Source organism: Nerophis lumbriciformis, linkage group LG22 (genome assembly GCF_033978685.3).
Source record: "Nerophis lumbriciformis linkage group LG22, RoL_Nlum_v2.1, whole genome shotgun sequence".
Taxonomy (NCBI): domain Eukaryota; kingdom Metazoa; phylum Chordata; class Actinopteri; order Syngnathiformes; family Syngnathidae; genus Nerophis; species Nerophis lumbriciformis.
The window spans coordinates 18,330,493-18,399,608 of NC_084569.2; the positions used below are offsets into that span (position 1 = coordinate 18,330,493).

The window sequence follows — 69,116 nt, forward strand, 5'->3', positions numbered from 1 at the left end:
CCTATTATGTTTTTCTGCAGCCAACATCTGGTAAATCCCACTAGTCTTAACGAGTCATCGTGGTTTACGGCATCTGCACACATTTGGGAACTTTCCTTTTTCGAGATGATATCCCCGTCCTGAACCCTGACCCCCTGTGCACAGAGACACACTCAGTCATTCTAGCGCCGAAAAAGAAATGTCTTCTTACTGTTTTGGACATGAAGTCAAGCTGCGCTGTTAATATGCTCAACAGTGGAAAATACTGTTTACCACAATGCGGCTTTAAACAGTAGGTGGCCAAGTATGATGTCAGGGAGCAGGGCGGCCAAGTCAAATATAGTCTTCTCCCGTTTTTATACATTGTCAGCTACAGAGGGCACGGAAAGTATTCAGACATCTTTAAATTTTTCACTCTTTGTTTCATTGAAGTAATTTGGTAAAACCAAAATAAGTTATTTTTCTCACTCCTCCACACCATCTTGACAGAAAAATACAAATTTAGAAATTTTGGCAAATGTATTAAAAAAAACAACTAAAAAATCACATTCATCCCTTTTCTACTGCTTGTGCCTTTCATGGTCGCGGGGGGTGAAACCTATCCCAGTTAATACATAACTAATCAAACCCTTTGCTCAATACGTTGTTGATGCACCTTTGGCAGCAATTACAGTCTTTTTGAATACGATGCCACAAGCTTGTCACACCTATCTTTGAGCAGTTTTGCCCATTCATCTTTGCAGCACCTCTCAAGCTCCATTAGGTTGGATGGGAAGCGTTGGTTTTCATCCAGGATGTCTCTGTACATTGCTGCATTCATCTTAGTCTAGTCAGGGAGGTGACCAAGAACCTGATGGTCACACTTTCAGAGTGACAGCATTCCTCTGTGGAGAGAGGAGAACCTTCCAGAAGGACAACCATCTCTGCAGCAAACCACCAATCAGGCCTGTATGGTAGAGTGGTCAGACGGAAGCCATTTCTTAGTAAACTGTTTCCCAAAATGCACCTGAAAAGACTCTCAGACCATGAAAAAACTAAATTCTCTGTTCTGCTGAGAAAAAGATTGAACTCTTTGGCGTGAATGCCAGGCATCACGTTTGGAGGAAACCAGGCACCGCTCATCACCAGACCAATACCATCCCTACAGTGAAGCATGGTGGTGGCAGCATCATGCTGTGGGGATGGTTTTCAGCAGCAGGAACTGGAAGATGAGTCAGGATAGATGGAAAGATAAATGCAGCAATATAGAGACAGCCTGCATAAAATCCAACGCTTCCCATCCAACCTGATGGAGCTTGAGAGGTGCTTTAAAGAGGAATGGGAAAAGAGGAATGAGCGAAACTGCCAAAAGATAGATGTGCTTGTGGCCTCGAATTCAAAAATACTTGAGACTGTAATTGCTGCCAAAGGTACATCAACAAAGTATTGAGCAAAGGGTCTAAATACTAATAAACATGTGATTGTTTTCATTAATACATTTGCAAAAATGTCTACGTTTCTGTTTTGGAGTGCTGGGTGTACATTAATGAGAAATAAATTGAACGTTTTCCATTTCAGCAAATGGCTGCAGTGAGACAAAGAGTGAAAATTTAATGGGGTCTGAATACTTTTCATACCCACTGTATTCATCAAATATTTACTGCACTTTCTTTGTCATTTTGAAAAGTTGCACTCAAGTAAATTGATTCAAACGTACCTGTAAAAACAACTAAATACTGTAATATGCATGTCTGGCCAGTAGATTGTGATGACACTTTTTTGTAAACATGGATTTTATACAAAATTGTCTATCGTATGCTTTCTGTTTACATTTGTACAGATAATACGGTTGTCAAAGTGATCAGTAGCGCAAAAATATGCAATTGTTGGAATTGAATTGAATTGAAAACAAATGACTAAAAATGCAGTAAATTGCATGTTTGGCCAGTAGTTAGCGTGGCAGTACTGTTGTACGTCAATTTAAAAGTGTTTTGAGGTACTGTACTAGCTGTCTCTTGGGTAATTGTTAGGCTTTTTGTTGCAAGCAAAAATTTGAGTTACAAGCATCCCCTTTGAGTTACAAGCATCCCCGCCATTCGCTGGCATAGCAAATGTCACAGCTGTGACACTGTTCACAGTACAGTGAACCCAGTAAGATATTTCCAAAACATACAGTTTTACTTACATATGGTTTTCCAACCATGGGAACAAAAAAAGTGAGTGAGAAAGACAGTGCTGAGAAGAAGTAGCAGATGACACTCGTTCAATTAAAATGAATAAATCATCAAAAACATGACTGAGCATGTCGTCCAATTTGGCGAAACAGTTCGAGCGTATCACTGCTAGTCTGCACAATACTGACGCAGAATGAGTCTAATGCCAGCCAAGAATGTTAAAATAGTATCTAAATGGTGTACATGTATCCATGAACATGTGGAGAAGCTGCTGATTGTGTTAGACGGAGAAGCAGCGGTAAGGATATAATAAATATTGTACATTATCAATACATTACTTTATAAAACTATAGTAGTGGTTAGTAGTTCATTATAGTGTATTGTCTATAAACAATATGTATTATCTTAAAGTTAGTTTTTTCTTTTTAAAAGTCATGTTACATGTTAAAATTGTGCTGTTTTGGTGGCCCAAACACCAATTAAATTTGTTTTTTTAAGAGTGACGTTGAGTTGAGATACAAGTGTTTTGAGCTAAGAGTTCCGACACAGAACCAAATAAGCTTGTAATTTGAGGTACTACTGTATCTGCTGTGGATGTTTTGTTGATTTTTTGGAAAATTTCAAGCCAGCGTGGTTTAAATGGTCGAACTTTAGAGTTTCATAGGAGTCAGAAAAATAATAGGGGTGAGCTTACACAAACAAATACAACTGCAATATCGGGCCTCAGTGTAAAGTTCAAATTGAGCAGTTTTACTTCCGAATAGCAAGAGAACACAATTTTCATTTGTTTTAGTCAGAAATGGTCTTGTGTGAACGGGCCCTAAAAATCAAAAGACCGATTGGTCTGCGTCAGTATAGGTACCGAATTCGGTAGTTTTATAGGTATCAACCGAATTCCTTCGGTACTACTGTGTATCGATTCACTTGAAATCAAACAGTGCCATATTTCAAATACCTTTGTTGCATGTGACGTCACTTCCGGTTGCTAACTCGTGCGGCCAAACTACTTGGCGGGGAAAAAAAATCACTCAAGCAGCACTCAGAGACATCTATGAGTGCTAGGTAATGTTGCAATTTTCCATGCCAGCAAAGCAAACTTGCCTGACAGAAAATGGTCAAAAGTACAGTAAGGCTCCACTTTTCAAAATGCGCTACCTTGAAGCTAATTATGTTTGCATTTCTATAAACATGCTACTAATTAGCATCTGCAATTTTACATGGCAAATTTGCTAATGAAAATTACAACTAAGATGTACAATCAAACATCTGGTGTGTAATACAGTAGGTACAATACTTATTGTGTAAACACTTCGTCGGGCTCGACAAAAAGATTAAATTTAATGTCAAAAACTACTTCCTGACTCGGCAAAACACTGTAGTCTACACACTATTGCCATCTAATGTCTTGGAATTGGGACTGCATGCAAAGTCTTTATTATATTATTTATTATTATTATACTTTCAAATGAGACTCAGAAGTGTAAGAAAACAAGATATAGCAACTGGACACCAAGTTTATTATCAGCTCAATGATAATTGTTAAATAAAAAATAAAAAATTATTAGATGAATTAACATTTATTAAAACCACACAAAAGTATAAAAAATTCGTTGAGTACCGGTTCGGTTCAAAAGTGAAATGTCTCTGCGTCAATCATGGCAGAGGACAAATGATGTCACCATGGTCCTCGTCTTACTCAAGTGTTGATGACTGAGCGTGCTCAGAGTATGATCACAGGATTACAGGCAGCGTGTCACCTCCATGTTTATGTAACACATTGCTTCATCTGAATTTTTACATACCTTTGTTATGGCATTGATTTATTATTGCTATTGACGGCCGCCTCATTACTACTACATCACTTGTTGTCCTGTTGAAATTGTTTACATTCAAGCGCTAAGCTGTTAAATCAATCAGGTATATTGATTATTTATTGATTGATATTAATTGAGAGATTACATTTTTTTTTACTTTAGTGAAGTGTCTTTTTTTTCTTCTTTTTTTTTTTAAAACAAGCATGACAACTTTTATTACATTGATGTCATTACAAAGCATGGAACAGTTTATGGATTTTTGTCACTGACGTAATTATGCTTCTTGGCATGATATTACTTAATTCTTGGACATGGTTCTAAACAGCCTACCTAACACCTACCTAAGACCAGAAAATATTATTTTTATTTTAATAATTTTACGGTAATGGTGGGTGGAACACCCTTAACATTTACGCGGAAAGCCAACATTAGCTGGCCAGCTAACTCTAACCAGTTACTGTAAATATATGTTTTTATTTTCTGTGTGGTTAAGTACACAGTGCAAATCACACATAGGGCCCCACAGTCCGTGCGGGGCCCCATTTTGCGTGAATAATTGCATATACAATGTTAATTCATGAATGACAGGGCGCTTCATAAGAAATTTTACCACAAGGCTGAAATAGCCTCCAATTCAAATGGTGGACAATACTGATAGTCGATACTTTTACTTGAAATGTCCATCCATCCATCCATTTTCTACCGCTTATTCCCTTCGGGGTCGCGGGGAGCGCTGGACATGCTTAAAAATGTTTAAATGTGTCATTATCAAAGCTTCACAAAAAGAATAAAGGATTTCCAAACCATAATGTTTGTCATAATGATTATTTACACAATATTTATTTATATTTTGGTTATATTGTTTTTTTGTCATCTTTGTGCAGTAGTGACAAAATGATTCAACCACCGTAACATTACAAGTGAAAGGTATCCGCTATCAGTATCGCTCACCTGTTTTGGAAAAGTTTCATTATTACACCAAATAATAAATTGCGAGAGTCGGTTTAAATCAGGAGTGGATTCTGAATCGAATAGTCACCCCAGAAACTCTGAATCGGATCAAATCATTAGGTTCCCACCCTGAATGCTTTCATAGTTCCTGGTGGTGAACAATGTTGGTAGTGGGCTGGTAGACAACTGTACTAGGATAAAGTCCCAGTGTCAGGAAGATATGCAAATGTATGTTTTAATTATATTAAAAGTCTGCTTACAATGGAGAGAATCAGAGGTCCTCTATTCCGCCCTTATTTCCCTCTAAATAACCACCCTAAAACCGCCAACAATACTCCATTTAGATTTTATGACTTGAATATCACCAAAGTATTTGTGATATTGTTATTATAAGCGCATACGCAGACAAACTATTTATAGCGGCACCGTGATCACAGACAGCTTGTGTGGCGATGTTAAAATCATCGACTGGTGAGCTGCCTTCTCGCCTAGGGGCTAGTGAAAGTTGATTCTATATCTCAAATAATGCTTCTTACTTTGATAGTAGAAGGATGAGGATATACTCCAATGAGCTGGTCAACTTTGGCGAGAAAGACATGAAAAGTTGCTTGGTCTGCGCTTGGGTGCACACCATTATTTCTTTGCAAGGATTATGAGTCAGCAGACATTGTACAGTAAGTAATGTTTTATTATGTTTGATGGCGCTCATGATGTCTGCAGCGAGTAGGAGTCAGTGATGTTGTCGAAGGAAGAAGCGAACGGCGTGAATCGTTTAGAAATTATTGCACCACCGTATGCTTAAAATGAGCAAAATATGTAAATATTACATGTTATTATGAATATGCCTGTTATTACATTACATATATACTTACATCATGTATATAAAACCTTGATGGAGGTGTTTGGATGCTTTTAAGTGCTTCATAGGCAAATAGAGACTCCCTTAGGCTCCATTGCAAGTGGACGTTTGATAGCATGTATTTAATATTTAGAATGCATTAAAAAAATAAAAACTTGTGTGTTCTTGTCTTACATAAGGCTTGTGAATAACAGGCAAAATTCCCAAAAAAGTGCAATTTGAAGTGCTCCCCCTCTGGCCAACATATGTAATAACAAGTGTGTGTAAGAAATTGAAACGCGCCCCGTTTGGCCAAAATTAATAAAAAAATAAAATAAAAAATATATATAGAGACATACTGTAATAACTTGAAGTAAATAATGAAGATTAAAAACCAATTAAAAACAAAGAATTAAAAAAAATCATTAACAAAGCAGTCTTTCTCACAATGTGTCGACTTTTTTCTTATAAAATTGGGAAACATTTCTCAATTTCTCAACATTGCAAAGTTTTCTCGGAAAATTATTACTTTTTTATGTAAAATCATTACTTTTTAAAGCAAAATGGAGACATTTGTCATACAAAATTCTGACTTTTACAACAATATTGCCAATTGTTGTGTTGTTCTTATAAAATAGTGACATTTTTTGAGTAAAATTATGACTTTTACTTTGCAAAATTATGACTTTTGTCATAATTTTTTTGAGTAAAATTCCGATTATTATTATAATATTGCAAACATTTTTAAAGTTTTCTTATAAAATTGTGACTTTTGTCGAGTAAAATTACGACTCTTCATAAAATTGCCAAAATGTTAAGCTTTTCTTGTATAATTGCGACTGTTGTAGAGTAAAATTCGAACTTTTATCATAATATTGCACAAATGTTCAGTTATTCTTGTAACAATTTTACTTGCATTGAGTAAAATTACGACTTATTATAATACTGCCAACATTTTTTTAGTGAAATTGATATTTTTCCTGTGAAATTGCAACTCATTTTTCACAACAAGCTTTTTTATATTTGCATAGTATGTATATATTATTAATGTTAATACAAATCTTCATATATCCAGAAAGGGTGGTCCTAAAGAGGTAGGCATTTTTTTGAGATCTCAAGAAGGTAACAAATCCAAGAATGTGTGTGTGTGTGTGTGTGTGTGTGTGTGCGTGTGTGTGTGTGTGTGTGTGTGTGTGTGTGTGTGTGTGTGTACGTGTACGTGGGTGTTGTGTGCAAAGGTAAACATCGAATCATCAAGACGTGCAAATGACGTAGACTGTGGGAGGAGCCTGCAGCAATAAAAAGCCACTGAAGAAAGTGGAGAGGACAGCGAGCAAACTCACATCTTCTTGCTGCATTACTTCCCTCTCAGCTTCTCTCTTCTTGGCTTCATTTCCTTCCATGATGAATTGGATGAAGTGTTGCGTGTTCCCTCTGGTGCTGCTGTGCATGTGGCAGCTGCAAGAAGGAGCACAAGCCTGCTCATGTGCTCCTCTGCATCCACAGATGGCGTTTTGCCAGGCAGATGTCGGTAAGTTGAACTTTAAAAGGTTATGTTGTTCTGCACATTATTGTGTAACTCGTTTTGAATGGCGATATGAGTAGCTGAATATTCAATGTGCCGCCATTAATTATCCTTACAATGTTTTGGAGGTAGACATGTTGACAAGAAGGAACATATTAGTATTATTATTATTATTATTTTTTAAAGTGGTGAAAGTGTTGCTAATGACAATGAAAATGTGCTTACCTTTGACATGTCTTTTTCGAACAATTTCCTGTCACTCTGTACTAAATAAAAAAAGTTGGGCAAAACCGCTTTTTAGTTAAGTATTTTTAGCATTACAGTTATTACAGCTAGCTATCTAGCAAGGTGGTGTTGCTAATGACACTAATAAAGGCGTTTTTTTGTGTGCCATAATGACTGCCGAAGCTCAAAGAAAAACACCAGTTGTAGTTATTCATCTTTTACAACCTAAATGATATATCATTTAAGAAGTATTTAGCTTTAATGAAAGCACAGTCTCTGGACTGTCTTAATTGTTTTGTTGCTATGGCATTACGCAATTTCCGGTTAGATTTGCCGTTTCAAGTACTGTGGAGCTATATTTCAAAATAAGAGACAAATATTGCTGATAAAATTTGCTGTCATTTTAGGACCGGAAGTTGCATACTTAATTTATTCGGGACAGTGTGCATTAATTAACAATCTACTGTACACGCTGTAAAAATATTTGATAATTAGCATTTGTAGCCCCCTGGGCAGCTCCTGACTAAATTGGGGCCCTTAGCAGAATTTTATTTTTAGACCTCCCCCCATTATAAGAAAATATTCTTGCTCTATTTATGTAACCGATTTTTATATAATTTTAATTAAACTTGAATTTAATTAGTTGCATGTGAATTAAATAAATTGTTCAGTATATTTTTTTATGTAAAAATATTAACACAGTAAAAGGAACCACATTTTTGGGGTTGTATTAATAGATGAGAAAATTAACTGGATACCTCATAAACACATATACAACACAAGGTGGCAAGAAATATTTCATTAATAAATAAAGCTAAATATGTACTGGAAATAAAAATTACAACATGTTCTACTGCTTGCTAGTGTTAACATATCTGAGTTATTGTGTAGAAAAATGGGGAAATAACTATAAAAGTACACTAACCGTGTTACATAAATGTCAGAATAATACATCACGTCGAATATCGAGAACATCCAAACCCTTTATTTATTGAATCCAAAATACTTAAATTAATTATTTGGTGCATTTGCAAACAGCTAAAATGATGTACAAAGGAAACTATAACCTTCTACTCAAAATTGTACAACAATTCTTCTCAACAAAAGAGGAAAAATATAACTTGAGAGAAAAATCCAATTTAAAACATTTGTATGCACGTACAACACTAAAACCTTTAGTATATCAGTATGTGGAAATTAAATTATGTAATGGATTTAGCAAAGAAGTCAAACAAAGTACTAATATGATCCAGTTAAAGAAACTGTTTAAAATCAGTGTGTACAAAATACAAAGAAGAAAAAAAACGTCTCGAACCATCTTGAAATGAGATATTATTCATTCTGTTATGGGAATTATAACTGACTTAACTATTTATCAAGAGAACTATTGTGTTTAATTGATGTAAATTGTGTTACAAAATGAAAACAGGCGGTGTTCATATGTGTCAGTAATTGCAATTAATTGAAAAAGGGGTTTAGGATTAAATAAGCTTTGCTTCTTCCTACTCCTTTTCGGACATGTTGCAAAGAAAAAATGAGAATATGTAAATGGAATGGTGTATCACATTGTGACTGCATACATGTTTGAAATAATTCTGGCATGTCTCCGGATGCAGTTTGATCCCATTTCGCCTTTTTATCAGCCCAGCGCTGACACTGTGTGCCACAAGAAATTTGCTATTAAAACCTCTAAAGGCCTTAGTGGCCACATGCCTGGACAGCACCTTTTAGCTCTTATTTCCAAAATTATGTACACTACTGAATTGGGGTTTTATGCCGCTTATACTGCTATCTGGTGGTGTCAGAAGAGTATAACATACAATGGCATTTGGAAAAAAAAAGTGTAAAAATAAAAATTAGCATGTCACTACACATGAAGTACACGTTTGTGTACTTATGGACTAAGTACATCATATCAAAAGATGATTTTTAGTTTTTATTCTAATTAGGGTACAATAAGCCCAAATAGCAAAGAGAAATAAAAAAAAAAGCATTTAAACAAACAGCTTGGGCCTTAAGAGGTTATATTACAATTCTTACAATATTCTTATCAATATAGAAGTGGTAAAAATTCATATAAAGCACCCTGTCACCCTGTTGCTCTGGCAACTCTTTAATTCCATGTTAAATTGAATGCGTTAAACACTATGTTGCTTATCTGCTAAGGAGCTTTTTTAGCAATATTTAAATATCACTCTAGGAAGGCTCTACTTTTATCAAATTGGTATCCATAGTTCTTACTTTTATCGTGAAATTGACAATACATGTCCACCACCCTATATTTTTCCCCTTTTTTGGCGCTGATGCCACACAACTCTGCTTCAATTCTGCATGTTATTAAATTTGACCAAACCGAGAGAAGCTGGCAGAGGCACCTTTGTGGGTTTTGCTCTTCAAAGATTGTTGACCGCTGCTTTTCTTTTTGTTTTTCTAGTCATCAAGGCAAAGGTGGTTGCAGGGAAGGTTGACGGTGAATTTAACAACTCCATCAAGTATGACATCAAACAGACAAAGGTTGGTATAAGGGATTTATACTATTCAGTTATGAATGTGTGTATGTATGCATATTTTATTTTGGTTATTTGAATTCCCCAGATGTTCAAGGGCCCTGACGGACACTTTGATACCATATACACTGCATCCAACCCTTCAACATGTGGAGTGACTCTGACAAAAGGTGTAGAATATTACATCACAGGTAAACATCTTTTTTTTTAATGTATTTATGACTCCTGAGTTGATGCAAATGATCAGTTTTGGGGCCACATGTTCACATGAATACAGATATTCTAGAAATGCCTTTTCTTTGGCATTATCAGATATATGTAGGTTTTTCTCCTTAAAAACTGATTAAAATATATTTACAGCAGGGAATTGCTTAACAAATACATGATATGATATATACATGATATATAAATTGATTTCATTTTTTAATTCCATGCAGCCAAAAATGACAAAAAAGGACTTGTGAAGGTTGATGATTGATTTTAGAGAATGCACACCTAAAACATTACTACTGTACTTATTGACAACGTGACCAAATTAGTTACAGCCTGTGAATATTTAAGCCAACTTTTTTTTAAACTGCACTGAATTATTGTTTAAACCATAATGGGCAAATTGTGCTTTTTGAAAATGTCAGTGTTAGTTTGGGCATGGCCTTAAAACAAATCCTTATGCAACGGTTCAGTGTCTTTTGAGTTCAATTTATTTTATTTTGGTAAAATTTTAGCCTTGATGCTGATTTTTAGCCTTGAGGCTTATTACAAGACCTAGTCTTTTACTGGTAAAACCTGTTGTTTGTAGCTTTACTGCTTATAAAGTCTACTCACAATATTCTAATTTATTGAAATGCACCTGTACTTGAGTTACAGTGCTAACATTAGTTACATATTTAGCAGCATGCTATGTTAACTTAGTCACTGCAAAACAAATTTAGCTGTAGGTTTTTTTTGCGTGTGTTGCTAAGCCTGCTGATTCACAAAGCTGTCATTTGAAGTGGTTAGAAAAGGTGGTATGTTCAAGAGGAAGAAGGTATTGGACTTTGATGAGGGATATGCCGATTTCATGATTATGTTCGCCATTACCGATTAATGCTTATTGTAAGCTGATCACAAACACCAATTCCCTCTGGCTGACACTATTTTTTTTTTTAGTTGCCCGGCTGACAAGTGGCTAGCAGCGAATTGTCTCCATATACAGTGTGGCGCTAATTTAATAGTAATCACCTCCATTACGTCAAATAAACTGCATTTCTTGGTATATCAAGTATCATCAACACTGGATGACAAGGCTAAATATGTTACTCATGGAGAGCAAGCCAGGACAGGCATGCTAATATCTAAGCTAACCACTAAGCTAGCTGTAAACAACACAAGAAATAAGTGCTTAGCAAAATTCAAGAAGTGTAGATAATATCTGGAAATTCACAAGTAAGTTAATGAAAGTCTAGAGAGAGTCACGTAAGAGAGGGTGGATCGATCCATAAATTGGTGGTGTCGCTACCAAGGGAGTAGTAATGGATTTTGAAAACTAAGGCATTAAAATACGATGTACAGAGGCATTTATAAAAACCTATTTGGCAACAAAAAAGACGCCAAAACTAACCACCCAACCCAGTTTTTACAATTGGGGAAAAACTGCACTTGAAGATGTTCAATATTTATTGAAGTGCAATTTTTGCTAGCAATATTGAGACTGTGTTTTATTTTGTTTGTTTACCTATTTAGGATAATTAACTTATTCACCTTCCAATTACAATTGTAAAAACATACCACAGTCATGAAAAATGATTATTGCATTTGAAAGAATACATTGTTTTGTAAAAATTATATATATTATGATTACATTGGTGCTTAATTTGGCCAGATAATGTAAACTTTTCAACTATTCAACATTATTTTCTCTTTATAGACAACTGTATGCTTTTGACTATTCATAATAACAATTTGCAGTAGTAGATGGGCATTAAATTTGTTTCAAGTTGCATTTAAAAAGCATTAGAATAGAGCTGCTGATACAATGCGATAACCCTGATTTAAATGAGTAGTAAATAGAAGTTAATTTTTAGGTATTGTGTATTGTATTTTTCAGACCGTAAGGCAGGCGCACTGCCGATGAGCGGGTCTATTCAGGTCTATTGTCATACAAAAGGCACATTAAAGAGGTCATATTATTTTTTTTAAATGTTTTTGTACATTCAAAACACTTTCTTGGGGTTTACATAACATGTAATGGTGGTTCTTTGGTCGAAATGTTGCATAGATTATGTTTTACAGACCGTCTTCAAGCCGCTTTCTGATCATTCTTCAGGATGCGCTGTTTTGTGGGCAGTTCTGTTTACGTGGCTGTGCTTCGACAGCGTCTTCTCCCCGTCATCTTAGTAGTACCAATAATTTTTAACGCTTCCATAGCGAGTCTACTGACAGATACGTTAGAACTGTACGCTACTTTTATATTAGAAATGGCAATAACGGTGGATGAAAGCCCCACAACAAGAAGATAGAGAAAAAAGGAGCTTATAGACTACAACACAGACTGCAATGGCGGATGCGGAGAAATTTTCGGTACTTATGCAAATCCCAAATACACATCAGCAGGTACCAATAGGTAAGAAAAAGTTAATTTTGCATAATCTTGCGAAACAAAACGCCAGATAATGTCTCTTAATTGGTGCTCTTTTGGGGTCTGTATACACGCACCATAATAATACCCGTATGTTGAAGCACAGCACGTCTGACTATGGCCTCGTAGCTTACCAGAATCGTACTAAAACATTTTGACAGTTTTTGAGCGATGTGTGGAATGTTCTATATTCTCAATAAAACCTTAAAGTTTTGGTGTTGCTTGCCTCCAGGTACTTGCCATCGTCATTTATTGAACAGGCTTCAACCTGCAGTACACACGTATCCTATGTGTTACTGCCATTTACTGGTCACACTTATCATTACACCTTGTACTAAATAAAATGTATTTGACATCGGTGAGTACAGCCAGAAATAAAACATACATTAGGCTCACCAGGTTATCTTTTATCAAAGTCCATCTTGTGTAACATTTTCCATTGTTCCTATCTTTAGTTTTCTGGTCTTATTGCATTCCCCGTTTTTCTCAATTACAGGCCGACTGAACTCTGACGGGTCGCTGCACGTCTCACTGTGCAACTACGTCGAACCCTGGGAAAGCATGAGTGTCATCCAAAAGAAACTCGTACAGCGCTATACGAAGGGCTGCGGTTGCCAGGTAAGCACTAACTAACGCACAGACAAGACATGTAGAAATAACCTGATTGACATTTTTTTTTCATGAAATCTTGATCTTTGCTTTATCCCACAGATCGCTCGCTGCACATCTGTCCCTTGCGGGATCAGCAGCCCAGCTGAGTGCTTGTGGACGGACTGGCTGACAGAGAATTCGGTCTACGGCGAGCAGGCCAAACATTTTGCTTGTGTCAAGAGAAGCGACGGCTCGTGTACCTGGTACTGGGGGGCTGCCTCGTTCAAAAATGGTTTATCAGTCTATTAAGATCCCCAACTGAAAGCAGTTCAAAACATTCATATTGTCTCAGTATTCAACATACACCAGTCTGTCCTTAATATGCATATACTTGCAAAACCTATACATAGTTCACACAGTTGTTTCCCCAGATTTGTCATTTTGATAAACACTTTTTTAACAATATTTTAAATGTGTCAGTTTCCCACAGCTTTATGTCTGCTAATGTATTTATGATTTCCGGTACTAAAATGTTCAATAGATGATTTTGAGAAATATTTCCAGTGAAAAAGATAAGTGCGTACAAATGGTATGTCCTATAGTGCGATACGAGCAGCTCTATGATGCATAAGTTGTAGTTTTATTCAACATTTCTCGAGTGGCAGTTGACCAAACTACCGGACAATAGTTAATATATGTTATTGCTAGTGCTTGCATTGCATTGTTCAAAATGTTTGGATGCAGAAAGGTAGCTCATCTTTCCAAGATACAATATCACTTATGTTTTAAAAAAAATTATAATCTAGCGTTATGCCTAGAAGTTTAAACTCATGCATTTGCTTCACAGTGATGTTATTTATCTAGAATTTGTATTGTTCTGTTTTTAAATGGACATTAAAGACCCTTCAAACTTCACTGTGCAGAGAAAGTCCAACCTACTTAAAGCAATAGTGTTTTTTTCCCCTTGATGATGCCTTAAAGTACAGTTCAGAACTTTTTTACTCAAAGCACATCTGTACAAACTGCTGTTCAACAGAAATAAATGGAATAATCAAGACTGTATTAAGCTTCATTTTCTTTTATTGCTGTCTACTACAGGCCTGTGTTCCATTGCGGTTTTGACGTCGTTATATTTTGACACTTTAAAGTTTAACTTTTGCGACGGAAACAAAGAGGTCATCATTTTCTCAACCGATTGGTCAAATGTATTTTTAAAGCATCAAACTCTTACTGTCATGTTAACAAAGCAACCGGAACATTAGTAGTGTTGGCCCTGCGATGAGGTGGCGACTTGTCCAGGGTGTACCCCGCCTTCCGCCCGATTGTAGCTGAGATAGGCTCCAGCGCCCCCCGCGACCCCAAAGGGAATAAGCGGTAGAAAATGGATGGATGGATGGGCTCTAAAGAACAAAAGCGTGATTTGTATGCCTGAGTCAAGGCGGAGGACGTAAAGAATTTGACCATAACAGAATGTTTTCCACAGACAAGTCTGCGGGATGATGTCACCACGCTTACTTGGTATTTTCATCTGTTGATCGCTGGCATTTAAATGACTGAGTGTGCAGGAGCCCTCAAGAGTATGCAGTGTGTCATGTTCATGTAACACATTGCTTCATCTGAGTTTCTACATTTATTGTTGCTATTGGCGACTGCCTACTACATTGTAGTTTGTACTGATGGAATTGTTTACATTCAAGTTTCAAGCTGTTAAGTCAATCATGTAAATTGAAGCTGTTTTTGGGGGATCACAACCTTTTGAAAAGTTTTTTTTTTTTAAACAGTACATGACAACTTTTGTTGCATTCATGTCATAACCAATCGTGTAAAGTTTATGGACTTAATTTTCAGGTGTGGTTTAAAGGAGGCCCGTTATGCAAAACCAGTAGTGGGCCAGCAAGCCCTTCTTTGCTGGCCAAGCATAACCAGAAATCATGATCATAATTAAAGATAAAAGTATTTTTAATTTACTTTCCCTAAATATCTACAATTATTCATATTCTCTTCATGTCAAATGATGCTCGTTCCAGTGCTGTTGTTTTTAGGTTAGAGTTTGTATCCAATCAGAATTCAGCTAGCTTATGTTGCCATGCTGTACCAAATCTGCCGGAGGCCTTCAGAATCAACAATGCGGGCATCCGTGCACTGTAAGTGAACGGGGACATAGATTTGACAGACAGTTGCGGTAGCCAATCAGATTACGAGTTGTTGTCAGTGAGGACATTTACACGTCCTGTGATTGGTAGGTAGGTCTTTATTGTCATTGCACAAGTACTTTGTTTTCAGCCCGTTCAAGAATAGACAAACAGTGTACAGGGTTACAGAACAAGAACGCTGATTGGTCGCCACAAGGCGCCCCGTAAAAGATGGGAAAAAGGTAAACACTGGGGAAGGATGTGTAAAAAAATAAAATCTAGTCTGGGCTCCTAAGGGGGCCCAGTCTGGAGTGGGAAAAACCTACATACATATTACAACATACATCTCGAGATGTCTAGCAACAGAGGGGAGGGAGTTGGGACTACGGTGGCAGGCTGCAGCTCTTCAGGCGCTGCCCAGCCGTCCATCACCCCTAAGGGATTCGCGTCAAGGGCATTGGATGGGGGGTGGGGTATGTGTGTGTGGCGTATATTTTTTTGTGGATGCATGTGTGTGTGTAAGCCTGCCGCGTATCTCTGTTCCGCGGCCTTGGTGTCGTGCAGTCGCTAGTCAGTCCAAAGTCGTCAACAACAGGTGTGTGTCCATGAGAGACAAGAAGGAAGTTTGTTGTGTCTTCGCCGCACTGTCTTTCGGGAGAGTCTTGAAGCCAAAGAAACAATCCAAGTTAGAATGTTTTGCATGCGAGGGAAAATAAAATTTGCTTTTCACTCTAAATTGTCTATGACTGGTCCTCAAATTCATCCTGCGGGGCAGACAGTCTGATGTTATCCAAATCACAAGAGTGTCCACAGTTCTGCCCGCAACCTCCAATCATTTGTGGCAGCTTTGGGGTACTAATTTCAAGACTGCCAGCAACTTGCAATTTGTTGACAAACCAGAGCAACGCTTACTCCAATCAGCAGATGTCCTGTTGTCATAATTCCGAATAGGTGGATATCTTTATTTACGTCCTCGACTAAAAGGGGCACTCCTTCTTTACCCAAGAGTCCGTCTTGTGTCCTGCAACAACCGCTGCGTCACGACAAGCAGATTCCCCCAAACCCAAGATCTTGTCAATTTCGTGGAGGCCAGTTAAATAGTTCTAATGTTTAGATTTAGAGAGCAGTGCAAAAAGAGACAACAAGAAAATTAAGACAAGACAAGAAAAAGAAGCAAGCGGGAGAGGAAAAGGGAGCGTCCGCCCTCGATGAGTGCCAGAGAGAAAGACTGGATACTCACCAGGACCGTTAGCAGAGGAATTTGAGAACACATAGAGTTTAGCGACAGTTGCGATAGCCAATCAGATCACAAGTTGTTGACAGTAGCCTATCTAAGTAGCCTGATGTTAACGAGACTGTGATTGGATACTCACTTGTCATTCCAAAATGAGTATCCATTCACAAGTTTCAATTCAGCAGGAAGCGGAGAAGGGGAACAAAACGTTGATTAGGTGGCAGATATACATTTGCAAGGCCGTTTTCAAGAAGGATATTTAAAGAGAAACTACATCTTGTGAGACGATGTCGGACAACCTCGGAAGCTAGCTCAGCTGTTCTGGCGATGAAATGGGGAAATGCTCGCCATTTCCACTCGAATCAGCCAAATACGAGGGGTCCCACTGGCTTATACGGCGTCGAATTGGTGCTACACATTGTGAGTTCAAATACTGTATTTTTTTCACATTTAATATGTTTTTTGCAATTTCAATTTTGACAGTACCACATAAGATATGTTTTAATTGCTGATGCGGGTTAATTGATTTTTAAATGCGCCAGAAAATAACCCGTTTTGTACACTGTTGATGTTATTCAATGACTGGTAAATGTGTTTATGTATAGTATTTCTCCAGCAATGGTCATGTGGTGACATCAATTATGGTATTTTGAGAGGTAATCATTGAAGTCGGACACCACTGAAGGCCTAGGTGGGTAACCAACATTTCTCAAAATATACAAAAACAGGTACTACGTTCTGAAAATTTGAAATCCAACCATGGAGGCATGGCGAGATATTTATAAAACAATCTTACTTTTTTTCCAGTGATGTGTGGTGTGATACTGAAATATCGATACCTCCAATACCGGCTCTTTATGTTCTAATAGCAATTATCAAATCAAAATATTGATACTTTTGTTATTTGAGATAATGTATACCAATAAAAAGGAACACAAAGTAAATAAATCACAGATATTTTCTAAATCAGTGTTTCTTAACCATTGTTTGGCCGTGAGCGCCTCCTCGAGGTCAGGAAAAAAATATTTGTTTCTTAGATATGGTCTGTAGGGGACGCTGCAGTACTCAGTTGTAATACTCTTTTCCACCACTTGTGGCAGTAATGACGATATAAAAAAACCCAGAAGTCTGGAGCTGAAGTCATAGAAACGTTTCTTGACTGCAAAAAAAATATGACTTCAGTGTTAATATTTGAGTGGACCCTTCTCTAACGGAATAGTTGGGCCCCGAGGCCAAAAATGTTAAGACCTCTGGCCTAAATGAAATGGTTTGATGGGAACTAATTTTTATTTTGCCAACGTAAGTGCATAATGCGCAAGCAAGAAAATAACTGGCCAGCAAAATTTGTCAGTATTATAAAACAGCATATCATTTTATTGTAGGTACACTAAATACAAAGTAGAACATAAATACGATAACCCAGTGATTCTCAAATGTTGGTATGTGTACCACTCGGGGTACGCATATTCCATCGAGTGGTACGCCAAATAATGATTTGATTAAAGTACAGTGTTTTATTTCCCTATTTTCAAACACAGCGTTACTGTTCAAAATGTGTGTAATGTTGCAGTGGCCAAAAATATCAAATATACTTGTTAAATAAAACCTCTGCCTTGTTTTTAATAAATACTTAGGTCTACTGTGCTACTGTATTTTAATGTTTGTCATTATGGTGGTACTTGGAAAGCCAAGTTTTTTCTGGGGTGGTACTTGGTGAAAAAACTTTGAGATTGATTGATTGATTGATTGAGAAGTTTATTGACATCTTAAAGAATTGAATCTGTCATGTCTTGGTGATCATGTTTAGTTTGGCCATGTTCTGTTTGGTTTTTGCACTCTGTCAGTCTCTGTTTTTTCACTCCCTGTTTTGTTTCCATGACTACCAATCAGTTCACCTGTCCTCACGACTCACGTACCTGATTCATTTGAACTCACGCACCTGTTTTCCAATCACCCCATGACTATTTAAGCCTGCCATTTTCTGTTGGTCGGCCTGGCGACATCACATTCATGCTGCTCTTTGCTTCCGCAAGTAAGTTGTGTTTATTTATGCCACAGTTAGTGTCTTTTGTTTTGCCATGTTCATAGTTATGCATAGTCCAAGTTTTTGTTCCCTGCGTTAAGTTTTGTGCCTCCACTGTGAGTGCCTTTTGTTTGTTCTTTTTTTGAGTGTTGAAATTAAATATGTATTTACCTTCACGCCATGTCCGGTCCAAATCATTTGCACCATGGGAAAACAAACCACACCAAAGTCCAAGTCTTGACAGAATAACATGCAATGCTTTAAAAAGGCAAATGGATGGCACAAAAAGCCAAAAGGCTTGTTTCCATTGTGGTCCATTAAATATTCATCACATTTGATACATTCAATAATAAAAGACATATAACCTGTAACATGTATATAAAAAATTACGTCAACATTTTTTTAATAAATTATGTACATTTACACAGTATACATGTCAGGTGATTTGAAAAACAATATATACAAAAAGTGTGTGTGTGTGTGTGTGGGGGGGGGGGGGGGGGTATATACACTATGTACATGACACTATTTACATGACTATGCACATGTTGACTCCAAGAGTGTGCAAAACAGAATTAGAAAATATATATGCACTATAACCACATATAAACCTGTTTGATGCTTCGTCAATTTTGGTTGAGATCAGGTAGAGGTTGAGCTGAGCCATGATTTTATGGCAGTTTTAAAATTTAGTAGGGAAGTTCAAATTTTAAGGTCTGTTGGTAGTGCATTCCACTGTGTGGTGGCAAAATAGTAGAATGCATTTTTTACCATAAGAGTCTTTATTTTGGGGGGCCGAGGTCTCTCGTGTAGTACCTGTGAGATAACGCATTCAGTGCAGAATACTCCATTTGTTTTGCCCCTTGATTTGATATTGTTTAAAGATGATTCACAAAGAGCAGCAACACATACACTACTTTTTTAAAATTTTACCGGATACATTTGGTATATTTGCACAAAGTATCGGGTCGGTATCGCCGATACCAGCCCAAATTTTACTCTGTATCGGATCAGAATAAAATCAGTGATATCACACATCACTACTTCCTTCATATTTTCTCCAAACGAGCTGTTTGGAATTTGCCCTTTTAGTGACGTTTCCCCCCCCCCGAGTGTGACGTCAGAGAATATATGGCAGAAAGTTATTTGCGCGATTCCGCCATTGTAGTCAATAAGCTTTTTCTCTATTCTCTTGTTGTGGGGCAGACTGTCTCGTACATGCACATGCATCCTCCGATGTTGCCATTTCTAATACAAAGTAGCGTATAATTCTAACGTCAGTAGACTCCATATGGAAGCGCTAAAAACTACAACATGGCTGACGGGGAGAAGACTTAGTAGAAGTGGAGACACGTAAGTAAGACCGCCCACAAAACGGTGCATTCCTGAAGAGACAGTTAGAAAGAAGTTTGAAGACGGTCTGTAAAACATATTGATTGATTGATTGATTGAAACTTTTATTAGTCGATTGCACAGTGAAGTACATATTCCGTACAATTGACCACTAAATGGTAACACCCGAATAAGTTTTTCAACTTGTTTAAGTCGGGGATCACTTAAATTGATTCATGATACAGATATATACTATTTTCATAATACAGTCATCACACAAGATAATCATCAGAGTATATACAATGAATTATTTATATTATTTACAATCCGGGGTGTGGGATATGGAGGGGGGTGTGGGGGGTTGGTTAGGATTGGTTGGTATCTATCATAATCTATGCAAATGAGCAAAGTTTTACATTTATGTAGAAAAATATGACCCCTACCTACCACCTTTCTTGCCAGTATGGGCATCCTCTAAAAAAGTGTTTTTGTGATACTTTTAGGGTAATGCTGGGTGTCAATACCTGTTGTAAATTTTGGCAGTGACCAAGAAAGAACAGCTTGGCCTACCCAGAGAGAAACCCAAACCTTAACAATGTAAAATTACATAGTAATAGACTAAAACATTATGTCTAGATTAAAGTAAGAGAACTTTAAGTTGAAGACGATAGTTTATTATTAATATTTTTTTAGGAAAGAGAGAGTTGTTTCTAGAAAAACTTCAAAGAGTAGTACACACGTGGGTGAAAATAATCTAAAATGTTGCTGGTCTCAAAACTTAAGTTCCCAAAGAGGCTGAGAAAATCATATTTGATAATGAAGACCAGTTAGGGAGAATTTGATAAAGGAATGGGCGATATGACATAAAGTTGATATCGCATAAGGATAAATATCACAATATGTTATTTGGTATACCGTATGCAAATGATAATAGAACAATTTCAATTCCAGAGGGCATAGCTCCTAGGATCATTGGGACACCCAAACTCCTCCACCACAATAAGGTGGCAGCTCAGGCTATGTCTACACTAAGCCGGATAACCCCTTAAACGAATAATGATTTAGCCTATGCCCCGTTTAAGGTCCCTCTCCTTGGATAATTTTTTACACGGGTAAATGCGCCATGTATTTCTTGAATCTCCAGCTCTTACCTTTCTCCTTCCGTCTGTTCAGACGCTTGTGGAAATCACACATGAATACTTTAAGAGAAAGCGATTGCAGCTATTTCAGATACAACACTTCTCAGACGGCAAGAGAACTTTCCAATATCCAGGTCAGCTGTGATTCTCCTTAGCGAAAAACTTCGTCCATTTGTCGAAGGAGAGACAACGAGAATGCGGACTCCCGTGGATATGATTAAAAAAAAGTAGCTTGTGCTTTGTATTACCTGGCCGTCGAGGGAAGACTACGGAAAACGGCGAATGCTTTTGGACTGGCAAAGCAGACTGTATCAGTTATTGTTCGCCATGTATGTCGCGGACTCAACGTCTAGGTAAAGTCACCAAAAAGGAATGGACAATGAAGGTGAAGGCAATAGAGTGAGGAGTGTCCTGACCAAATATCTAGATCCCAAATTGATTGATGTAAAATGTTCTTTATCACATTGTTTACATGTGTAATAAAGATTTGATTAATTTATGATGTCTCAGGTGTGATTCACTACAATAGGGCCCCACAGCACACTTGATTCCAGTTAATTGAAATACCACAACACTGGATATTGTTCAGATATGTTAAATTTAAGAACTTGCACACAAAGCAACACTTGAGGTGACTATGACGTGCGCATTTTCCGCGCATGCGTACTAGGTGGCGTTGCACCGGCGGACAGAGGGGTTCAAGGTTCAAACACTGATGACATCTATTAAACAGACAAAAAGCAAGGAATCATGCAGAGACAGAATTCAATTTGGCTCAAAGAGGAGAGACGTTTTGGGCTGTACTCTAGTTACAGATCCAAACTACGCTCTAAAATCCTGCCCACGTGCTCCTCTATTTATTTGGGAGGTCCCTGGTTACATCACTGAGGCTGCTGCTGAAGGAAGGGTGGTAATCTCAGCAGCCCCAGTTAGACACTATATATGACTATTAATGAAATGCAAATGTGCTGACACTCGTGATATCGTCCTGTCTCTGCTCTGTCTGCGTCACGGCACTCGATGTTCGCCCTTGGCAGTCAGCAGGCCGATTCTGGACACCAACACTGATACGAGACAACTTGCTTTGCACAGATAGAAAAGTACAACTTCAGCACAATTGATAATAACTATAGCAACAGCCTTTAAGCATAAGAGTTGTGTGATAACTTACACATAATTATTCTAACAGGGGAGGGGGTCTTAAACGGTGGCATTGTTGTGTGTGGACACGGATAAGTTTAGGTGGGATTTAAACTGGATAACCTTATTCGGCTTAGTTTAAACGGGGCCTCAGAGAGGAAATACATAAAATAAACATTACATAATAATGTCCATTTTGTATTGTACATAACTAATGTCATTTTTGTATTTTACATACATACAATAGAAGGTTTAGCGTTAATACGTTCACACAAATAAATAAAAAACACACAAATGTGGCTCAGTACAAATAAAGCTAAAGTGTAGCGTTATTGCTCTCTACTGGTTAAATTTAGCGCTACATGTATTAAAGGAGTTTTGCTCGCCAGATGATAAATAAATAAAATAACTCCACCACAAATGCTAAAGACAACCCTAAATATATTCATGCACAATATCTACTAACAAAGATTTGACCAAGTTTTGTGATAACGCTTACACTTGTGGATCTTTACCGTTGTTGCTGGTCTGGAACAGTGTGTAGGCCACTTTAAACGTCAAACAGAAATCAGTGACTCGAGCTGCGGACGAGGGCCAAACTTTCATACTTTGTTGTCCAATTTCTGTAAAAGTCAGATTTTCACAATTTATAAAAAATTTTCAGGGTCGATAGTGACATTCAGGGGCACCACTAGGGATTTTGGGCCCCATGAAAAGAATCTTTACAGGACCCCCAGCACAGTGTCATTATTTTTTCTGTATTATAATTTCATCATCATTAGGGGCCTCTCTGGGCCCCCCTCCATCATGGGCCCCTAGAATCCGTCTCCTTTACCCCCCTTTTTGGCGCCCCTGGTGACATTTATTGAGTAGCCTTCTTCTAATCACACCACTGCTGCTTCATGCTGACACATTTGCCCCACTGTTGCACCCTGCGGGGTGGCGGGAGTACTGCAAATAGTACATCCATCAAGCCTATTTGGGTGATGTTCGGCGGGCCAAATGAAAAGCTATGGCGGGCCCGATGTGGCCCGCGGGCCGCCAGTTAAATATCACTGGTGTAAGACCATGGGCCTTTACATCCAATAGAAACCTAAAGTCCACTGTTATTTGGAAGCAGACAATAAGACAGAAAATATAAAACCTTTGCATATTTAAAATGAATTAGATTGCAGCTGAGATAGGCTCCAGCACCCCCCGCGACCCCAAAAGGGATAAGCGGTAGAAAATGGATGGATGAAAGTGTGAAGTGGAGAGTTTTATAATCAAATAAAGATAAACCCTGCTGGACTGAAGTGAGAATCAGCTGCACTTGTTTTGAAAAAAAAAAAAAAAGGAACAACGCTACTTGAAAAATTTAATATAATGGAAACATCACAAGTATGTCTTGTGAAAAAGTAACTTTATTTTAAATTTCAATTAAAAAAAATTATTTTTTTGTATTAAAAAAAAATCTTTAACATCCTTTTTTATTGCACTGCCTGTCATTTCTCTGCTGATCCCCTTAATGCCAAGAAAACAGCACCAGTCCGTCTTATAAATTCTGCCTAGCAACAAGGAACTCCACAAACACATGACCAGAAACATAATGTTTTGTCTTGTTGGCTGTATATATATATATATATATATATATATATATATATATATATATATATATATATACATAATGTTTTGTCTTGTTGGCTGTATATATATATATATATATATATATATATATATATATATATACAGGTAAAAGCCAGTAAATTAGAATATTTTGAAAAACTTGATTTATTTCAGTAATTGCATTCAAAAGGTGTAACTTGTACATTATATTTATTCATTGCACACAGACTGATGCATTCAAATGTTTATTTCATTTTATTTTGATGATTTGAAGTGGCAACAAATGAAAATCCAAAATTCCGTGTGTCACAAAATTAGAATATTACTTAAGGCTAATACAAAAAAGGGATTTTTAGAAATGTTGGCCAACTGAAAAGTATGAAAATGAAAAATATGAGCATGTACAATACTCAATACTTGGTTGGAGCTCCTTTTGCCTCAATTACTGCGTTAATGCGGCGTGGCATGGAGTCGATGAGTTTCTGGCACTGCTCAGGTGTTATGAGAGCCCAGGTTGCTCTGATAGTGGCCTTCAACTCTTCTGCGTTTTTGGGTCTGGCATTCTGCATCTTCCTTTTCACAATACCCCACAGATTTTCTATGGGGCTAAGGTCAGGGGAGTTGGCGGGCCAATTTAGAACAGAAATACCATGGTCCGTAAACCAGGCACGGGTAGATTTTGCGCTGTGTGCAGGCGCCAAGTCCTGTTGGAACTTGAAATCTCCATCTCCATAGAGCAGGTCAGCAGCAGGAAGCATGAAGTGCTCTAAAACTTGCTGGTAGACGGCTGCGTTGACCCTGGATCTCAGGAAACAGAGTGGACCGACACCAGCAGATGACATGGCACCCCAAACCATCACTGATGGTGGAAACTTTACACTAGACTTCAGGCAACGTGGATCCTGTGCCTCTCCTGTCTTCCTCCAGACTCTGGGACCTCGATTTCCAAAGGAAATGCAAACCAAACCAACCCAAACCATCACTGATGGTTTGGGTTTGGGTTGTCATCTGCTGGTGTCGGTCCACTCTGTTTCCTGAGATCCAGGGTCAACGCAGCCGTCTACCAGCAAGTTTTAGAGCACTTCATGCTTCCTGCTGCTGACCTGCTCTATGGAGATGGAGATTTCAAGTTCCAACAGGACTTGGCGCCTGCACACAGCGCAAAATCTACCCGTGCCTGGTTTACGGACCATGGTATTTCTGTTCTAAATTGGCCCGCCAACTCCCCTGACCTTAGCCCCATAGAAAATCTGTGGGGTATTGTGAAAAGGAAGATGCAGAATGCCAGACCCAAAAACGCAGAAGAGTTGAAGGCCACTATCAGAGCAACCTGGGCTCTCATAACACCTGAGCAGTGCCAGAAACTCATCGACTCCATGCCACGCCGCATTAACGCAGTAATTGAGGCAAAAGGAGCTCCAACCAAGTATTGAGTATTGTACATGCTCATATTTTTCATTTTCATACTTTTCAGTTGGCCAACATTTCTAAAAATCCCTTTTTTGTATTAGCCTTACACAATATTCTAATTTTGTGACACACGGAATTTTGGATTTTCATTTGTTGCCACTTCAAATCATCAAAATTAAATGAAATAAACATTTGAATGCATCAGTCTGTGTGCAATGAATAAATATAATGTGCAAGTTACACCTTTTGAATGCAATTACTGAAATAAATCAAGTTTTTCAAAATATTCTAATTTACTGGCTTTTACCTGTATATATATATATATATATATATATATATATATATATATATATATATATATATATATATATATATATATATATATATATATATATATATATATATATATATATACAGTACAGGCCAAAAGTTTGGACACGCCTTTTCCTCATTCAATGCGTTTTTTTAATTTTCATGACTATTTACATTGTAGATTGTCACTGAAGGCATCAAAACTATGAATAGACACATGTGGAGTTATGTAATTAACAAAGAAAAGTGAAATAACTGAAAACATGAAAGGTAGTCACCTGAAATGGTTTCCACTTCACCGGTGTCATAGTTTTGATGCCTTCAGTGACAATCTACAATGTAAATAGTCATGAATATAAAGAAAACGCACTGAATGCCTCTACTGTATATATATATATATATATATATATATATATATATATATATATATATATATATATATATATATATATATATATATACAACTTTATTGTGTTGTATACATTGTGTGTGTGATTTAGAGTAGTTATTTACTATTAGTAGAGAATTGGACATTTTATTAACCCACATTAACCGCCACTCCCTGTCCCTTCGCTGCTGTATTGGGGAGTAGAGAGGAAAAAGTAAAGAGGGAATAGCACCAAACAAATTGGATTATGAATGTTGCCTTTGCCTTTTTTTTTTTAATTAATATTTATTTATTTATTCATTTGACAGGGACATCATAATACAGATACTGAGAAAACAGACACTTTTTTTGGTTTCCCCCCCTCCCCAAAAAATACCAAAATAAAAAATTACAAAAAATAATAAAAGTAAAATAATAACACCCCCTCCCGCTCCCCGTCCTACATGTCAGTCACAGCGGGTAGCAAATGTACTGCCTTCCTCTTCACCACAAGCAGACAGACAATCACAGTAACTGAAAGGAAAAAAATTAACAACAAAAATGAAAATCACAGGTAGTGCAAAGACGGACATTTTTTTTTGTTCCTTCCCAGTAAAAAAAATTTAATTAAAAAAAATAAATTAAAAAACCTACATTTCAGTCACATTGGGTAGTAATGTACTGCCTTCCTCTTCACCACAAGCAGAGAATCACATTGACTAAAAGGAGAAAAAATAAATAAATTAATAAAAATCAAACATACAGAGAAGTGTCACTGAATAAAAACAACAACAACAACAACAAAAAAAGGAATTGAGGTAAGTGGAAAGGTTCATTGTCAACAGTGAGTCACATTTAACCTATCGTGTCTTTAATTTAGCTATGTAACTAATTATGCAGCCCCAGGTAAAGTCAAATTGTTTAGTTGTACCCCTCAGATTATATTTAATTTTCTCTAAATCTAAGAAAAACCTGAGGTGATTAAACCATAGGGAGGCCTTGTGATTTCCACTCCAATAAAATCCTTCTATACGAGCTATTAATGATGCAAAGGTGATACTATCCCTAAAAGTCTGCTTGATTTTTTTGATAGTTTGCCTTTTTGTATCGTTCAGTAGATATAGATCGGAAAGAACAAAACAAGTGTTGGTATTTATTTATTTATTTATCAAGTGATTTCTGGGCACTCAACAGTTTTTTCATTAAAAACGTCACAGACAGGTGTGTGCAAAGGTGATATCAATCATGCACTTGTGAGAGTGATGGAGAGTGTGGGAGGAGCCTGCAGCAATAAAAGGCTGCTCATCCACCCTCAAGAAAGGACTCCAGAATATTTTCTAGCTGAATTTATCTTCCCCAAATCGTCTCTTCTTAGCTACATTTTCTTCCATGATGAGTTGGATGAAGTGTTGTGTGTTCCCCCTGGTGCTGCTGTGCATGTGGCAGCTGCAAGGAGCACAAGCCTGCACATGTATTTATGACCATCCACAGACGCAGTTTTGCCAATCAGATGTTGGTAAGTTCAACATTAAAATGTTAGTTAATGTTTGGTTGTACATATTTAATGTTTGCATCCATGAATTATCCTTGCATGTTAAGAGGGAATACTGTGGAAAGTATTGCTAATATGAATCATTTGCTGTCTTATTTTATTTTCCCCCCTCAATGATTTCCTGTCAATTTGTGCCGAAGTGTGGCAATGCCAACTTTTATAAGTCTCTTATTTTCTCAGCTAGCAAAGTGGTGTTGCTAATGACAGTAATGAAGACTTTAGACCAGCGGTCCCCAAACTACGGCCCGCGGGCCGGATCCGGCCCCCCAGCATCCAAAATCCGGCCCACAGGAAGTCCCAAGTTAATTTTTATTTTAATTTTTAATTTTTTTAATCTTTCCTTTCTAATCCATTTTCTACCGCTTGTTACTCTCTGTGTCTCCTAGCCGCTCAGGCAAATCATATTGTCTAAAAATGAATTTTCCCATTGATAATGTGAACATCGATAATGTAAACATCAATGTTAGTTGATGTTAAATGACTGTGTGTACAGCCTGGCCCCCGGCCAAATTTTTTTTTAACCCAATGCGGCCCCCGAGTCAAAAAGTTTGGGGACCCCTGCTAACTATAAAAAAATAAATAATTATGTTTTACTCATCAGCCAAAAGGTATTCAAGTTTTATTTATTTTTTTAATGAAATGTAGATGCCAGGCTATACCTACTTTTTAACGTCTGGTTCAGTTAGTGTAAAATGCTGCTTAAAACATCACCTAAAAGCACTGTTTTTGACTTCTCTTTATACAATTAAATTATAAAATGTTCAAATGATTAAAGTTTACTTCTGAGATGATGCATTTAGGTGCCCTGAGAGCTTATATAAAATACTTGTTAGAGAATGCTAGCTCTGTCATGTTAAAAGTGGCTTTTTGTATTTAATAATCAACTTACTGTTTAACTGATGCCTTTTTGTTGGTTTTAGGGAGATTGTTTTTAATTCCAATCAAAGATTAACTGGCTTTTTTCTTCTAGCCATCAAGGCAAAGGTGGTTGCAAAGAAGGCTGTTGGTGGTAAATTTGACAATGAGATTAAGTATGACATCAAACTGATAAAGGTTAGTAATGTTAATGGTACATTTGACAATGAGATAAAGTATGACAAACTGATAAAGGTTAGTAATGTTAATAATTTTGTCTATGTATGCATGCAATTTTTTTTTTAATTTTCCAGATTTTGAAAGGCCCTAACAGACACTTTAGTACCATCTGCACTGCATCCTCTTCTGCAGCATGTGGTGTGACTCTGAACAAAGGTGTAGAATATTTTATCACAGGTAAAAAAAAAAAAAAATAAAAGATTTCAAAACTATTTTCCTACAGGGAGATGACTAGAAAAGATCTTGTCTGACTTGACATTTTCAGATTCTTTGGATTTTCGATCACCTGTCTTTTCCATTGCAGGCAAACTGAAGCCAGACGGGTCTCTGTACGTGTCATCCTGTAACTACCCTTTACCCTGGAAAAGCAGCCACAAGATCCTGGTAGAACGTTATAAGATGGGCTGTGATTGCAAGGTACGCAAACCTAATTGATGGTCAATTACATTTGAATTTAAATCCTAAACTTTGCTTTATCCTCCAGATCAATCGCTGCACCGCTGTCCTGTGTGACATCACTGGTCCTACTGAGTGCTTGTGGACGGCCTGGATGACGGGGAATTGGGTCAATAACGAGCACGACAAACAATGTGCTTGCATAAAGAGAAGGGATGGTTCTTGTTCCTGGTACCAGGAGGCCGCCTCACCCAAAAAGGGTTAATGAACATTATAGACCTTCAAAACCTCATGCAAAACATGTCAATTACGAATAAATCTATTTAAAGCAATGCAGTGTTTTTTACTATGAGATTGCATGGTCTTAAAATGACCATCTTGAGTTCAGCGCTTCTGCAAGAAAACCGTGCATTACTTCAACTTTTATTGCATTTGTCTTAACACCTGTTTTTTGTGGATTTTAATCACAGATTGGCTTTTTTTTTTGGCATGATTCTGGACTGAATCCAAACCCCTCCTATTTAGATGTGCTGTAATTTAACTGAAAATGTGTGTATTGTATTGTAGGCATGTTTGAAATAAACTTGCCTTTCTTGCAAGTGAAAACATCCTCTAAAATATTTCAATCATGGATAAAGCCAAAGCCAACATGAGCTGAAATTCTAATTTTAAGTATATATGTCAAACAAGAAATGTGTTTGTAAATTGGATATAGTTTTAGCATTGTTTTAAGTTATCTACATGTGAGCCTTAACACTAACTGGTATTGCATAAAGAAAAAAGGGTACATTTAGTTTTTTGTATCCGCAAACCTATTTTCCTGAGCTGAATCTCTTTTCTATGCACTGTGGAATTAAAGTTGCTAAGGAAACCGTCTAATGAGCAAGTATTTCTGCCAAAGTAACACAAAACTGGACAAACGTGTCCAGAAAAAATATCTGAAATGTTTCCTGTTAGCTAACAAAAACTCTTTTCAATTTTACATGTATAGTTTGGTTTAGTACATACACATCAAAGAACGTGCTGCAGTTTGCACACTTTATTTTTAATTAAAAAGGTAACAGGTGTGTGCAAAGGTGAAATCATCCAATTATTCAAATCTGATGTGTTTTTCTTGTTGGTTAGCAAAAACTGTATTGTGTTATTTAAATGACACTTATTGTTTGTTTAGTAAAATACTATTAAAAAGAAATTAGACATTTTTTGAACCCACATTAGCCGCCTCTCCCTGTCCTTTCTCTGCTGTATAGTGCAGTGAATCCCTCCGCCATCATTTGCTGGAGGAAAAAGAACCAAACAAATTGGATTATGAACGTTGCCTTTGCCTTCTTTGTGTGGGTCAGTACATATAGATCAGACAGGAAGGGAAAGTCGTTTCTTCATCATTCATTGTTTTGTTTTTTTTAATTAAGAACGTCACAGACAGGTGTGTGCAAAGGTGAAATCAATCATGCACTTGTGAGAGTGATGGAGAGTGTGGGAGGAGCCTGCAGCAATAAAAGGCTGATCATCCACCCTCCTCAAGAAAGTAGAAGTAGACCCCAGACTCACCACTGTATTACTTCTCTCAAATCATCTTTTCTTAGCTACATTTTTTTCCATGATGAGTTGGATGAAGTGTTGTGTGTTCCCCCTGGTGCTGCTGTGCATGTGGCAGCTGCAAGAAGGAGCACACGCCTGCACATGTATTTATGACCATCCACAGATGCAGTTTTGCCAATCAGATGTTGGTAAGTTCAGCATTAAATTGTTCACTTTGTGCTAAAAAGTCTGGCAAAACTATTTTTTTAAAGGTCCTTCTGCATAATTTAAAAGCTCTTTTGACATTTTCTCAGAAGATGACTTAGTGTTGCTTGCGATGGTATTGTTTATTTTTAATTTTTAATTCCAAAATGGCTATTGATAAGCATAGCAATGAGTAACACTCTAGCTACTTTTTATTTTATGCTTCAGCCAAGAGGTATTTATAAGCTTTTTATCAAGTTGTGATGCCAGGCTATACCTACTTTTAAAAAAAAACATCTTTCTGGTTCAGTTCCTGTCTTATTAGTGTAAAAACATTAACTAAAACTGCACTGTTGGCATCTATTCATACAATTTAAATATGTACATTTCAAAGTATTGCTAATAAGTTTACTTCTGAGATGATTCATTTAGGTGCCCTGAGAGCTTAGATAAAATACTTGTTAGAGATCGATAGCTCTGTCATGTTAAAAGTGGCTTCTTGTATTTAATAATCACCTTACTGTTGAGCTGATGCTTTTTGTCGGTTTCATGGAGATTGTTTTTAAATCCCATCAAAGAATAACTGGCTTCTTTTTTGTCTCTAGCCATCAAGGCAAAGGTGGTTGCAAAGAAGGCTGTTGGTGGTAAATATAACAATGAGATCAAGTATGACATCAAACTGATCAAGGTTTGTAATGTTAATTTTGTCTATGTATGCATGCACATTTTTATTTTTTGAATTATTCCAGATTTTGAAAGGCCCTAACAGACCCTTTGATACCATCGGCACTGCATCCTCCTCAGCAGCATGTGGTGTGACTCTGAACAAAGGTGTACAATATTTCATCACAGGTAAAAAAAAAAAAATCCTTACATTTGAGATTTCAAAATTGTATTTTCCTACAGGCAGTTGACTAGAAAAGAGCTTGTCTGACTTTTTTCTTTTTTTCTTTTCGGATTCTTTAATTTTTCAATCACCTGTCTTTTCCATTGCAGGCAAACTGAAGCCAGACGGGTCTCTGTACGTGTCATCCTGTAACTACCCTTTACCCTGGAAAAGCAGCCACAAGATCCTGGTAGAACGTTATAAGATGGGCTGTGATTGCAAGGTAAGCAAACTTAATTGATGGGCAATTACATTTGAATTAAATCCTAATCTTTGCTTTATCCTCCAGATCAATCGCTGCACCGCTGTCCTGTGTGACATCACTGGTCCTACTGAGTGCTTGTGGACGGACTGGATGACGGGGAATTGGGTCAACAACGAGCACGAGAAACAATGTGCTTGCATCAAGAGAAGGGATGGTTCTTGTTCCTGGTACCAGGAGGCCGCCTCATCCAAAAAGGGTTAATGAACATTATAGACCTTCAAAACCTCATGCAAAACATGTCAATTACGAATAAATCTATTTAAAGCAATGCAGTGTTTTTTACTATGAGATTGCATGTTCTTAAAATGACCATCTTGAGTTCAGCGCTTCTGCACAAATTTCTGCTTCAGCAAGAAAACCATGCATTACTTCAACTTTTATTGCATTTGTCTTAAAACCTGTTTTTTTGTGGATTTTAATCAGATTGGTTTTTTTTTTTTGCCATGATTCTGGACTGATTCCAAACCCCTCCTATTTAGATGTGCTGTAATTTAGCTGGAAATGTGTATTAAATTGTATTGTAGGCATGTTTGAAATAAACTTGCCTTTCTTGCAAGTGAAAACATCCTCTAAAATGTTTCAATCATGGATAAAGCCAAAGCCAACATGAGCTGAAATGCTAATTTTAAGTACTATGTCAAACAAGAAATCTGTAAATTGGATATAGTTTTAGCATTGTTTTAAGTTATCTACCTGTGAGTGTTAACATTGACTTGTATTGCATAAAGAAAAATAAGTACATTTAGTTTTTTGTATCTGCAGACCTATTTTCCTGAGCTGAATCTCTCTTTTCTATGCACTGTGGAACTCAAGTTGCTGTGGAAACCGTCTAATGAGCAAGTATTTCTGCCAAAGCAACACAAAACTGGACAAATGTGTCCAGAAAAAATATCTGCAATTTTTCCTGTTGGCTAACAAAAACTCGCTTTTCAAACTTACATGTAGGTTTGGTTTAGTACATACACATCAAAGAACATGCAGTTTGCACACTTTATTTTTTAATTAAAAAGGTAACAGGTGTGTGCAAAGGTGAAATCATCCAATTATCCAAATCTGATGTGTTTTTCTTGTTGGTTAGCAAAAACTGTATTGTTATTCAAATGACACTTATCGTGTTTGTTTAGTAAAATACTATTAAAAAGAAATTGGACATTTTTTGAACCCACATTATCCGCCTCTCCCTGTCCTTTCTCTGCTGTATAGTGCAGTGAATCCCTTCGCCATCATTTGCTGGAGGAAAAAGAACCAAACAAATTGGATTATGAACGTTGCCTTTGCCTTCTTTGTGTGGGTCAGTACATATAGATCAGCCAGGAAGGAAAAGTCGTTTCTTCATCATTCATTGTTTTGTTTTTTTAATTAAGAACGTCACAGACAGGTGTGTGCAAAGGTGAAATCAATCATGCACTTGTGTGAGTGATGGAGAGTGTGGGAGGAGCCTGCAGCAATAAAAGGCTGCTCATCCACCCTCTTAAAGAAAGTAGAAGTAGACCCCAGACTCACCTCTGTATTACTTCTCTCAAATCGTCTCTTCTTAGCTACATTTTCTTCCATGATGAGTTGGATGAAGTGTTGTGTGTTCCCCCTGGTGCTGCTGTGCATGTGGCAGCTGCAAGAAGGAGCACACGCCTGCACATGTATTTATGACCATCCACAGACGCAGTTTTGCCAATCAGATGTTGGTAAGTTCAGCATTAAAATGTTCACTTTGTGCTAAAAAGTCTGGCAAAACCAACTTTTTAAAGGTCCTTCTGCATAATTAACAGCTCTCTAGACATTTTCTCAGAGGATGACTTAGTGTTGCTTGTGATGGTATTGTTTAAAAAAAAAAAAAAGAAAAAAAAAAGTATTCCAAAATGGCTATTGATAAGCATAGCAATGAGTAACACTCTAGCTACTTTTTATTTTAAGCTTCAGCCAAGAGGTATTTATAAGCTTTTTATCAAGTTGTGATGCCAGGCTATACCTCTTTTTTTTTTTTTTTAAACATCTTCTTGGTTAGTTCCTGTCTTAGTGTAAAAACATTAACTAAAACTGCACTGTTGGCATCTATTCATACAGTTTAAATATGTAATTTTCAAAGTATTGCTAATGAAAGTTTACTTCTGAGATGATTCATTTAGGTGCCCTGAGAGCTTAGATAAAATACTTGTTAGAGATCGATAGCTCTGTCATGTTAAAAGTGGCTTGTATTTAATAACAATCACCCAACTGTTGAGCTGATGCCTTTTGTTGGTTTCATGGAGATTGTTTTTAATTCCAATCAAAGAATAACTGGCTTCTTTTTTGTTTCTAGCCATCAAGGCAAAGGTGGTTGCAAAGAAGGCTGTTGGTGGTAAATATGACAATGAGATCAAGTATGACATCAAACTGATCAAGGTTAGTAATTTGACAATTATGGCTATGTATGCATGCACATTTTTATTTTTTGTATTTTTCCAGATTTTGAAAGGCCCTAACAGACCCTTTGATACCATCTGCACTGCATCCTCCTCTGCAGCATGTGGTGTGACTCTGAACAAAGGTGTAGAATATTTTATCACAGGTAAAAAAAAAAATCCTTACATTTGAGATTTAAAAATTATATTTTCCTACAGGAAGATGACTAGCAAAGAGCTGACTTTGTTTTCTTTTCTTTTTGGATTCTTTAAATTTTCAATCACCTGTCTTTCCCATTGCAGGCAAACTGAAGCCAGACGGGTCTCTGTACGTGTCATCCTGTAACTACCCTTTACCCTGGAAAAGCAGCCACAAGATCCTGGTAGAACGTTATAAGATGGGCTGTGATTGCAAGGTAAGCAAACTTAATTGATGGGCAATTACATTTGAATTAAATCCTAAACTTTGCTTTATCCTCCAGATCAATCGCTGCACCGCTGTCCTGTGTGACATCACTGGTCCTACTGAGTGCTTGTGGACGGACTGGATGACGGGGAATTGGGTCAATAACGAGCACGACAAACAATGTGCTTGCATCAAGAGAAGGGATGGTTCTTGTTCCTGGTACCAGGAGGCCGCCTCAGCCAAAAAGGGTTAATGAATATTATAGACCTTCAAAATTTCAATTACGAATAAATATATTTAAAGCAATGCAGTGTCTTTTACTATAAGATTGCATGTTCTTAAAATGACCATCTTGAGTTCAGCACTTCTGCACAAAGTACTGATTCAGCAAGAAAACCATGCATTACTTCAACTTTTATTGCATTTGTCTTCAACACCTGTAATTTGTGGATTTTAATCAGATTGGCTTTATGTGGCATGATTCTGGTCTGATTCCAAACTAATATTTAGATGAGCTGTAATTTAACTGTAAATGTGTATTACATTGCAGGCATGTTCGAAGTAAACTTGCCTTTCTTACCAGTGAAAACATCACTTAAAAATGTTAATCATTGATATAGAGCCAAAGCCGACATGAACTGAAATGCTACTTTTTAAGGACTAAGTCAAGAGGAAATGTGTTGGTAAATAAGATATATAGTTTTACATGTTACTGCATTTAAAAAGTTATCTACCTGTGAGCCGCAACACATGAGAACTTGTATTGCATAAAGAAAAAGTAAATTTAGTTTTTTGTATCAGTAAACCTATTTTCCATGTCTTTTCTCTGCACTGTGGGACTCAAGTTGCTGTGGAAACCGTATAATGAGCAAATATTTGTCCGCCAAAGTACCAAAAAACTGGACAAACCTGTGTTCAGAAAAATTATCTGATACATTTTTCCTCTTAGCTAACAAAAACTCCGCTTTTCAAACTTACATGTATAGTTTGGTTTAGTACATACACATCAAGAATGTGCTGCAGTTTCTCTCAAGTATGGTTACAGACAGAGCACACATTTGTTTTAAATTAAAAAGGTAACATGTGTGCAATGATGAAATCAATCATCCATCCATTTTCTACCACTTGTCCCTATTAGGGACGCGGGGGTGCTGGAGCCTATCTCAGCTGCATTCAGGCGGAAGGCGGGGTACACCCTGGACAAGTCGCCACCTCATCGCAGGGCCAACACAGACAGACAACATTCACACACTAGGGTCAATTTAGTGTTGCCAATCAACCTATCCCCAGGTGCATGTCTTTGGAGGTGGGAGGAAGCCCATGCAGTCACGGGAAGAACATGCAAACTCCACACAGAAAGGCCCGGGGATCGAACCCAGGACCTTTGTATTGTGAGGCACATGCACTAACCAGGGGTGTCAAACTCATTCTAGCTCAGGGGCCGCATGGAGGAAAATCTGTGCACACGCGGGGCGGACTATTAAAATCATGGCATTAAAACTAAAAAATAAAGACAACTTCAGCTTGTTTTCTTTGTGTCACTTTGGCCAAAAATAGAACAACCACATTCTGAAAATATTACAATAAAAATATACAGAAAAATTCCAGCAGCGGTAAAGTTTAGATCCAGGACAGAAGAAAGTGAATGAATGTTTATAACTGAATAAATGTACATATGCATAACAATTTGTTTTCCTTTGTATTTTTTTTTTAATGAATTAAGTAACGTTTATGACAACCTTTTTCCAAAACACAATATAGCATGTGAGATATAACAGGATACATTTATCATTTGTTTTCAAAATGCTTACAAAAAAGTGGGACCCCAAAAATTTACTTTTTTATGACTTGATGGGGTTCCTGGGACCCCATTTTGAAAATTCTTAACGCCAACACTGATGGAGTATTGGTGCGTGCAAAACAGCAGCATGCGGCTGTGGCCTGCGGGCCGGTTCTAATACTAATCAAATATCATCCCGGGGGTCATAGATAATTAAATTGGCAACCCTTGACTTTGACACTTAGGTACTAACCCCTGTGCCACCTTGCTGCCCTAAATCAATCATCAAATTATCCAAATCTGATATGTTTTTCTTGTTGGTTAGCAAAAACTGTATTGTGTTATTCAAATTACACTTATTGTTTGTTGTTTAGTAATTAGACATTTTTTGAACCCACATTAGCCGCCTCTCCCTGTCCTTTCTCTGCTGTATAGTGCAGTGAATCCCTTCGCCATCATTTGCTGGAGGAAAAAGCACCAAACAAATTGGATTATGAATGTTGCCTTTGCCTTCTTTGTGTGGGTCAGTACATATAGATCAGACAGGAAGGGAAAGTCGTTTCTTCATCATTCATCATTTCATCATTTATTTATTAAAAACATTACAGACAGGTGTGTGCAAAGGTGAAATCAATCATGCACTTGTGAGAGTGATGGAGAGTGTGGGAGGAGCCTGCAGCAATAAAAGGCTGCTCATCCACCCTCCTCAAGAAAGTAGAAGTAGACCCCAGACTCACCTCTGTATTACTTCTCTCAAACCTTCTCTTCTTAGCTACATTTTCTTCTATGATGAGTTGGATGAAGTGTTGTGTGTTCCCCCTGGTGCTGCTGTGCATGTGGCAGCTGCAAGAAGGAGCACACGCCTGCACATGTATTTATGACCATCCACAGACGCAGTTTTGCCAATCAGATGTTGGTAAGTTCAGCATTAAAATGTTCACTTTGTGCTAAAAAGTCTGGCAAAACCAACTTTTTAAAGGTCCTTCTGCTTAATTAACAGCTCTCTAGACATTTTCTCAGAGGATGACTTAGTGTTGCTTGTGATGGTATTGTTTAAAAAAAAAAAAGTATTCCAAAATGGCTATTGATAAGCATAGCAATGACTAACACTCTAGCTACTTTTTATTTTATGCTTCAGCCAAGAGGTATTTATAAGCTTTTTATCAAGTTGTGATGCCAGGCTATACCTACTTTTTTTTTTAACATCTTCCTGGTTCAGTTCCTGTCTTATTAGTGTAAAAACATTAACTAAAACTGCACTGTTGACATCTATTCATACAATTAAATATGTAACTTTTAAAGTATTGCTAATGAAAGTTTACTTCTGAGATGATTCATTTAGGTGCCCTGAGAGCTTAGATAAAATACTTCATCGATAGCTCTGTCATGTTAAAAGTGGCTTTTTGTATTTAATAACAATCACCTTACTGTTGAGCTGATGCCTTTTGTTGGTTTCATGGAGATTGTTTTTAATTCCCATCAAAGATTAACTGGCTTTTTTTGTTTCTAGCCATCAAGGCAAAGGTGGTTGCAAAGAAGGCTGTTGGTGGTAAATATGACAATGAGATCAAGTATGACATCAAACTGATCAAGGTTAGTATTTGTCAATTTTGTCTATGTATGCATGCACATTTTTATTTTTTGTATTTTTCCAGATTTTGAAAGGCCCTAACAGACCCTTTGATACCATCTGCACTGCATCCTCCTCTGCAGCATGTGGTGTGACTCTGAACAAAGGTGTAGAGTATTTTATCACAGGTAAAAAAAAAAATCCTTACATTTGAGATTTAAAAATTATATTTTCCTACAGGAAGATGACTAGCAAAGAGCTGACTTTTTTTTCTTTTCTTTTAGGTATCTTTAAATATTCTTCACCTGTCTTTTCCATTGCAGGCAAACTGAAGCCAGACGGGTCTCTGTACGTGTCATCCTGTAACTACCCTTTACCCTGGAAAAGCAGCCACAAGATCCTGGTAGAACGTTATAAGATGGGCTGTGATTGCAAGGTAAACAAACCTAATTGATGGTAAATTACATTTGAATTAAATCCTGATCTTTGCTTTATCCTCCAGATCAATCGCTGCACCGCTGTCCTGTGTGACATCACTGGTCCTACTGAGTGCTTGTGGACGGACTGGATGACGGGGAATTGGGTCAATAACGAGCACGACAAACAATGTGCGTGCATCAAGAGAAGGGATGGTTCTTGTTCCTGGTACCAGGAGGCCGCCTCACCCAAAAAGGGTTAATGAACATTATAGACCTTCAAAACCTCATGCAAAACATGTCAATTACGAATAAATCTATTTAAAGCAATGCAGTGTTTTTTACTATGAGATTGCATGTTCTTAAAATGACAATCAGGAGTTCAGCACGAATGCACAAAGTACTGCTTCAGCAAGAAAACCATGCATTACTTCAACTTTTATTGCATTTGTCTTAACCAACACCTGTAATTTGTGGATTTAATCACTGATTGGCTTTTTTGTGGCATGATTCTGGACTGATTCCAAACCAATATTTAGATGAGCTGTAATTTAACTGGAAATGTGTATTACATTATATTGTAGGCATGTTTCTTACCAGCAGAGGTGGGTAGTAACGCGCTACATTTACTCCGTTACATCTACTTGAGTAACTTTTGGGATAAATTGTACTTCTAAGAGTAGTTTTAATGCAACTTACTTTTACTTTTACTTGAGTATATTTATAGAGAAGAAACGCTACTTTTACTCCGCTACTTTTATCTACATTCAGCTCGCTACTAATTTTTATCGATCTGTTAATGCACGCTTTGTTTGTTTTGGTCTGTCAGACAGACCTTCAAAATGCCTGCCTTACTGGTGACGTTTCACTTCGTTCCACCAATAAAATGCAGTCACTGGTGACGTTTGACTCCGTTCCACCAATCAGATGCAGTCACTGGTGACGTTGGACCAATCAAACAGAGCCAGGCGGTCACATGACCTGACTTAAACAAGTTGAAAAACTTATTGGGGTGTTACCATTTAGTGGTCAATTGTACGGAATATGTACTGTACTGTGCAATCTACTAATACAAGTTTCAATCAATCAATCAAAAGTGTGAAGGAAAAAAGACACTTTTTTTATTTCAAACGTACATTCCGTCACAAGCCTAAAGACTGACTGCACAGTTCCTGTCTTCACAATAAAAGTGCTGCTCCATCGCGCCAGCGCTTTCAAAATCCGAAAGCCAGCGCAAACAAGCTAGCAAGCTACGGAGTTTGCCGCCAATGTATTTCTTGTAAAGTGTATAAAAACGAATATGGAAGCTGGACAGATAAGATGCGAAAAACCAACCACTTTCATGTGGTATTAGACAGAAATGAGGAACTTTTTTTCTCCTCCATTTGAAAACGTGGACGCTATCAGCACTACTGTCTGATTACAGTCAATGCAAGTCATCAGAATCAGGTAATACACCAACTTATATTATTGTCTTCATGAAAGAAAGGAATCTATATGTGTTAAACATGCATGTATATTCATTAAAACACCTTTAACATGTAAACAAAAACTGCAAAATAAATAAATATAAATTATATACTGTATATATATATGTGTGTGTATATATATATATATATATATAAATGTGTGTATATATATATATATATATATATGTGTGTGTATATATATATATATATATGTGTGTATGTGTATGTATATATATATATATGTATATGATATGTGTGTGTATGTTACTCATCAGTTACTCAGTACTTGAGTAGTTTTTTCACAACATACTTGTTACTTTTACTCAAGTAAATATTTGGGTGACTACTCCTTACTTTTACTTGAGTAATAAATCTCTAAAGTAACAGTACTCTTACTTGAGTACAATTTCTGGCTACTCTACCCACCTCTGCTTACCAGTGAAAACATCCCCTAAAAATGTTAATCATGGATTTAGAGCCAAAGCCGACATGGATATAGTTTTACATGTTGCTGGATTTAAAAAAATATCTACTTGTGAGTTGCAACACATTGACAACTTGTATTGCATTAAGAAAAATAAGTACATTTTCTGAAAATATTACAATGAAAATATAGAAAAAAATACCAGCAGCGGTAAACTTTAGATCCAGGACAGAAGAAAGTGAATGAATGTTTATAACTGAATACATTTACATATGCATAACAATTTGTTTTCTTTCGTATTTTTTTTAATGAAATAAGTAATGTTTATAACCTTTTTCTAAAACAATATAGAATGTGAGATATAACAGGATAATGCATACGTTTATCAATTGTTTTCAAAAATTCACTTTTTTATGACTTGATGGGGTTCCTGACACCCCATTTTGAAAATTCCTAGCGCCAACACTGATGGAGTATTGGTGCATGCAAAATAGCAGCAGGCGGCTGTGGGCTGCAGGCCGGTTCTAATACTAATCAAATATCATCCTGGGGGCCGTAGATAATTTAATTGGCAACCCTTGACTTTGACACTTAGGCACTAACCCCTGTCCCACCGTGCTGTCCTAAATCAATCATGAAATTATCCAAATCTGATATGTTTTTCTTGTTGGTTAGCAAACACTGTATTGTGTTATTCAAATTACACTTATTGTTTGTTGTTTAGTAATTAGACATTTTTTGAACCCACATTAGCCGCCTCTCCCTGTCCTTTCTCTGCTGTATAGTGCAGTGAATCCCTTCGCCATCATTTGCTGAAAGAAAAAGAACCAAACAAATTGGATAATGAATGTTTTGTATTATCCCGTGAGGTGTATATTACATTTTTTTTGTTCGGTTTGTACTTCATGAAGTTTTGCACTTGTTGTGTTTTTTTGTGTGTTTTTTGTTTGTTTTCATTATATTTGGATATGTTTGTTTGGTTTGTATGATATCTATTGAATAAGACTATGTATTATGTTGAAGGGGGCAGGAAAATATACGATTTTTCTTCATCCTGCTCCTTCTCAGGCATTGGTGTGTAAATGTGTGTTTAGTTTCTAAAGTTTAATTGTCTATCGTTCAAAGATGCACATCAATGAAGGAGATAAATAAAAAAATGAAATTAAATGAAAAATGTTTCCTTTGTCTTCTTTGTGTGGGTCAGTACATATATATCAGACAGGAAGGGAAAGTCGTTTCTTCATCATTTCATCATTTATTTATTTATTTATTAAAAACATCACAGACAGGTGTGTGCAAAGGTGAAATCAATCATGCACTTGTGAGAGAGATGGAGAGTGTGGGAGGAGCCTGCAGCAATAAAAGGCTGCTCATCCACCCTCCTCAAGAAAGTAGAAGTAGACCCCAGACTCACCTCTGTATTACTTCTCTCAAATCGTCTCTTCTTAGCTACATTTTCTTCCATGATGAGTTGGATGAAGTGTTGTGTGTTCCCCCTGGTGCTGCTGTGCATGTGGCAGCTGCAAGAAGGAGCACACGCCTGCACATGTATTTATGACCATCCACAGACGCAGTTTTGCCAATCAGATGTTGGTAAGTTCAGCATTAAAATGTTTACTTTGTGCTAAAAAGTCTGGCAAAAACAACTTTTTAGAGGTCCTTCTGCATAATTAACAGCTCTCTAGACATTTTCTCAGAGGATGACTTAGTGTTGCTTGTGATAGTATTGTTTTTTTTTTTTTTAATTCTTTGTTCCAAAATGGCTATTGATAAGCATAGCAATGAGTAACACTCTAGCTACTTTTTATTTTAAGCTTCAGCCAAGAGGTATTTATAAGCTTTTTATCAAGTTGTGATGCCAGGCTATACCTACTTTTTTTTTTAAAACATCTTCCTGGTTCAGTTCCTGTCTTATTAGTGTAAAAACATTAACTAAAACTGCACTGTTGGCATCTATTCATACAATTAAATATGTAACTTTTAAAGTATTGCTAATGAAAGTTTACTTCTGAGATGATTCATTTAGGTGCCCTGAGAGCTTAGATCAAATACTTGTTAGAGAACGATAGCTCTGTCATGTTAAAAGTGGCTTCTTATATTTAATAATCACCTTACTGTTGAACTGATGCTTTTTGTTGGTTTCAGGGAGATTGTTTTTAATTCCCATCAAAGAATAACTGGCTTCTCTTTTGTCTCTAGCCATCAAGGCAAAGGTGGTTGCAAAGAAGGCTGTTGGTGGTAAATATGACAATGAGATCAAGTATGACATCAAACTGATCAAGGTTAGCATTTGTCAATTTTGTCTATGTATGCATGCACATTTTTATTTTTTGTATTTTTCCAGATTTTGAAAGGCCCCAACAGACCCTTTGATACCATCTGCACTGCATCCTCCTCTGCAGCATGTGGTGTGACTCTGAACAAAGGTGTACAATATTATATCACAGGTAAATAAAAATAAAAAAAAATATATATATATTTTCCTACAGGAAGATGACTAGCAAAGAGCTGACTTTTTTTCTTTTCTTTTTGGATTCTTTAAATTTTCGATCACCTGTCTTTCCCATTGCAGGCAAACTGAAGCCAGACGGGTCTCTGTACGTGTCATCCTGTAACTCCCCTTTACCCTGGAAAAGCAGCCACAATATCCTGGTAGAACGTTATAGGATGGGCTGTGATTGCAAGGTAAGCAAACTTAATTGATGGTCAATTACATTTGAATTAAATCCTGATCTTTGCTTCATCCTCCAGATCAATCGCTGCACCGCTGTCCTGTGTGACATCACTGGTCCTACTGAGTGCTTGTGGACGGACTGGATGACGGGGAATTGGGTCAATAACGAGCATGACAAACAATGTGCTTGCATCAAGAGAAGGGATGGTTCTTGTTCCTGGTACCAGGAGGCCGCCTCACCCAAAAAGGGTTATTTAAAAGGTTAATGAACATTATAGACCTTCAAAACCTCATGCAAAACATGTCAATTATGAATAAATCTATTTAAAGCAATGCAGTGTTTTTTACTATGAGATTGCATGTTCTTAAAATGACCATCTTGAGTTCAGCACTTCTGCACAAACTACTGCTTCAGCAAGAAAACCATGCATTGCTTCAACTTTTATTGCATTTGTCTTAACACCTGTAATTTGTGGATTTTAATCACAGATTGGCTTTTTTTTGGCATGATTCTGGACTGATTCCAAACCCCTCCTATTTAGATGTGCTGTATTTTAACTGGAAATGTGTATTACATTGTATTGTAGGCATGTTTTAAATAAACTTGCCTTTCTTGCAAGTGAAAACATCCTCTAAAATGTTTCAATCATGGATAAAGCCAAAGCCAACATGAGCTGAAATGCTAATTTTAAGTACTATGTCAAACAAGAGGAAATGTGTTAGTAATTTGGATATAGTTTAGCATTGTTTTAAGTTATCTACCTGTGAGCCTTAACACTGACAACTGGTATTGCATAAAGAAAAATAAGTACATTTATTTTTTTGTATCCGCAAACCTATTTTCCTGAGCTGAATCTCTTTTCTATGCACTGTGGAACTAAAGTTGCCGTGGAAACCGTCTAATGAGCAAGTATTTCTGCCAAAGCAACACAAAACTGGACAAACGTGTCCAGAAAAAATATCTGAAATTTTTCCTGTTAGCTAACAAAAACTTGCTTTTCAAACTTACATGTATAGTTTGGTTTAGTGCATACACAAAGAGAACGTGCTGCAGTTTGCACACTTTTTTTTAGTTGAGGTAACAGGTTTGTGCAAAGGTGAAATCATCCAATTATCCAAATCTGATGTGTTTTTCTTGTTTAGCAAAAACTGTATTGTGTTATTTAAATGACACTTATTGTGTTTGTTTAGTAAAATACTATTAAAAAGAAATTAGACATTTTTTGAACCCACATTAGACGCCTCTCCCTGTCCTTTCTCTGCTGTATAGTGCAGTGAATCCCTTCGCCATCATTTGCTGGAGGAAAAAGAACCAAACAAATTGGATTATAAACGCTCAATTGGTAGAGCGGCCGTGCCAGCAACTTGAGGGTTGCAGGTTCGATCCCCGCTTCCGCCATCCTAGTCACTGCCGTTGTGTCCTTGGGCAAGACACTTTACCCACCTGCTCCCAGTGCCACCCACACTGGTTTAAATGTAACTTAGATATTGGGTTTCACAATGTAAAGCGCTTTGAGTCACTTGAGAAAAAGCGCTATATAAATGTAATTCACTTCACTTCACTTCACACTTTGCCTTCTTTGTGTGGGTCAGTACATATAGATCAGACAGGAAGGGAAAGTCGTTTCTTCATCATTCATCATTTATTGTTTTGTTTTTTTTAATTAAGAACGTCACAGACAGGTGTGTGCAAAGGTGAAATCAATCATGCACTTGTGAGAGTGATGGAGAGTGTGGGAGGAGCCTGCAGCAATAAAAGGCTGCTCATCCACACTCCTCAAGAAAGTAGAAGTAGACCCCAGACTCACCTCTATATTACTTCTCTCAAACCTTCTTTTCTTAGCTACATTTTCTTCCATGATGAGTTGGATGAAGTGTTGTGTGTTCCCCCTGGTGCTGCTGTGCATGTGGCAGCTGCAAGAAGGAGCACACGCCTGCACATGTATTTATGACCATCCACAGATGCAGTTTTGCCAATCAGATGTTGGTAAGTTCAGCATTAAAATGTTTACTTTGTGCTAAAAAGTCTGGCGAAACCAACTTTTAAAGGTCCTTCTGCATAATTAACAGCTCTCTAGAAATTTTCTCAGAGGATGACTTAGTGTTGCTTGTGATAGTATTGTTTTTTTTTTATTCTTTATTCCAAAATAGCTATTGATAAGCATAGCAATGAGTAACACTCTAGCTACTTTTTATTTTAAGCTTCAGCCAAGAGGTATTTAAAGCTTTTTATCAAGTTGTGATGCCAGGCTATACCTACTTTTTTTTTTTTAACATCTTCCTGGTTCAGTTACTGTCTTATTAGTGTAAAAACATTAACTAAAACTGCACTGTTGGCATCTATTCATACAAATATGTAATTTTCAAAGTATTGCTAATGAAAGTTTACTTCTGAGATGATTCATTTAGGTGCCCTGAGAGCTTAGATAAAATACTTGTTAGAGATCGACAGCTCTGCCATGGTTAAAGTGGCTTCTTGTATTTAATAACAATCACCTTACTGTTAAAACTGATGCCTTTTTGTTCGTTTCAGGGAGATTGTTTTTAATTCCAATCAAATAACTGGCTTCTTTTTTGTTTCTAGCCATCAAGGCAAAGGTGGTAGCAAAGAAGGCTGTTGGTGGTAAATATGACAATGAGATCAAGTATGACATTAAACTGATCAAGGTTAGTGTTTGTCAATTGTGTCTATGCATGCATGCACATTTTTATTTTTTGTATTTTGTCCAGATTTTGAAAGGCCCTAACAGACCCTTTGATACCATCTGCACTGCATCCTCCTCTGCAGCATGTGGTGTGACTCTGAACAAAGGTGTAGAATATTATATCACAGGTAAAAAAAAAAAATCCCTACATTTGAGATTTAAAAATTATTTTTTCCTACAGGAAGATGACTAGCAAAGAGCTGACATTTCTTCTTTTCTTTTTGGATTCTTTAAATTTTCATCACCTGTCTTTTCAATTGCAGGCAAACTGAAGCCAGACGGGTCTCTGTACGTGTCATCCTGTAACTACCCTTTACCCTGGAAAAGCAGCCACAAGATCCTGGTAGAACGTTATAAGATGGGCTGTGATTGCAAGGTAAGCAAACCTAATTGATGGTCAATTACATTCAAATTAAATCCTAATCTTTGCTTTATCCTCCAGATCAATCGCTGCACCGCTGTCCTGTGTGACATCACTGGTCCTACTGAGTGCTTGTGGACGGACTGGATGACGGGGAATTGGGTCAATAACGAGCACGACAAACAATGTGCTTGCATCAAGAGAAGGGATGGTTCTTGTTCCTGGTACCAGGAGGCCGCCTCACTCAAAAAGGGTTAATGAACATTATAGACCTTCAAAACTTCATGCAAAACATGTCCATTACGAATAAATCTATTTAAAGCAATGCAGTGTTTTTTTACTATGAGATTGCATGTTCTTAAAATGACAATCATGAGTTCAGCACTTGTGCACAAAGTACTGCTTCAGCAAGAAAACCATGCATTACTTCAACTTTTATTGCATTTGTCTTAATCACCACCTGCAACTTGTGGATTTTAATCACCGATTGGCTTTTTTTGGCATGATTCTGGTCTGATTCCAAACCAATATTTAGATGAGCTGTAATTTAACTGCGAATGTGTATTACATTATATTGTAGGCATGTTCGAAATAAACTTGCCTTTTTTACAATCCCCTAAAAATGTTAATCATGGATATAGAGCCAAAGCCGACATGTACTAAAATGCTAATTTTTAAGGACTAAGTCAAGAGGAAATGTGTTGGTAAATTGGATAAAGTTTTACATGTTACTGCATTTAAAAAAAATTATCTACCTGTGAGCCGCAACACATTGACAACTTGTATTGTATAAAGAAAAATAAGTAAACTTCGTTTTTTGTATCAGTAAACCTATTTTCCATGTCTTTTCTCTGCACTGTGGGACTCAAGTTGCTGTGGAAACCGTATAATGAGCAAATATTTGTCCACCAAAGTACCGAAAAACTGGACAAACCTGTGACCAGAAAAATTATCTGATAGATTTTTCCTCTTAGCTAACAAAAACTCTGCTTTTCAAACTTACATGTATAGTTTTGTTTAGTACATACACATCAAGAATGTGCTGCAGTTTCTCTCAAGTATGGTTACAGACAGAGCACACATTTGTTTTAAATTAAAAAGGTAACGTGTGTGCAAAGATGAAATCAATCATCCATCCATTTTCTACCGTTTGTCCCTATTAGGGACGCGGGGGTGCTGGAGGCTATCTCAGCTGCATTCAGGCGGAAGGCGGGGTACACCCTGGACAAGTCGCCACCTCATCGCAGGGCCAACACAGATAGACAATATTTACACACTAGGGCCAATTTAGTGTTGCCAATCAACCTATCCCCAGGTGCATGTCTTTGGAGGTGGGAGGAAACCCATGCAGTCACAGGAAGAACATGCAAACTCCACACAGAAAGGCCCGGGGATCGAACCCAGGACCTTTGTATTGTGAGGCACATGCACTAACCAGGGGTGTCAAACTCATTTGAGCTCAGGGGCCGCATGGAGGAAAATCTGTGCACACGCGGGGCGGACTATTAAAATCATGGCATTAAAACTAAAAAATAAAGACAACTTCAGCTTGTTTTCTTTGTCTTACTTTGGCCAAAAATAGAACAAACACATTCTGAAAATATTACAATAAAAATATGCAAAAAAATACCAGCAGCGGTAAAGTTTAGATCAGGACAGAAGAAAGTGAATGAATGTTTATAACTGAATGAATTTACATATGCATAACAATTTGTTTTCTTTTGTATTATTTTATTTAATGAATTAAGTAACGTTTATGACAACCTTTTTCCAAAACACAATATAGAATGTGAGATATAACAGGATAATGCATACATTTATCATTTGTTTTTAAAACGCTTACAAAAAAGTGGGACCCCAAAAATTCACTTTTTTATGACTTGATGGGGTCCCTGAGACCCCATTTTGAAAATTCTTAGCGCCAACACTGATGGAGTATTGGTGCGTGCAAAACAGCAGCAGGCGGCCGTGGCCTGCGGGCCGGTTCTAATACTAATCAAATATCATTCTGGGGGCCATAGATAATTAATTCACAGGCCGGATCTGGCCCGCGGGCCTTGACTTTGACACTAGGCACTAACCTCTGTACCACCGTGCTGCCCTAAATCAATCATCAAATTATCCAAATCTGATATGTTTTTCTTGTTGGTTAGCAAAAACTGTATTGTCTTATTCAAATTACACTTATTGTTTGTTGTTTAGTAATTAGACATTTTTTGAACCCACATTAGCCGCCTCTCCCTGTCCTTTCTCTGCTGTATAGTGCAGTGAATCCCTTCGACATCATTTGCTGGAGGAAAAAGCACCAAACAAATTGGATTATGAATGTTGCCTTTGCCTTCTTTGTGTGGGTCAGCACATATAGATCAGACAGGAAGGGAAAGTCGTTTCTTCATCATTCATCATTTCATCATTTATTTATTTATTTATTAAAAACATCAGAGACAGGTGTGTGCAAAGGTGAAATCATCCAATTATCCAAATCTGATGTGTTTTTCTTATTGGTTAGCAAAAACTGTATTGTGTTATTTAAATGACACTTATTGTGTTTGTTTAGTAAAATACTATTAGAAAGAAATTGGACATTTTTTGAACCCACATTAGCCGCCTCTCCCTGTCCTTTCTCTGCTGTATAGTGCAGTGAATCCCTCCGCCATCATTTGCTGGAGGAAAAAGAACCAAACAAATTGGATTATGAATGTTGCCTTTGCCTTCTTTGTGTGGGTCAGTACATATAGATCAGACAGGAAGGGAAAGTCGTTTCTTCATCATTCATTGTTTTTTTTTTTTTAATTAAGAACATCACAGACAGGTGTGTGCAAAGGTGAAATCAATCATGCACTTGTGTGAGTGATGGAGAGTGTGGGAGGAGCCTGCAGCAATAAAAGGCTGCTCATCCACCCTCTTCAAGAAAGTAGAAGTAGACCCCAGACTCACCTCTGTATTACTTCTCTCAAATCGTCTCTTCTTAGCTACATTTTTTTCCATGATGAGTTGGATGAAGTGTTGTGTGTTCCCCCTGGTGCTGCTGTGCATGTGGCAGCTGCAAGAAGGAGCACACGCCTGCACATGTATTTATGACCATCCACAGACGCAGTTTTGCCAATCAGATGTTGGTAAGTTCAGCATTAAAATGTTCACTTTGTGCTAAAAAGTCTGGCAAAACCAACTTTTTAAAGGTCCTTCTGCATAATTAACAGCTCTCTAGACATTTTCTCAGAGGATGACTTAGTGTTGCTTGTGATGGTATTGTTTATTTTTAATTTTTTATGCCAAAATGGCTATTGATAAGCATAGCAATGAGTAACACTCTAGCTACTTCTTATTTTATGCTTCAGCCAAGAGGTATTTAAAAGCTTTTTATCAAGTTGTGATGCCAGGCTATACCTACTTTTTTTTAAACATCTTCCTGGTTCAGTTCCTGTCTTAGTGTAAAAACATTAAAACTGCACTGTTGGCATCTTTTCATACAATTAAATATGTAACTTTCAAAGTATTGCCAATGAAAGTTTACTTCTGAGATGATTAATTTAGGTGCCCTGAGTGCTGAGATAAAATACTTGTTAGAGATCGATAGATGATGCAAAAGTGGCTTCTTGTATTTAATAACAATCACCTTACTGTTGAGCTGATGCCTTTTGTTGGTTTCATGGAGATTGTTTTTAATTCCCATCAAAAAATAACTGGCCTCTTTTTTGTTTCAAGCCATCAAGGCAAAGGTGGTTGCAAAGAAGGCTGTTGGTGGTAAATATGACAATGAGATCAAGTATGACATCAAACTGACCAAAGTTAGTAATGTTAATAATTTTGTCTATGTATGCATGCACATTTTTATTTTTTGTATTTTTCCAGATTTTGAAAGGCCCTAACAGACCCTTTGATACCATCTGCACTGCATCCTCCTCTGCAGCATGTGGTGTGACTCTGAACAAAGGTGTAGAATATTATATCACAGGTATAAAAAAAAAAAATCCTTACATTTGAGATTTCAAAATCATATTTTCCTACAGGAAGATGGCTTGCAAAGAGCTGACTTTTTTTTCTTTTCTTTTTGGATTCCTTAAATTTTCGATCACCTGTCTTTTCCATTGCAGGCAAACTGAAGCCAGACGGGTCTCTGTACGTGTCATCCTGTAACTACCCTTTACCCTGGAAAAGCAGCCACAAGATCCTGGTAGAACGTTATAAGATGGGCTGTGATTGCAAGGTAAGCAAACCTAATTGATGGTAAATTACATTTGAATTAAATCCCGATCTTTGCTTAATCCTCCAGATCAATCGCTGCACCGCTGTCCTGTGTGACATCACTGGTCCTACTGAGTGCTTGTGGACGGACTGGATGACGGGGAATTGGGTCAATAACGAGCACGAGAAACAATGTGCTTGCATCAAGAGAAGGGATGGTTCTTGTTCCTGGTACCAGGAGGCCGCCTCACCCAAAAAGGGTTAATGAACATTATAGACCTTCAAAACCTCATGCAAAACATGTCCATTATGAATAAATATTTAAAGCAATGCAGTGTTTTTTACTATGAGATTGCATGTTCTTAAAATGACAATCATGAGTTTAGCACTTCCGTACAAAGTACTGCTTCAGCAAGAAAACCGTGCATTACTTCAACTTTTATTGCATTTGTCTTAACACCTGTTTTTTGTGGATTTTAATCACAGATTGGCTTTTTTTTTTGGCATGATTCTGGACTGAACCCAAACCCCTCCTATTTAGATGTGCTGTAATTTAACTGGAAATATGTGTATTACATTGTATTGTAGGCATGTTCGAAATAAACTTGCCTTTCTTGCAAGTGAGAACATCCCCTAAAATGTTTCAATCATGGATAGGGCCAAAGCCAACATGAGCTGAAATGCTAATTTTAAGTACTATATGTCAAACAAGAAATGTGTTTGTAAATTGGATATAGTTTTAGCATTGTTTTAAGTTATCTACCTGTGAGCCTTAACACTGACTTGTATTGCATAAAGGAAAAATAAGTACATTTAGTTTTTTGTATCCGTGAACCTATTTTCCTGAGCTGAATTTCTCTTTTCTATGCACTGTGGAACTCAAGTTGCCGTGGAAACCGTCTAATGAGCAAGTATTTCTGCCAAAGCAACACAAAACTGGACAAACGTGTCCAGAAAAAATATCTGAAATTGTTCCTGTTAGGTAACAAAAATTCGCTTTTCAAACTTACATGTATAGTTTGGTTTAGTACATACACATCAAAGAGAACTTGCTGCAGTTTCAGGGCCGGCCCGTGGCATAGGCCGTATAGGCAAATGCTAAGGGCGCCGTCCATCAGGGGGCGCCACGCCAGTGCCACAAATGTTGGGAGAAAAAAAAAAGAAAAAAAAAAAGTTGGTACTATTATTTCTAAATACAAAAAATAATCCCACGTTAATTAAAATGCAAAGTAAAGCCTATTTAATAGAAATATTATTTGTTACAACATCACGATACGCTCCCGTATCGTGACTCTTTTTGGACGTCCCCACATCAAAAAATCAACACTAGATGCCAAAACTGTCAGGTGCCCAGGGAAGAAAAAAGAGAAAAGAAGAGGAGAAACGAGAAAAGACAGAGGTAGCAGGTAGGTAACGTAGCCTACATGAAATTATTTGTCTGTTACAGAATGTGATAGTAACCTGGCTTTTTAGCATTAAGCTAATGTTACATGATTCGGCAATTGCTAATAGTTCTGTTTTAACGTCGGGTTAATATTGTGGAGGGGGCTAAATTGTTATGGAAAATAATAATGTAACGTTAGTTAATTACAGTACTCCCACCTTACATTCCTCAGGGACATTTCTTTCTTTCTTTAGTTTATTTCGAACATGAACACACTTACATCATAATACATCACACAATTTCATATCATTTCATTTTACATCATGCCCGAAAAGGAGTAGGAAGAAGCAAAGCTTATTTAATCCTACCTCTTTCCCACTTCAAAGCGTTTACAAATATATAGAATCATTTACTGACCTTTTTATATAATAAAATAACATCTATGAATTAGTATACAACAGTTTTGTAATATGTAATTAATTAATTAATTCAGTCATTATTAACATACTGAGATGAAGAATATCTTATTTTCAATAAGGTTGAAAGTATTTCTCATAATTCTTCTTCTTTGTACTCTGTAAGCACTATTATTTTGAACAACCTCTTAAACTGGATCATATCAGTACAATTTTTAACTTTTTTACTTAATCCATTCCATAATTTAATTCCACATACTGATATGCTAAAAGTTCTAAGTGTTGTACGTGCATATAAATGTTTGTATTAGATCTCTCTCAAGCAGGTGTTTTTTGTTTACATTGTTATTGCCTTCTGGTTAGCTAATGTTTGCCCTGCAGGTAATAGTCACTTTTTCACCCCTTTATATATTAGGTATAGTTGTAAGTAAAAAAAAAAGGTCAAAGACAAAGCTATTCGGGTTCTTGTGAGTACATACACTTCACTGCCGATGTGGGGGGGCGCCACCTAAAATCTTGCCTAGGGCGCCAAATTGGTTAGGGCCGGGCCTGTGCAGTTTGCACACTTTTTTTTAGTTGAGGTAACAGGTGTGTGCAAAGGTGAAATCATCCAATTATCCAAATCTGATGTGTTTTTCTTGTTGGTTAGCAAAAACTGTATTGTGTTATTTAAATGGCACTTATTGTGTTTGTTTAGTAATGAAACAGTAGTCTTATGTCATTCTCGCCATTACCGGGTCTAATTTGGCTGTCAAAATGTACCAACTCGTTGGAATACGTCAAACTTCTGCTATCCAGGTGAGAGGCATGATTTATGATCTAGAAAAAACTTTTGAGAAAGCAGCAGACCACTCAATGTAAATATAGCAGCATGAACTGGTGATCACGTTGTCACTATAGTTTGTCTACGTTAGCGCTGATAATATCACTATTTGGATAATCAAGTCACAAAATGTAAATTGAGTATTGTTGGTGTTTTTGAATGGTTATTTATTGGGTATTATGGGCGGAATAGACGACCTCCCATTGGCTCTGCTGTAAGCAGACTTTTATTTACACGTTAAGATGCATTAAAAGAAATCAGTCGGTGGTCATGTCTAGGCAACATTCCAATAAAGTCCAGTTCTCCATTAATGTCTCTTTTGTGAGACATATTTTGTTCTTTTGGCCAGGTTATTGTCATTTTGCCACTGTGCTTTCTGTTAACAGAGTAATTTGTTCTCTGCTGGAAAGTTTCCATTAGAGTATATGTTATGGTGTTTATCATTATTATTGTTTCACTGCCTTTTATTTAGTTTCCTGTGTTTTTTCCCCTCATTTTGTAGATAAGATGTCAGGTTCAAACACTGATGACATCTATTAAACAAGACAAAAAGGCAAGGAATCAAACAGAGACAGAATTACATTTGGACTCAATTGAGGAGATAACCCACGCTCTGACGAAGAAGGTTTTCGTCTCCTCTTTTATTTAGATGTTCAATGTTTACGCAACAACACATTTCTCAACAGGAATGGGGAGTATGTAAACAGTCTTGTTTTCGGTCACATTGAAGACAAAAGAAGATCCCTCAGGCTTGGGCTCGTCCTGGATCCAGCTTGGGCAGGTTTTCGAGGACAATGGATGACCCCTCCCGTCTCATTCCACCGTGCACAGCGGCATCTTCCAAGCGTTTGGCTTGGTGCAACAAAGACAGCTTCTTGTCTGTTCTTTGGAAACTCAGAACGGAAAGTTTTTGGATAATTTAAATATAATTTTTCTGACAATACGCAATTAAAAAGAAATGTTAAAAAGCCACACCCAGGGCATATCTAGCTCGGGTTTATTTTAATAAACTATCAAAATGAGCATTTTTTCTCTTGTTTGGTGGAAAGTTGTTAAGTTATATATTTATATGATTTGGCTTTAATTTAGCAAGCTACTGAAGTGTATTAATTAACTCATATTATGTTTTACATATGGTAAATGTTCATATTCATCTTGGAGAAAGCAAACCTTCAAGTTTAAAGGGGAACATTATCACAATTTCAGAATTGTTAAAACCATTAAAAATCAGTTCCCAGTGGCTTATTATATTTTAAGTTTTTTTCAAAATTTTACCCATCACGCAATATCCCTAAAAAAAGCTTCAAAGTGCCTGATTTTAACCACCCGTCCATTTTCCTGTGACGTCACATAGTGATGCCAACACAAACAAACATGGCGGAAAGAACAGCAAGCTATAGCGACATTAGCTCGGATTCAGACTCGGATGTCAGCGGCTTAAGCGATTCAACAGATTACGAATGTATTGAAACGGATGGTTGTAGTGTGGAGGCAGGTAGCGAAAACGAAATTGAAGAAGAAACTGAAGCTATTGAGCCATATCGGTTTGAACCGTATGCAAGCGAAAACGACGGAAACGACACGACAGCCAGCGACACGGGAGAAAGCGAGGACAAATTTGGCGATCGCCTTCTAACCAACGATTGGTATGTGTTTGTTTGGCATTAAAGGAAACTAACAACTATGAACTAGGTTTACAGCATATGAAATACATTTGGCAACAACATGCACTTTGAGAGTGCAGACAGCCCAATTTTCATCAATTAATATATTCTGCAGACATACCCTCATGTCAGCAGGCCAGGGAAGCTAGGGTCGATTTTCTTCTCTTGATCATCTTGGGACGGTGTGAGCCAAGACATCCAGGGGGGTTTAGCTCGCTCGTCTGCGGGAACAAACTGCCGCCATTGCTTGCCGTGCTACCGAGGACCTTTGTCCCTGAATTGCTCACACACTCCGGCAGATTCAATGGGGGTCTGGCGGCAGATTTCTTTGACTTTACCGTTGGAAATGCATCTGCTTTGAGTGTCGCAGGATATCCACACATCCTTGCCATCTCTGTCGTAGCATAGCTTTCATCGGTAAAGTGTGCGAAACAAACTTCCAATTTCTTGCCACTTTCGCATCTTTGGGCCACTGGTGCAACTTGAATCCGTCCCTGTTCGTGTTGTTACACCCTCCGACAACACACCGACGAGGCATGATGTCTCCAAGGTACGGAAAACAGTCGAAAAAACGGAAAATAACAGAGCTGTTTTGACCCGGTGTTTGAGAATAATGGCGGATTGCTTCGAGAGCGAATATTTAATTCGCCAAAATTTACCCATTTAGAGTTCGGAAATCGGTTAAAAAAATATATGGTCTTTTTTCTGCAACATCAAGGTATATATTGACGCTTACATAGGTCTGGTGATAATGTTCCCCTTTAAGTAAACAGTGGTATTTCAGTTTCAGCGCATGATAAGATAAGGCCCCTTAGTTTGATATTTGCAGGTGAATTGGATCGCTTCTTGTAGGAAGGAGGCCCTAATTGAGACTTCGGAATGCAAAAGTGATAGCCATATCCTTGAGAAGAGACTACCTGTCAAGTACAGACGCCAATCTTTAAGTTATGACTTAACCCTTGTGTAATGTTCTTATTGTTGTTACTCAGCCAGCGTTTGTGGGTCTGATGGACCCGTTGCATTTTGTGGCTTTTAATGCCTCACAATCAAACACTTTTATGTTAAAATACTGAACAGATGTTTACCTTATCCCAATAAACATCTGTTCAGTATTTTAACATAAAGTGTTTGATTGTGAGGCATTAAAAGCCACAAAATGCAACGGGTCCATCAGACCCACAAACGCTGGCTGAGTAACAACAATATGAACGTTGCACGGAAAATTTCTCTGCCAGTTTCTGCATCCCACAGGGATTCTTCTTTTGTGTTTCTGCACCTGCGGTTCCCACACAAGGTTGCAACATTGTTTGTCAACACTGTCTGCTCTCATTTTCTCGCACATTTGACCCTCTGATGTTCTGTGTACCTACACTCTGTCCTCCTCCTGTCTAGGCCTGCTGTGTGTGTGTGTGTGTGTGGTACACAGAACATCAATTTCCACACTTCTATTAGCTCCGGGTCCACTGGACCCGGACATCTTATATGTAATAGAAATGTGTAGGGGGGTTGTATGGTGTGTGGTCATTAAATGTGTATTCTGATATATGTTCTTCACAGAAAATGAGCCAAAGTCAGTGAGTCTCAGTTTGAAAAATTAATTAATTGTATCATTTTTCTTTCTGAAAACGGGTCCCACAGATCCGAACACCACACAAGCAGTTTTTTACAGACACTTACACACAAACATCTCCTTTTATGGTCAGGTGGTGCTTTTTAGACTTAGCGCACACCCAGACAGACAAAGAAGGAACTGATGGTTTGGCTTTCCCGAGGCAGGAATCTTCCATTTTTTGACTAAGATTCCTCCGGGTACTGCAGACCTGTTTAAATGACGCTCGCTTGTAATAAAGCAACTTTTGGTTCAGCAAAGAGTCTCCGACGTCTCTTTTGATCCAACTACAAAGCCGCGTCGTCCCAAGACCAGAAATACACTTGACTACTTTTGCCGTGTAGCTTGTGGTGTAGCTTGCTACAATTCTCTGGGAACAGCTTCCCCTGTAGCTTAGCTACATTTAATCAAAAGTAACTAGTAGCTTAGCTTACTACATTTTCCAAGTAGCTTGCCCATCACTCTATATAAGCTGTACATCGCTATCATTAGCGCTACACTGCAAAATGTCAGTGTTCAAAAACAAGAAAAAAAAAATACAAAAATGAGGGGTATTTTATTTGAAGTAAGCAAAATTATCTGCCAATAGAACAAGAAAATTTGGCTTGTCAAGACTTTCCAAAACAAGTAAAATTAGCTAACTTCAATGAACCCAAAAATACCTTAAGATAAGTATATTCTCACTAATAACAAGTGCACTTTTCTTTGTAGAAGAAAAAAAAAGGATTCTTTTTTTCTCAATATGTTGAAAAATATTCTTAAATTAAGTAAATGCTAGTGCCATTATCTTGACATAATGATATGCGCTCGGCTTTACATTTGTTGAAACCAGCAAACTTATACTAAAAACTAATTTATTGTTCTTAATGGAAAGGCAACAAGGCAACCGCTTGTTACTCTCGGGGTCTCCTAGCCGCTCAGGCAAATCATATTGTCTAAAAATGCATTTTTCCATCGACAACATGACATCATCGTGCCAAGTGCGTGCTCTTTCAGTCAATTAGTGCGCATATATACAGCCTGGCCCCCGGCCAAAACATTTTTAATTGTAATTTTGAAGAATTTATCTGAATGTGCATGAACTATTTCTGTTCAAAATTGTTAGAAATGTCACATGTTAAATGTTTAAATATTAACTGTCAGTTTACTGTACTGTGCTAACTGTACTACTTTATGAGTACGTATTTTCTATTGTTTCATTGAAAATAAAACAGCAGAGTCCATTTGGTTGTCATCTGTTTTAATTATGAGACACAGTTGTGTCAGTCATGATTTTTTTCATGCTTGAAATAAGAAATGATAACTTTAAAAAAGTAGTTTTATACTTGTGAGTGTTGATGACACAGCTTTGCAATAGTTGACATTTTAGTTTCAAGCATGTTTTACTCAATATAGGTCATCAAATCTCAGCAACAAGCTGTAATATCTTACTGAGATCATTTAGGACCAAAACCATTAAAACACGTAAAACACTCTAACATGAAATCTGCTTGGTGAGAAGAAGTATATTATCAGACAGAAAATAAGCAAATAACACCCTTATTTGAGGTATTCAATCTTACTTAGATTTCAGTTTTTGCAGTGTAAGTCTGTTTCATTCTTCATTCACCGTGTTTGAGGGTTGCAGGAAGAGTGCATATTTTCCCATAAGTTGTTTTTATTCAGACAAGGCAAGCGCAAAAAGAACTTTCTTGAATTCCGACGCCTCAACCGGAACACTTACAACTCGGCTGCGACGTCATTCCCAGCTTCGACTTTCAACTTCCGAAGTAAACGGAACGCAGCACGAGTCTCCCTGTCCTTTCTCTGCTCTGTGGGGCGGTGGAGCCTCCCCCCTCAAGTGGTTTCTGTTATTTTAGGAGAGTTCATTGACAGTCATGATTTAGTCAATTTAAAGGGGAACATTATCACAATTTCAGAATGGTTAAAACCATTAAAAATCAGTTCCCAGTGGCTTATTATATTTTTCGAAGTTTTTTTCAAAATTTTACCCATCACGCAATATCCCTAAAAAAAGCTTCAAAGTGCCTGATTTTAACCATCGTTATATACACCCGTCCATTTTCCTGTGACGTCACATAGTGATGCCAACACAAACAAACATGGCGCATAGAACAGCAAGCTATAGCGACATTAGCTCGGATTCAGACTCGGATTTCAGCGGCTTAAGCGATTCAACAGATTACGCATGTATTGAAACGGATGGTTGTAGTGTGGAGGCAGGTAGCGAAAACGAAATTGAAGAAGAAACTGAAGCTATTGAGCCATATCGGTTTGAACCGTATGCAAGCGAAACCGACGAAAACGACACGACAGCCAGCGACACGGGAGAAAGCGAGGACAAATTTGGCGATCGCCTTCTAACCAACGATTGGTATGTGTTTGTTTGGCATTAAAGGAAACTAACAACTATGAACTAGGTTTACAGCATATGAAATACATTTGGCAACAACATGCACTTTGAGAGTGCAGACAGCCCAATTTTCATCAATTAATATATTCTGTAGACATACCCTCATCCGCGCTCTTTTCCTGAAAGCTGATCTGTCCAGTTTTGGAGTTGATGTCAGCAGGCCAGGGAAGCTTGGGTCGATATTCTTCTTTTGATCATCTTCGGTGGCATAAGGGACGGTGTGAGCCAAGACATCCAGGGGGTTTAGCTCGCTCGTCTGCGGGAACAAACTGCCGCCATTGCTTGCCGTGCTACCGAGGTCCTTTGTCCCTGAATTGCTCACACACTCCGGCAGATTCAATGGGGGTCTGGCGGCAGATTTCTTTGACTTTATCGTTGGAAATGCATCTGCTTTGAGTGTCGCAGGATATCCACACATTCTTGCCATCTCTGTCGTAGCATAGCTTTCGTCGGTAAAGTGTGTGGAACAAACGTCCAATTTCTTGCCACTTTCGCATCTTTGGGCCACTGGTGCAACTTGAATCCGTCCCTGTTCGTGTTGTTACACCCTCCGACAACACACCGACAAGGCATGATGTCTCCAAGGTACGGAAAACAGTCGAAAAAACGGAAAATAACAGAGCTGATTTGACTGGTGTTTGAGAAAATGGTGGATTGCTTCCCGTTGTGACGCCACGTTGTGACGTCATCGCTCCGAGAGCGAATATTAGAAAGGCGTTTAATTCCCCAAAATTCACCCATTTAGAGTTCGGAAATCGGTTAAAAAAATATATGGTCTTTTTTCTGCAACATCAAGGTATATATTGACGCTTACATAGGTCTGGTGATAATGTTCCCCTTTAATTATAGTACTCGGTAAAAGGTTTATTTTAAGGCCAAAAACAGATATTCACCTAGTATTACTTTCTTTTAAAACATTTATTCAGTATTTTTTAACTTTAGAAAGTTACATGGTTGAAAACGATAAAGATGCCAAAAAAACATAAAAAAAGATGGGAAGTCCTCAAAGGCTTATTATGAAATTGTAATTATGTTTATAGATTACCATATTTTTCGGGGTATAAATCGCACCGGAGTATAAATCGCACCTGCCGAAAATGCATAATAAAGAAGGAAAAAAACATTATGCAACTTTCATAAACTATGAAAAAAACTGTGACTTATAGTCCGAAAAATACGGTATATGCTATCTGTTGTTGTGTTCCCTAATTTGAGTGACCTGGACATAATCTGGACTGTACATAAATGCTTATTTTGAAAATGTAATTTTGCTTATAAATTCTATGCAATCTGTTGTGTTCCCTAATTTTTCAATGTACATGGATGAAGGTGTGTGTTGCTGAGCCCGACTTGGACATTATCTGGACTGGACCTGGTTTTAAAAACCCTTTAAACAAATCTAATTTCATTGACAACCTGGTCTAGTGAAGATAAAGTCCTTTTTAAAAAAATAAAATAAAATAAGATAAATAAATAAAAAACATTTTCTTGGATAAAAAAGAAAGTAAAACAATATAAAAACAATTACATAAAAAATAGTAATTAATGAAAATGTTAGTGGACCAGCAGCACATACAATCATGTGTGCTTCAGGGACTGTGTCCCTTGCAGACCATGTTGTCTATGTTGTGAGAACCAGAATATTGGTAGCAGTATTGTGTGAGTGGGTGTGGATGAGTGTGAATGGGGGAGGGAGGTTTTTTGGGTTGATGCACTAATAATTGAAAGTGTATCTTGTGTTTTCTTATGTTGATTTAATAAAAAAAAAAAAAAAAAAAGTTGCCATGGAAACAGTATAATGAGTGAATATTGACCTTGTCTGCCTATAGCCCAGGAAACTGGACAAGAAAAAAAGAACCCGTTGCATTTTTCCTGTTAGTTAACGAAAACTCTGTATTGTGTGGTTTAGCACATACATAAAGAAAAAATTGCTGTAGATTTTCTAATTTATAGTTCCAGTACAAAGTGCGCATTTGTTTTCATTAAAAACGTCACAGGCAGGTGTGTGCAAAGGTGAAATCAATCATCTAATTGTGCAAGAGATGGAGAGTGTGGGAGGAGCCTAGATGAGCAATAAAAGGCTGCTCATCCACCCTCCTCAAGAAAGTAGAAGTAGACGACTCACCTCGGCATTACTTCGCTCAAATCGTCTCTTCTTGGTTACATTTTCTTCCATAATGAGTTGGCTGAAGTGTTGTGTGTTCCCCCTGGTGCTGCTGTGCATGTGGCAGCTGCAAGAAGGAGCACACGCCTGCACATGTATTTACGACCATCCACAGACGCAGTTTTGCCAATCAGATGTCGGTAAGTTCAACATTAAAATGTTAATAGTTTACTTTAGGCAAAAGCAATTTTTAAAGGTCATTTTGCATAATTACAGTTAACTAAACATCTTCTTCCAAGATGTCTTAGTGTTGCTTGTGAATGTATTGAAGACTTTAAAAAAAAAATGTTTTTAAAGCCAAAATGGTTCATTATAAGCTTGGCAAGTAACAGTCTGGTGTCAAACTCATTTTAGATTGGGGGCCACATGGAGAAAAATCTACTGGACTGGTAAAATCACAGCATAACTTAAAATTAAGACAACTTCAGGTTTTCTTTTGTTTAAAAATAAAACAAGCACATTCTGAAAATGTACAAATCATGTTTTTTTTGTTTTTTTTTACACTTACCGTATTTTTCGGAGTATAAGTCGCACCGGAGTATTTTTTAATTTTATTTTTTTTTTTACACTTACCGTATTTTTCGGAGTATGAGTCGCACCGGAGTATAAGTCGCATCTGCATAATAAAGAAGGAAACAAACATAAATCGCACTAGAGCCCGGCCGAACTATGAAAAAAACAAAAACTGCGACTTATAGTCTGAAAAATACGGTACATGTTGCGGTTAATGGTGTATATATATATATTTTTTGTTTATTCTGTCTGACTAAATGTGATAATGTTCATCAGTCAACTCATTGGTTTTCATTTTCAGTCTATCAAGATAAAATGAAATCAAATTACAGGATGTTATTTTTGTAGTTTGCTAATTTTCCTCGACTGGTGCACTATCATGTGGTTTTTATTTTTTTGCATATGTAAAATCATCTACAAAGAATTGCTGTTGCGACATCTAGTGGACACATTTAGAGCAGCAGTTTTTTTTCATTGAAAAATTTCGGCTCAGTTTTATACTTGGCAAACTCATCCTGTGGGCCGTATAAAACCTGTTTGCGGGCTGTACGTTTGACACCCCTGCTCTAGCTAAACTGTTTATCTCATGTCAGCCAAGAGATATTTGTAAGGTGTTATAAAGTTGTTTTTTTAGGGAAATGTAGATGCCAGGTGATACTTACCTGTGGAAGTCTACATTTCTGGTTCAGTGCAAAAATTACTCCTGTAAGACATTAGCTAAATTAACAGCAATGTTTTTGACATATGTATAATCCAAGTATTGCTAGATTAATATTTTTAAGCATTTTGCAGATGCACTAAATTTTAAGTTGACGCCTTGTGCAGAATTGGCTATTTTTTAGAATTCCATCAAAAAATTAAGCAGACTTTTAGGGATAGTATCGCCTTTGCATCATTAATAGCTCATAGAAGGATTTTATTGGAGTGGAAATCACAACATGCCCCAAAGGCCTCCCTATGGTTTAAGGACTTATGTTTTTCTTAGATTTAGAGAAATAAATATAATCTGAGGGGTACACCAAACAATTTCACTTGACCTGGGACTCAGAATTAGCTACATAGCTAAATTAAAGACACTATAGGACAAATGTGACACTCACTGTTTACAATGAACCTTTCCACTTACCTTTTTTTGAGGGGGGAAACAGGGAAAAAAAGTGTCTGTTTTCTCAGTACCTATCGTATAATTTCCCAATCAAATGAGTATATATATTAAAAAAGTGTTGCTAATGAAAGTTTACTTCAGAGTTGATGCTTTTGACTACCCTGAGAGCTTGGCTAAAAATACATGGAGATTGAATCTGCAAGCGTCTGTCACATTTATGTTAAGTGGCTTTTTGTATTAAATGTCACCCTACTGTTTAGCTGATGCCTTTGTTGGTTTTAGGTAAATTGTTTTAATTCTGATCAAAGATTTTCTTTTTGTTTCTAGCCATCAAGGCAAAGGTGGTTGCGCAGACGACTGTTGGTGGTAAATTTAACAATGAGATCAAGTATGACATCAAACTGATCAAGGTTGTATATTTTATAGTCTATTATGTCCATGTATGCATGCACATTTTTATACATTCCCCACCCCCCAGATATTGAATGGCCCCAACAGACCCTTTGATACCATCTACACTGCATCCTCCACTGCAGCATGTGGTGTGATTCTGAACAAAGGTGTAGAATATTTTATCACAGGTAAAATAAAATCCTTGGATGCAAAATTGTAGAACTTTGATTGTAAAACTTGAATTATATTTTCATATTTCTTAAATGTTATCACCTGTCCTTTCCATTGCAGGCAAACTGACGCCTGACGGGTCTCTGTACGTGTCATCCTGTAACTACGTTGTTCCCTGGAAAAGCAGCCACAAGATCCTGGTAGAACGTTATACGATGGGCTGTGATTGCAAGGTAAGCAAACCTAATTGATCAATTTTTTAATTAAATCCTAATCTTTGTTTTATCCTCCAGATCACTCGATGTCACTCTGTCCCTTGCGGAATCGGTGGTCCAGCTGAGTGCTTGTGGACGGACTGGCTGACTGGGAATTGGGTCAATAACGAGCACGACCAACAATGTGCTTGCATCAAGAGAAGGGATGGTTCTTGTGCTTGGTACAAGGAGGCTGCCTCACCCAAAAAGGGTTAATGAACATAATAGACCCTAAAAACTCCACCATGCAAAACATGTCAATTCTGAATAAATCAATTAAATGCAATGCAGTTTGTTTTTGTTGAGGTTGCATGTTTTTAAAAAGGTCAATCAGGAGTTGTTCAACCAACAAAATGGAATCCTCTCAAGAAAACCATGCATGACTTTGACTTTTATTGCATTGCTGTCAAAAGCAAAACAAGTAATTTTGTGGATTTTGATTTCTAGTAAAAGGGCTTTTTGGCGTGATTTAGTATGACTCAAAACCACTTTAAATTTGTTGCCAGTGAGGGCATCTTCTAAAAATGTTCATTGGAAGACTCAAAGCAGACATGAGCTGACCAACTCACTTTACTTGCTGTAAAGATGCCAAACAATGGAGCATGTTTGTACACACACTTTTTTTTAATGTTTGTGTTTATGTATAAACAGATGGAAGGCATACTTGTGATACATTCACAATTTCTGCAAAAATTATTGTAAAATGTTTCATTTTAATCTACATTGCATTAACTCTCTAAATTATGTTAAATATTACTACTCTGTGGTTAGAGCAGGGGTGTCAAACTCAAATACAGAGTGGGCCAAAATTTAAAACTGAAAGCCGTGGGTCAAGGTTGAACAAATTAACCTTTTAATAAGGACCCAAACATGTTTTGCATTGAATATTGAACAAGTAAGGCTTATATAACTTTATAGTGACGTGCAAAATTGAGTTTCAAATTAAAAAAAAAAAATAATGGCATATCAAATACAATTTAAATAAAAATTGAATGCCTCTTTTCTATTTGCAGCCTTCTGAGGTAAACTTTTTCCACAGGCTAATAAATTTGAAAATAAAATAATGAAAAAACCAACCATTCAGGACTTTAAACTGCTCAGTTTGCAACACACTGATCTAATCTGATGTGCCCAAGCCATGTACCTGCCATCTTTTCTTGGATGCTAGTTCATTAATGTCGGGGCTCAGGCTTTGAGCTGAGGCAACCTTCATTATCGAACGAAGGTGTTCATCAGTCATATCTCGTATTCCACAGTCTTGGGGGCGTGCCTTGTAGGCACTGCTTTTAACGTCCTTTACAAGCTGACGTCACGTCCGCTTTTCATACATTCTAACGTGCCTGCTCAGTCACAGGATATGTGAGGCTCTTGTACGCACACATATGTAAATGCAACGCATACTTGATCTTCAGCGATACAGGTCACACTGAGGGTGCCAGTATAAAAAACTTTAACATTGTTAGAAATATACGCCACACTGTGAATACACACCAAACAAGAATGACACACATTTTGGGAGAACATCCGCACAGTAACACAACATAAACACAACAGGACAAATACCCAGAACCCTTTGCAGTACTAACTCTTCAGGTGTTGTGCCGGATAATGCACCCCCGGCGTAGAATGCACCCCCTGACGGGAGTGTTATATCAACTAAAGCCCACACTTAAAGTTTCCACGTGCAAGATTGAATCTATTTAAGCAATAATGTTCGTGTTGGAGGAGTTGTGAATGAATGAAATATGAAAACCTTGCTGCAGTCGCTGCTGGGCCACAACATTAGGTACACCTGCAGACTGCAGCACGGATTTCAGATTTCATTCATTCACAACTCCTCCAGCACGAACATTATTGTTTTTGCACTTTTGGCTTCTTATTAAATAACTTTTTCAAATAGATTTAATCTTGCACGTGGAAACTTTAAGTGTGGGCTTTAGTTGATATAACACTCCCATCAAGGGGTGCATTCTACGCCGGGGGTGCATTATCCGGCACAACACCTGGACGCTATAATATACACCCCCGCTACCTCCAAACCCCGCCGCCAAACTCCCCCCCCCCCCCGCACACACACACCTTGTAGCGTCCTGGAAGAGTTAGTGCTGCAAAGGGTTCTGGGTATTTGTTCTTTTGTGTTTACGTTGTGTTACGGTGCGGATGTTCTCCCAAAATGTGTTTGTCATTCTTGTTTGGTGTGGATTCACAGTGTGGCGTATATTTCTAACAATGTTAAAGTTTTTTATACTGGCACCCTCAGTGTGACCTGTATCGCTGAAAATCAAGTATGCTTTGCATTCACTTCTGTGTGCGTGTCAAAGCCGCACATATTATGTAACTGGGCCAGCTCTTGTTGGACTGGACGAAAAAGGAATGTTATAATTCTCGTGAGAGGCACTGAAATTTGGGAGTCTCCCGGGAGGTCAGGCAAGTATGAGAATTAGCGATGTACCGCGCCACCGCCGCCGATATTCGGCGGGCCAGCTCTAGTGTTACTTTGTTATCGCCTCATGGGCCAAGTGAAATTACGAGGCAGGCCAAATTTGACCCACGGGCCAGAGTTTGACACCCATGGGTTAGAGTGTCTGCCCTGAGATCGGTAGGTTGTGAGTTCAAACCCTGGCCGAGTCATACCAAAGACTAAAAAAATGGGATCCATTACCTCCCTGTTTGGCACTCAGCATCAAGGGTTAGAATTGGGGGTTAAATCACCAAATATGATTTCCGGGCGTGGCACCGCTGCTGCCCACTGCTCCTCTCACCTCCCAGGTGGTGAACAAGGGGATGGGTCAAATGCAGAGGACAAATTTCACCACACCTAGTGTGTGTGTGACAATCATTGGTACTTTAAGTAACTTATGTCAACTTCATACAGAGCCTGTTTAAAACTTTTGTAATAGACCCCTAAAGCCTCTTTGATCTGAACTGACCATGATCAAACTGATCATGTACTGTACTTTTTGTGTTTTTTTAACAAATTGGGGTTTTACAATGACATGAAAGTTAATTTACATGGACTGAAGTGAAACTCTGCTTTCTATAAGTGTTGGTAATGTAATTTTTTTCAGTAATGAGTAATCTACTGTTCCCATTGCCGTTACTGAGAATGTGAAGTGATAGTTACTTTGATTCCTTCAGGAGGGTTCCATCAGGAAAATTTAAATTCCAGCAGCACTGTACAGAATTGAGATTGAATTTTAAAAAGTAAATGGGGGTATAAATGGAAATACAATAGAAACATATTACAATAAGAATAAAAACAAAGAAACCAGGCAGTAGTGACCATGTTATGAAAAAGTATTGCGCTGTTTTGCATCCCCTGTCATCCTAGTACCCCCCCTTCCCACCAGAGAGGAGTTGTACAGTCTGATGGAGTGTGGGACAAAGTTTTTTTTTAGTCTATTAGTCCTGCACTTGGGATGAAGCAGTCTAGCACTGAACAGGCTACCGATAACGGTATGCAGAGGGTGACTGGCATCACTGTCCTCTTCTCTGCCACCGTCACCAGTGAGTCCAGTTTTATTCTGATCGTAGAGCCGCCCCACCTGATCAGTTTCTCCAGTCTGGAGCTGTCCTTAGATGTACTGCCCGCACAGCACACTACCATGTAGTACAGAACACTGGCAACCACAGACTGGTAGTACATCCACAAGAGGTTTTTTTTACAGATATTGAAGGAGCACAGTGTCCTCAGGAAGTACAGCCTGCTCTGTCCTTTCCTGTACAAGTGGTGCGTTACTACAGTTTGGTCGTGTGATTTTTGTCAGATTTCTGCCAGAGAGCAAGGGTGATGACAAAAATATCGGCAGTAATGGAGAAATCTGATTAAAAAGGGACACAAATCAATTTAAGTGGACCCCGACTTAAACAAGTTGAAAAACTTATTCGGGTGTTACCATTTAGTGGTCAATTGTACGGAATATGTACTTCACTGTGCAATCTACTAATAAAAGTCTCAATCACTCAAAAAACGATACACCAGTGGCAGGCCGTACGTTTCTCACCTCGGCCTTCAATGATGTCCTACTTAGTCCGACTTCACCTCTCAAAATACCGTAATTGGAGATAATTGGAGAAGTGGAGATACTATACAGAAGCCCATTTGCACACTACTGTGCAATGGATCCTCTCAACACGGTCCAAAAGGGTCTATTTTTTGGCGCATTTAAAGGGGAACATTATCACCAGACCTATGTAAGCGTCAATATATACCTTGATGTTGCAGAAAAAACCCCATATATTTTTTTTAACCGATTTCCGAACTCTAAATGGGTGAATTTTGGCGAAATAAACGCCTTTCTAATATCCGCTCTCGGCGCGATGACGTCACAATGTGACGTCGCATCGGGAAGCAATCCGCCATTTTCTCAAACACTGAGTCAAATCAGCTCTGTTATTTTTCCGTTTTTTCGACTGTTTTCCGTACCTTGGAGACATCATGCCTCGTCGGTGTGTTGTCGGAGGGTGTAACAACACGAACAGGGACAGATTCAAGTTGCACCAGTGGCCCAAAGATGCGAAAGTGGCAAGAAATTGGACGTTTGTTCCGCACACTTTACCGACGAAAGCTATGCTACGACAGAGATGGCAAGAATGTGTGGATATCCTGCGACACTCAAAGCAGATGCATTTCCAACGATAAAGTCAAAGAAATCTGCCGCCAGACCCCCATTAAATCTGCCGGAGTGTGTGAGCAATTCAAGGACAAAGGACCTCGCTAGCACGGCAAGCAATGGCGGCAGTTTGTTCCCGCAGACGAGCGAGCTAAACCCCCTGGATGTCTTGTCTTACACACCGTCCCTTATGCAACCGAAGATGATCAAGAGAAGAATATCGACCCTAGCTTACCTGGCCTGTTGACATGAGGGTATGTCTCCAGAATATATTAATTGATGAAAACTGGGCTGTCTGCACTCTCAAAGTGCATGTTGTTGCCAAATGTATTTCATATGCTGTAAACCTAGTTCATAGTTGTTAGTTTCCTTTAATGCCAAACAAACACATACCAATCGTTGGTTAGAAGGCGATCGCCAAATTTGTCCTCGCTTTCTCCCGTGTCGCTGGCTGTCGTGTCGTTTTCGTCGGTTTCGCTTGCATACGGTTCAAACCGATATGGCTCAATAGCTTCAGTTTCTTCTTCAATTTCGTTTTCGCTACCTGCCTCCACACTACAACCATCCGTTTCAATACATTCGTAATCTGTTAAATCGCTTAAGCCGCTGAAATCCGAGTCTGAATCCGAGCTAATGTCGCTATAGCTTGCTGTTCTTTCCGCCATGTTTGTTTGTGTTGGCTTCACTATGTGACGTCACAGGAAAATGGACGGGTGTATATAACGATGGTTAAAATCAGGCACTTTGAAGCTTTTTTTAGGAATATTGTGTGATGGGTAAAATTTTGAAAAAAACTTCGAAAAATATAATAAGCCACTGGGAACTGATTTTTAATGGTTTTAACAATTCTGAAATTGTGATAATGTTCCCCTTTAAGATTCAACAAACCAAATGAAACATGAAAAAATAAAGGAATAAAATATTTGAACTCGACGCCGTATAAGCCAGTGGTGCCGCTCGTAGTCGGTTGATTCGTGTAAAAGTGGCGGGTAAACCATTTCGCCGCTGGTGTTGTGTCAAAATGTGATTGCCTGCCAAAAATGGATTTCCGTCACCGGAGCGAGCACCGCTTGCTAAACCTGCATTGCTTGGCTTCGTCTGTCCACAGCGGATTACTAGGTGTAAGACAAACACTTTATCTTTGTGTTTACTATACCATTGAGTTTTCTGGAGCTTTCTACGGCTCGTATGGTTCCGGTGCCACTTCCTGTTTTCGCAACTTGTGATTGGATACTCACTTGGGACTCCCAAGTGAGTAGGACAAGTTTGGAATATATCCAATTGCTATTTTCTATTAGCAACAAATATGAGAGAGGGTGGGAGTTAGCGACAACATAGAGCCAATCAGATGATTCTCTTTGTCAGATGACAAAGTCTAAATTCTCACGGTCACCAGCAGTGTGGATTTGACAT

At 37.7% G+C, this 69,116-nt stretch overlaps 8 protein-coding genes across 11 annotated transcripts in view; all 8 read left to right on the forward strand.

Annotated features, from left to right (window-relative positions):
• Positions 1-14,262, forward strand: part of LOC133615501 (metalloproteinase inhibitor 2-like) — a 19,421-nt gene extending 5,159 nt beyond the window's left edge. The window contains exons 2-6 of one of the 2 annotated variants that reach the window (XM_061974132.2): positions 6,974-7,266; positions 9,920-9,999; positions 10,081-10,183; positions 13,106-13,227; positions 13,321-14,262. In XM_061974132.2, the coding sequence (XP_061830116.1) occupies positions 7,137-7,266; positions 9,920-9,999; positions 10,081-10,183; positions 13,106-13,227; positions 13,321-13,509 (624 nt within the window). In that variant the 5' untranslated portion in view covers positions 6,974-7,136 and the 3' untranslated portion in view covers positions 13,510-14,262. The remainder of the gene's footprint in view (positions 1-6,973; positions 7,267-9,919; positions 10,000-10,080; positions 10,184-13,105; positions 13,228-13,320) is intronic. The other variant, XM_061974133.2, reaches the window with a different exon arrangement.
• A 12,937-nt stretch (positions 14,263-27,199) lies between these two features.
• Positions 27,200-32,081, forward strand: LOC133615067 (metalloproteinase inhibitor 2-like). 3 transcript variants are annotated; one of them, XM_061973411.2, is made up of 5 exons: positions 27,200-27,410; positions 31,268-31,350; positions 31,412-31,514; positions 31,659-31,771; positions 31,838-32,081. In XM_061973411.2, exons 1-5 carry the CDS (start codon positions 27,284-27,286, stop codon positions 32,012-32,014), a joined length of 603 nt encoding a protein of 200 aa, XP_061829395.1. In that variant the 5' UTR covers positions 27,200-27,283; the 3' UTR covers positions 32,015-32,081. The 3 variants fall into 3 exon arrangements, with proteins under 3 accessions (XP_061829395.1, XP_061829393.1, XP_061829392.1); XM_061973409.2 differs by lacking the exons at positions 31,268-31,350; positions 31,412-31,514; positions 31,659-31,771; positions 31,838-32,081 and adding exons at positions 28,417-28,499; positions 28,616-28,718; positions 28,846-28,958; positions 29,026-29,269 and having other exon boundaries at positions 27,204-27,410; XM_061973408.2 differs by lacking the exon at positions 27,200-27,410 and adding an exon at positions 30,446-30,667.
• Positions 32,082-33,282: 1,201 nt separating this feature from the next.
• LOC133615066 (metalloproteinase inhibitor 2-like) lies at positions 33,283-34,903 on the forward strand. The gene is made up of 5 exons (XM_061973407.2): positions 33,283-33,495; positions 34,110-34,192; positions 34,256-34,358; positions 34,495-34,607; positions 34,674-34,903. The coding sequence occupies exons 1-5, from the start codon at positions 33,366-33,368 to the stop codon at positions 34,848-34,850; spliced, it is 606 nt and encodes a 201-aa protein (XP_061829391.1). The 5' UTR covers positions 33,283-33,365; the 3' UTR covers positions 34,851-34,903.
• Positions 34,904-37,037: 2,134 nt separating this feature from the next.
• LOC133615065 (metalloproteinase inhibitor 2-like) lies at positions 37,038-38,693 on the forward strand. The gene is made up of 5 exons (XM_061973406.1): positions 37,038-37,293; positions 37,888-37,970; positions 38,033-38,135; positions 38,271-38,383; positions 38,450-38,693. Exons 1-5 carry the CDS (start codon positions 37,164-37,166, stop codon positions 38,624-38,626), a joined length of 606 nt encoding a protein of 201 aa, XP_061829390.1. The 5' UTR covers positions 37,038-37,163; the 3' UTR covers positions 38,627-38,693.
• Positions 38,694-41,591: 2,898 nt separating this feature from the next.
• Positions 41,592-43,263, forward strand: LOC133615064 (metalloproteinase inhibitor 2-like). Its single transcript, XM_061973405.1, has 5 exons — positions 41,592-41,849; positions 42,456-42,538; positions 42,601-42,703; positions 42,829-42,941; positions 43,008-43,263. The coding sequence occupies exons 1-5, from the start codon at positions 41,720-41,722 to the stop codon at positions 43,194-43,196; spliced, it is 618 nt and encodes a 205-aa protein (XP_061829389.1). The 5' UTR covers positions 41,592-41,719; the 3' UTR covers positions 43,197-43,263.
• Positions 43,264-44,701: 1,438 nt separating this feature from the next.
• LOC133615062 (metalloproteinase inhibitor 2-like) lies at positions 44,702-46,321 on the forward strand. The gene is made up of 5 exons (XM_061973403.1): positions 44,702-44,917; positions 45,515-45,597; positions 45,661-45,763; positions 45,899-46,011; positions 46,078-46,321. The coding sequence occupies exons 1-5, from the start codon at positions 44,788-44,790 to the stop codon at positions 46,252-46,254; spliced, it is 606 nt and encodes a 201-aa protein (XP_061829387.1). The 5' UTR covers positions 44,702-44,787; the 3' UTR covers positions 46,255-46,321.
• Positions 46,322-48,921: 2,600 nt separating this feature from the next.
• On the forward strand, positions 48,922-50,740 carry LOC133615063 (metalloproteinase inhibitor 2-like). The gene is made up of 5 exons (XM_061973404.2): positions 48,922-49,112; positions 49,702-49,784; positions 49,849-49,951; positions 50,091-50,203; positions 50,270-50,740. Exons 1-5 carry the CDS (start codon positions 48,983-48,985, stop codon positions 50,444-50,446), a joined length of 606 nt encoding a protein of 201 aa, XP_061829388.1. The 5' UTR covers positions 48,922-48,982; the 3' UTR covers positions 50,447-50,740.
• A 9,866-nt stretch (positions 50,741-60,606) lies between these two features.
• Positions 60,607-63,376, forward strand: LOC133615061 (metalloproteinase inhibitor 2-like). Its single transcript, XM_061973401.2, has 5 exons — positions 60,607-60,794; positions 62,600-62,682; positions 62,751-62,853; positions 62,957-63,069; positions 63,130-63,376. Exons 1-5 carry the CDS (start codon positions 60,668-60,670, stop codon positions 63,304-63,306), a joined length of 603 nt encoding a protein of 200 aa, XP_061829385.1. The 5' UTR covers positions 60,607-60,667; the 3' UTR covers positions 63,307-63,376.
• The last annotated feature ends 5,740 nt before the right edge of the window (positions 63,377-69,116 follow it).

What these genes read in the sequence shown, in the direction of transcription:
- LOC133615061 (XM_061973401.2), top strand. Translation starts at nt 60,668, where the DNA reads ATGAGTTGGCTGAAGTGTTGTGTGTTCCCCCTGGTGCTGCTGTGCATG. An exon ending in GTTTTGCCAATCAGATGTCG is followed by an intron (nt 60,795 to 62,599) that starts GTAAGTTCAACA and finishes TTTTGTTTCTAG; the next exon opens with CCATCAAGGCAAAGGTGGTT. An exon ending in CGATGGGCTGTGATTGCAAG is followed by an intron (nt 63,070 to 63,129) that starts GTAAGCAAACCT and finishes TTTATCCTCCAG; the next exon opens with ATCACTCGATGTCACTCTGT.
- LOC133615065 (XM_061973406.1), top strand. Translation starts at nt 37,164, where the DNA reads ATGATGAGTTGGATGAAGTGTTGTGTGTTCCCCCTGGTGCTGCTGTGC. An exon ending in ATGACATCAAACTGATCAAG is followed by an intron (nt 37,971 to 38,032) that starts GTTAGTATTTGT and finishes GTATTTTTCCAG; the next exon opens with ATTTTGAAAGGCCCTAACAG. An exon ending in AGATGGGCTGTGATTGCAAG is followed by an intron (nt 38,384 to 38,449) that starts GTAAACAAACCT and finishes TTTATCCTCCAG; the next exon opens with ATCAATCGCTGCACCGCTGT.
- LOC133615063 (XM_061973404.2), top strand. Translation starts at nt 48,983, where the DNA reads ATGATGAGTTGGATGAAGTGTTGTGTGTTCCCCCTGGTGCTGCTGTGC. An exon ending in GTTTTGCCAATCAGATGTTG is followed by an intron (nt 49,113 to 49,701) that starts GTAAGTTCAGCA and finishes TTTTGTTTCAAG; the next exon opens with CCATCAAGGCAAAGGTGGTT. An exon ending in TGTAGAATATTATATCACAG is followed by an intron (nt 49,952 to 50,090) that starts GTATAAAAAAAA and finishes TTTCCATTGCAG; the next exon opens with GCAAACTGAAGCCAGACGGG.
- LOC133615062 (XM_061973403.1), top strand. Translation starts at nt 44,788, where the DNA reads ATGATGAGTTGGATGAAGTGTTGTGTGTTCCCCCTGGTGCTGCTGTGC. An exon ending in GTTTTGCCAATCAGATGTTG is followed by an intron (nt 44,918 to 45,514) that starts GTAAGTTCAGCA and finishes TTTTGTTTCTAG; the next exon opens with CCATCAAGGCAAAGGTGGTA. An exon ending in AGATGGGCTGTGATTGCAAG is followed by an intron (nt 46,012 to 46,077) that starts GTAAGCAAACCT and finishes TTTATCCTCCAG; the next exon opens with ATCAATCGCTGCACCGCTGT.
- LOC133615064 (XM_061973405.1), top strand. Translation starts at nt 41,720, where the DNA reads ATGATGAGTTGGATGAAGTGTTGTGTGTTCCCCCTGGTGCTGCTGTGC. An exon ending in GTTTTGCCAATCAGATGTTG is followed by an intron (nt 41,850 to 42,455) that starts GTAAGTTCAGCA and finishes TTTTGTCTCTAG; the next exon opens with CCATCAAGGCAAAGGTGGTT. An exon ending in TGTACAATATTATATCACAG is followed by an intron (nt 42,704 to 42,828) that starts GTAAATAAAAAT and finishes TTCCCATTGCAG; the next exon opens with GCAAACTGAAGCCAGACGGG.
- LOC133615066 (XM_061973407.2), top strand. Translation starts at nt 33,366, where the DNA reads ATGATGAGTTGGATGAAGTGTTGTGTGTTCCCCCTGGTGCTGCTGTGC. An exon ending in ATGACATCAAACTGATCAAG is followed by an intron (nt 34,193 to 34,255) that starts GTTAGTAATTTG and finishes GTATTTTTCCAG; the next exon opens with ATTTTGAAAGGCCCTAACAG. An exon ending in TGTAGAATATTTTATCACAG is followed by an intron (nt 34,359 to 34,494) that starts GTAAAAAAAAAA and finishes TTCCCATTGCAG; the next exon opens with GCAAACTGAAGCCAGACGGG.
- LOC133615067 (XM_061973408.2), top strand. Translation starts at nt 30,538, where the DNA reads ATGATGAGTTGGATGAAGTGTTGTGTGTTCCCCCTGGTGCTGCTGTGC. An exon ending in GTTTTGCCAATCAGATGTTG is followed by an intron (nt 30,668 to 31,267) that starts GTAAGTTCAGCA and finishes TTTTGTCTCTAG; the next exon opens with CCATCAAGGCAAAGGTGGTT. An exon ending in AGATGGGCTGTGATTGCAAG is followed by an intron (nt 31,772 to 31,837) that starts GTAAGCAAACTT and finishes TTTATCCTCCAG; the next exon opens with ATCAATCGCTGCACCGCTGT.